The 71,867-nt window shown below is 46.7% G+C and overlaps 1 protein-coding gene across 1 annotated transcript; it reads right to left on the reverse strand.

The window, feature by feature from the left end:
- Positions 1 to 18,266: 18,266 nt before the first annotated feature.
- On the reverse strand, positions 18,267 to 56,846 carry Marco (macrophage receptor with collagenous structure). The gene is made up of 17 exons (XM_046456861.1): positions 56,689 to 56,846; positions 44,176 to 44,277; positions 43,139 to 43,360; positions 41,364 to 41,399; positions 36,746 to 36,835; positions 36,626 to 36,670; positions 34,180 to 34,224; positions 33,772 to 33,879; positions 30,373 to 30,471; positions 30,230 to 30,265; positions 29,716 to 29,814; positions 29,562 to 29,624; positions 22,063 to 22,107; positions 20,661 to 20,768; positions 20,075 to 20,119; positions 19,657 to 19,833; positions 18,267 to 18,536 (listed from the first exon to the last, which is right to left on the reverse strand). The coding sequence occupies exons 1-17, from the start codon at positions 56,795 to 56,797 to the stop codon at positions 18,406 to 18,408; spliced, it is 1,560 nt and encodes a 519-aa protein (XP_046312817.1). The 5' UTR covers positions 56,798 to 56,846; the 3' UTR covers positions 18,267 to 18,405.
- Between the last annotated feature and the right edge of the window lie 15,021 nt (positions 56,847 to 71,867).

Raw genomic sequence — 71,867 nt, forward strand, 5'->3', positions numbered from 1 at the left:
TCGCTCCAGGAATGCAGGGGATTGTGAATGGCAGTCTCCTGTGGTGCGACAATGTACCATTTGGAATTTTGTAGCACGAGTGTCACACACCCTGTCTTCCACCCACGTCTTCCCTTGAGCTCATCAGGCTGGGGTCACAGTCCCTGCCCCCGCACGTCGCCACCAGCATGGAGGATCTGAAACAGGTGAAGCACGGAGAGAGAAGGCTGGTGCGTCTGTGCCGGGAGTGCCCATGCTCCTTCTGGCATGTCTTAAGATGGGCCAGGGGGAGCATGATGTCACCACCCCATCAGCAAGAGACACATCAGTTGGACAAGCTTCGTCTCCAAAGTCCTCTGAGGAGATGAGCATGTCCACCCACAGAGGGTGCCCGACATGGAGCTGGGAAGGGGGAGGTCAGGGCACCATCCCATCCCAGTGGTGGGAAGCGAACAAGGTGCCTGCCACCACCCCTGCCACCCCTGGATGCCACAGACCTGAGGCAACACCATGGTGGACACACTCAGGCTGCTTGTGTTGCCCACCAAGGTGGCTCACGGTCAAGGGCGCAGGGTAGATCCACACGGAGGAAGGGTCTGCGGGCCGCTCAGCCCTGAGTTCCTCCTCTGTTGGGCAAGAGCGAGAGTCCCCCAGGTCAGCTCAGCAGCACTGTTCTGGGGGCCCAGGCTCATGCTATCTAGTGAAAGGAGTGGCGTCCTGGCTAGCAGTGGAGTCCCCTCAGCAAACCGTGCCTAGAATGAGGGCCTGGGCAGGGGACCTGGGTCAGTCCTTGGGCACAAGACCTGGAGCTCCTGCTGCGTCTTGGAGACTTCACATGCAGGGTCGAGGGTCTGAGAGTCCCTGGAAAGGGAGAGGAGTGGACAGAGGCCCGAGCCAGCCCAGGCAAGGGGTGCCCTGCACAGAGAGCTCTGCCCGCCACGGGGGTCTCAAGGCCAGAGGGAGTCCTAGAAAATGTCAAGAGGTGCTTCTGGAAATGGGACCCACTCAGGACCCAATCTGGTCCTAGGATGCTCTGTCTGGGCATATCTCCAGCCCCTGCGGGCCCCAGGTACCCAAGGGATTTTGAGGGAAGCACCGCCAAGTGGGGACTCCCAAGGCACAGGGCCAGCCGGGCCACCCTGTCCAAGAAAATACTGGAGGGGATTTTAAACCTGTGCTGAATGGAAGGCTGAATTATCTGCCTTGCCCAGCATTCAGCCTAATGGCTGTGGGCTGGGCTGGTCTGCAGCCGGGCAAAGGGCTTGGTGAGGGTGGTGATGGCAGTTCCCTAGGGAGGCCACAGCTGCAGAGGTCACTCTACAGCCTGACAATTTAGTGCTTGTCCCTAGACCTTGCTTTCCTGTGACAAGGCAGAGTACACTGGAGTGAACTGGAGGTGGCAAACTCATGCCAGACCAGTTAAATCAGATTCTCTGGAGACTTCTGCATTCAGAAAATGGGCGAAGAGAGAGAATAAGGATAGCAAGGGCTTAGGGATCAGCAGGCCTGAATCCAAATCCTAATTCCTCCACTGACAAACTGTATGACCTTGAGCAAGTTAATTAACCTCTCTGAGATTTAGCTTCTTCCTCTATAAAACAACAGGCTTATGCTTCACAAAACTATCATGAGAGAAGTGATGGGAATTATAGACTGGGACGTCAGGCAGCTGTGTTTTTGCTCTTAACTAGCTGTGTGACCTTGGGCAAATTACCAAACCTCTCTGAATCCTCATTTGTTTAGGTTTTAAATGAGCAGTTTCAAATACTGAACACAGCACCTAGAACATTACAAGGAATCAAATATTTTTTTTTAAATAAAGATTGTTCACTTGCTTAGAAGAAGTAGATGTTCCAATTTCCCCTTCCAGCTTTTAGCTATCTCCACGGCCGCTCTCCTGTCCCCCCCACCCCCCGCCCTGACAACACAGACCTCATCAATCCTCCTCTCCCCTAACTGCTCCAGTCATATTAATCTTCCTTGTTCTTTCTTATCTCTGAGACTTGGCTCCTGTCAGGTGCGACTGAATGATCCCCCTCTCGTCTCTGCCAAACGGGGACGACCAGCACCTCATTCACGCCTTTGTCAAATTAAAATTTTTCTCTATGGCAAAGAAATTCTACAAAGGACAAACCAAGGGAATGTGTCCACGACGTCCTCACAGTGGTGCAATACGAGGGGCTCTTACAAATGAGTGAGAAAGAACAATAACTCAATTTTTCTAAAAAGGGAAATGAACCCATCTAGGCAATTTACAAACGGGGAGGCACACGTGGCCAATAAACATATGAAAAGGAGTCAGCCCGGCTCATCATTAAGAAATGCCATCCAGACAATGAGCTGCCGCCTTGCACAATCATGTTGGCAAAATAATGATGACAAGGTGACAAGATACTACTGCGGCACGCGCGGGGCATAGGCATGAGGCTGGGGAGGAGGGTGTATTCAGGAGGTGGGCCAGGTCAGGCTTTTTGGAACCCTTGAGCAAGATTCAGTGCCTTGAATGCGCGACCCCTTTGAGAGGGCAACAGCCCCTGGGGAGCTATTTCACATCTGTAACCCATACGTGCCTCTATTCATTCAGCAAGTCTGCAGTAAACTCCCACAGTATGCCACACACACTCTCCTCGGCGCTGGGGACGTAATGTGGGGACACAGTGAAAAGGTTCCACCAGTATAGGTACTCTATTGCTGCTGTAACAAGTTGCCACAATCCTGGTGACTTTAAACAGTACGCATGTATTCTTTTCCAATTCCGGAGGTGAGCAGTCTTTCGATGAAGCTGTCCTCAGGGCTGAGTTCCTTCCCTTTCCCAGCTTCTAGAGACGGCCTGCATTCCTTGGCTTGTGGCCCCTTCATCTTTTCTCTGACATTTCTTCCTCTTTGTAGGACCCTGTGATTACATTGGGTCCCCTAGATAATCCAGGATCATCGTCCCACCTCAAGATCCTTAATCATCATATATAAAAAGGTTCCTTTTGCCATGTAAGGCAACCCATTCACCAGTATGGGGTCCAGGACATGGACACCTTTGGGGTCCATGGTCCTGCCTACCCCTCCTCATGAGTTCATATTGGAGTGATACTGATACACAAAGGTATTTATGGCAGCATTATTCATAACAAGAAAGGACTTAGAAATTCTAACTGTTCTTTGATAAAGGACTAGTTAAATTGGTTATGATACACTCATTTAGCAGAATATCAGGCCTCCAAGGACCAGAGCTGGGTAGAGTAATGAGTAAGTCATAGGCATCAATCTCCCCGATAGGTCATTAAGGGGAAAAGTGATGTGCACCGTGTTATGGTTTAGATGTGAGGTGTCTAAAAGCTCATGTGTGAGAGCAGGCAAGAAGGTTTAGAGGTGAAATGATTGGGTTGGGAGAGCCTTCACCTAATCAATGCATTAACCCCCTGATTGGAGTTAACTGGGTGGTAGCTGAAGGCAGGGAGGGTATGGCTGGCTGGAGGAGGTGCGTCATTAGGGGCCAGGCTTTGGGTATATGTTGTCCCTGGAGAGTGGAGCGTTCTCTCTCTCCCTCCCTCCCTCTCTCTCTCTCTCTCTCTCTCTCTCTCTCTCTCTCTCTCTCTCTCTCTCTCCTGATCATCACATCCCAAGCTGCTTTGCTTCACCACACTCTTCTGCTATGATGATCCTCTTCACCTCAGGCCCAGAACAATGGAGCCTGCTGTCTATGGACTGAGACCTCTGAAACTATGAGCCCCCAATAGACTTTTCCTCTTTTCCAATTGCTCTTGTCAGTTCTTTTGGTCACTTAGATGAAAAAAGCAGACTGCAACAAGCCACGATGATCCAGAAGCTGACAGTGTGTGGAAGGTAAGCACAAGTGCTTTGGTAGGTACAGAAGACATTTTGGATGAGACACAGGAAACTGTTCACTGAGACCAGGCATGTGAATCGGGGGGTTTGAGCGACACTTCTCCATATTTTCTGCCCTATTGCTTTCATTTTTCCCTGTGGTTGATAATATATATATATATATTTTTTTTTTTTTTTTTTTCAAAATGGAAGTGAGGCCTCTGGAGACTTTACTGCAACCCCATCATGTCCCAGAGACTCTATTCCAACTCTCTTCCTACCTGACGTCCCCTCCCAGGGGCCCTGAGGCCGGGGCAGGTTGCTGCCCAGGCTTGAAGCAGCAGATGCCCCCCCTGGGAGGGCTTCCTACAGAACCAAGGGTTCTCAGGTCTCTGGGCCAAGGTGGCCAGCAGAGCTCAGAGGCGGTGTCTGAAGGAAGGGAGGCCAGGCCAGGAAAAGTCATTCATGCCACCACTACAGACAGGAAGCCGCCGCGTGCAGGCCCTGACGTGAAGAGCCTGACACGGTCCTGAGGTCATGGGGGGCATTTGCTGGAGCCCCACCACTTAAGGTCCCCAGATCTCACTGAGGGTCCCGGAGCATTTGTGGGATGCCCGCTCTGCCTGGTCCTGGGCTGGGCCAAGAGAAGGAGGAGGGTAGATTTTAACTGAGAAAACCCTTCGGCCTGCAGGGAAACTGAGACCCAGCAAAGGGCAAGAAGTACGGCAGGGGACAAGCTGGAGGCTGGCTGGGGTGGGAGGGGACAGAGGACTGGATTAAGACCATAACCACTGGGAAGTCAGAGAGGGTCTGAGGGGCACTGGGGGAACCGGAGGAAGCCCCTTTGCTGGCTCTCTGAGAGACCACACGACTGGTGGCATCTGCCTCCACAGGAAAGGCAGAATGTGCTGGTGGGTGGGACGTGGGGGAATCCCTAGATTGGGACTGTTGGCTTGAAGACATTTGTGGGGCGTCCAGAGAAAGAAGAGGGTGCAGCAGAGAGCAAGGGGGCCGGGGCGGCAGGAGGGAGGGCAGCAACCGTGATGCTGGGAGGCCACGGTTGGCTGGAGGCTGTGTGGGGGACGTGGCTCAGTCCTCAGGTGACATCAACAGCAAGGCACTCTTCAGCAGATGCACTTGCTCAAGCCTAGCTGAAGCAGGAGAAGCCACATGCCTGGCTAATCTTTTTCCTCTCCTCCTCTTTCATCATCATCTGCTTTGAGGGGAAGCAGGGAGAAAGTTGGGGATGACCCCCTCCTTCCCCTCCCTGGGGCGTCATCCCTGCTAGGCTACAGGACGGTGAAGAAATAGGAGCGTGCCCGTCAATCTTTAGGGGCAAGAAAGGAGTCAGGACGGAAGGTTGAGGGGAGGCCGAGAGGCAGGGGATGAGAGGGCAAGAGCCACCCCAAACCATGGGGGTATATTTCAAATGCACGTGATCCATTGTGCATGGGAAATCGTTTGGTTTTTAAAGGGAGCAATGGTGAATGTCTATTTATCTATCTACCTATCTGTCCTATCTATCTATCTATCTAATCTACTTATATCTATCTATCTACTTATTTATCAATCTATCTAATCTATATCTATCATATCTATCTTATCTATCTAATCTATCTATATCCTATCTCATCTATATCTATCCTATCTTATCTATCTATCCATCTAGCTATCTAATCTATCTATAACTATCCTATCTATCTTATCTATATCTATCCTATCTTATCTGTCTATCTATCTATATCTATCACATCTATCTAATCTATCTATATTACCTATCTATCTATTTCTATCATATCTATCTATCTATCTATCATCTATTCATCTAATGTCTATCTTTCATCTATTTATCCATCCTACCTAAAAATTGCTATCTATAAATTTATTAAATTATAAATTCATCTATCTCATCTATCTATCTTGTACCTATTTAATTTCTATCTTTTATCTACTTATCTGTCCATCTGTCTTTCATCTACCTTACTATCAGTTATCTATCTATGAATCATTTAACTATTAATTCATCTACTTACCAATCTACCTACCTCCCTATGTGCTGGCATCTGCAGGCCTTGCTCGATGCAGCTTACACTTTATTCAGGTGAAAACTGAATGAGCTATAAAATATTTAAATAACAGCTTAACCCTGAAGCCACAAAGGAAAAGACTGATAAAATCAACTACACAAAAAATTAAAAGCCTTTGTAAAGAGGGGAGGGGATGCTTCAGGACAAACTGTAAAGGTATTTGCAATGCACATGAGAGATGAGAGCCCAATTTCCTTAATTTATGTTGAGAGAATCATTGAGGAAAAAAAAATATCTCAAATGAGCAGATGTGAACAGGAAGTTCTTAAAAATATGAAAGCGAGTATGAAAATACCTTCATCCTAACTCATAATGATAGAAAGGTAATTCAAAACACCAATGGGACTTCATTAGTCACATCTCAGATGGGCAAATATTAAAGTGCTCATTATTACCCAGGGCTGTCCAAGGTGTGGGGACATAGGCACTTCTTAGTGCAGCTGGGAGTCAACGGGTATAACCTTTTCAGAAGGTAATTTAGCAATAGGTCGGCATTTCAAATCCATATACCATTTAACCCAGTGGTTCCTCCAGCAGCAAGAAGCGGCCCAGGAAACTTTTTAAGGTGTCCTGGGGGGGACACTCATGGCAGTTCCGTAGGGAATGGCAAAGACTGCAGAGGACCTGATGCTCCCCATCCAGGGCTGGGGTCAGTGATTATGCTGCTCCTGTGCTGGGGAAGAGCACGCAGCATTGGGATGGATGAGGAGGGACTCATGCACCCGGCGCAGCAGAGGACGTGTTTAGCATGCTGCCGTTCATGTTAATAAGAAGCCCGTATACTGTATATGGGTTATGCTAAATGATTTTTGCAGGGAGGATACATGTGTAACTAGCTACCATTTCTAGCTTGAGATGCTTATGAATGGTTGAAGTGAGATAAGGAATGCAAGAGCAGGTCTTTGGGTAGAAATAATGCGTCTGGCTTTTGACTGTTGAGTTTAAAGAATGTCTGGGAGGTGGAGGGAGCAGGGCTCAGTGTGGCAGGAAGGCTGGGATTGTGTGTTTTATGGTCCCCAGTGCCCTTTGAACTTTTTACTCAGATGAATGTAGTAGTTTTTATAAGAAATATTAAATTATTTTAAATAAAATTTGTTGAATGGAGTTGCTGGCCCATGTATGAGAAAGATCTGGCTTAGCCACTAAAGGCCAGGGAGTCTCTCTGGCTACCCCTGTGGGCAGCATTATTTGTGTAGTTTGTGAAATCCTTTTGTCACTGCATCTATTCATGGAGGCCCTTAGGAAGTCCTCCGGTCAGGTACCACCACCAGCCCTCCCCCATCTTGCCCCCAGCCGCGGCCATGGCAGGAGTTAGTTCTGAGCAATTTCTGTTTCATTATTTTTTTTTTATAAATTATAGATAATTTGCAACTTTTTAATATTTATTTTTTAGGTGTAGATGGACACAACACAATGCCTCTATTTTTATGTGGTGCTGAGGATCGAACCCAGGTCCCACCAGTGCTAGGCGAGTGCTCTACCACTGAGCCACAATCCCAGCCCAATTTCTGTTTCATTATGATCACAAAATATCACTGTGTTGCCCAAAGATAGAAAAATCACTAATTTGGGCAAATTTCTGTGCGTGTGTGATGTGTGTCTCCTAGAAAGTGCAACACAGCCCAGTAGGGTGAAGGAACCCTGGGATAGGAAACCAGGTGACCTGAGTTTCAGTACAGCCCAGCAGTCGATCTGGTATTTTGGGCAAATCTCTGGACTTCAGTTGTCTCTACAGTGAGGGACCCCAACTCAAGTCATGACCTTCAATAATCTTCCCCAGTCCGATTTCTATTTTTCTATATTTCTTCCCAGCCCCCAATTCAAGACTTGGCTACATTTCCTTCCATTTCTTCAGTTTACTGGTGGTGCCTCCTGGAGGGCTGAGCCTGCAGAGAACTGGAGCAGGTGGCACTGTGGGTGGAGAGTTTGGGCCCTGGAGTCAGATATCCATTGGCCTGAACCCCATTTCCATTCTTTTCCAGCTGTGGTCTAGAACCAGCCAGTTATGCTTTCTGGGTCTTGGTTTCTCCCTCTTTGAAGTGCCTTCTAGGTGGTGCCACAAAGAAAAGATGCTTCATCTCAGGGACTCAGCATATAGTAGGTGGTCAAGAAAAAGGGAACTTCTTATGAATGCACCAAAAAGTATGTTAGGATAGTACCTCATGCTTACCCTCCCTTCCTTCTAGTCTTCTCCAATGTTCATCCTCTGGGCATTTGTGTCACTATCATTATCATATGTCAATGATAATGGCTGATTAAAACTGTCTGCTGATGCCTCTGTCTCTCCCACCAGATTACAATCTCCCTGGGTGCCTGGTCCTGCCTTCTACCCTTGGATCCAGCACCTGGCATAGTGCCTGGCACCAAGGAGCTGCTCCGTGGACTTGGCTGGTGTGTGGTGCCTCCACGTGGTGTCCTGCCTCGGTGAGCCCTGAGTGGCCTGCAAGTTTGGGAAGGGAGCTTTGCCTCTGGGCCTCTGTGTCTTCTGCCCCACACGTCTCAGCTTTGATTGAGCTAAGGCTTCCACAGGGCATGGATGGGAGTGGGAGGCTCTTGGGACAACCGGATGCAAGCAGTGACCCCTTGGTCCCCTTGCCCAGCGAGGATTGAGCCTGAGGCTGCTGGGCCATCTACCATGAGATTCTCGGAGAGCCAAGTCCATTCATCCAGGAGATAAACAGCCATCAGCCAAGACCAGGGAGTGTCAGTAAACGCAGCTGCCAGGGGAGGAGGCTCATTTTTAATTAATTGCAGCCTCTTTTATCAATGACAGCAGGGGCCACAATCAGCATCACTGAATTGCTTTAATTGCCTCTGAGAACGCTCCACTCCTTAGGTGCCCTGGGAAAGCCTCCTTGGCAGGCTGGGCAGCCCCACGGGGTCCGTCCTGTCCATGCAGTTGGACAGCTCTTCTCAGGTGCACAGGCCAAACCCAAGCTCATCTCATCCAGAATCCTCCTGGATTCTCTGTGCAGTAAATAGTGCCACACACGCCTGGGAACCCCAGCCAGGCACCTGGCAATCAACCTAGACATCCCCCTGCACTCTGCACGGAGGGTCCCTGCCCTCCTATGCCCCTGTCCCTGTCTCAGCACTCACCCTGCCCTAGCTGGACTACATTGCTGACCTCCTCCACACCCAGCGTGTATGATTGCTCTTCCTATAGGATCTGCCCTCTCCCCTCCTGGATATTACTCATCTACCCTGCTCAGGTGGGCTCCCATGGAAAACGTCCCATGTCCTCCACCAGTGTGTGGGTCCCCTGTCCTCCTTTGTGACCCTGGACTCCATATTGATCTGCTGTCTGTTGGTGGCTCCATCACCCTAACTGGGCCAAGAGAGTTCCTTGAGCGACTGACTGGCACAGGCCAGGTCCTCCATGTCCAGCCCCTACCCAGGGCCTGGAGCTGAGAATGAGTCTGGGTAAGGTTTCTGAAGGGGCATGAAACTGGAAACTCTCACAGGAGAAGGACCAAGACCATCCAAGACCTCAAACCAGTATTTAACCCAATAAGAACAAGAATTCCATTCCGTCCCCCTCACTTCTTTGAAGCTGCTCTACTGTAGAATCCCCCACCCCAGGATCCCCAAACTCATCAAACACCCCCCCCCCCCATCAAACCCACTGGAGAAGCCACCTCCTCCTGCCCAGAGGCCTCACCCCTGGGGAGGGAGCATGGGAAGGGGGTGGCAGGTAGGAGAACATGGACCATGCGCACCTGCTCGCCAGCTCATGCTGTGGCCCCAGGTGATTTAACTTAACTTGTCTGAGCTTCGGTTTTCTTCTTGGTAAATGGGAGGTATAGACTCTCATGGGATTGTTCTGAGGAATTACGTCGACGGTCCAAGGAGGGTTTGGCAGACGGCCTGTGCTTATCTGCGGACGAAGGAGGCTATTTCTTCCGAAGTGGACTGGGTCGGAGTCCTGCAGTCAGTCCCTTCAGGTCGGGATGCAGACCGACAAGCCTGGCCATGAGGGAGGCTGGCCCCTGGCAGGCTGAGCACGGCCTGCAGCGCCCCCTGGCGACCTCCCACCGCGGCCGGATCTGCAGGTAACTCCCAAGTCTTCTGTCTTGAAGGAAATCCAGGCTCCAGGGCGCAAGCAGCCCAGATTATGTTTATGGGGCCAGGGACCCGAAACCAATGCAGCCCAGGACTGTCCTTTAGTCTTCTGCCCTGACACTACCGGTCACGACCAGTCATCTTCCAGGGTCTACCAAGTTCTCACCAGGAGTCAATTCTCTAACCCATATCAAGCACCTACTGTGCACCGGGGTTCGCCTGCTATGTGTCTCCCAGCCCCCACCAAGAAGGGCAAAGAGGATGATTCAGCAGAGGACTGCAGTCAGGAAATCCAGAAAAGTGCTGTTTGCACATGCAAATTTCATGTTTTCTTTAGTAATATTTTGATGAAGTACCATAAAGCAGTTTTGTGATTGTGTTCGTTAAGGTTTGACAATATGGATTAGGCAGTGGGGTCAAGGGGAAGCATTCCCATCTGGACCTGGGCTGGTGGGCGGTCTGATCACAGGACACATTCTGGGCCAGCCGGAAGCCTGACCTGGTGGCACACAACTGCAATTCTAGCTACTCCAGCAGCTGAAGAAGAAAGATTGCAAGTTCCAGTACAGGCTGGGCAACTTAGATCCTGTCTTAAAATGTAAAAAAAAACTAGGGTTGGGGACAAAGCTCAGAGGTAGAGAGTGTATGCAAGGCCCTGTGTTCAGTCCCTGAGACTGCAAAAGTGAAAGAGAGAGGAGGGCAGGACCATCAGCCCAGAGCCATCCCACCCCATCCCTCTGTCTGTGATGGATCACATTTCCTGGTGCTTCCCAGGGGCCCCCGTCCTGGGGGGTTAGGAACTGAGTCTGTTTCAGCAGCATCCAGTGCAGCACCTCACACATACTAGGCACATGTAAGTCACAAGGGAAGATGCAAGTGTGAGACAGAGTGGGTGGCAAAACAGAAGTGTGCCCCTGATTAAGGGCAGTGAGGGGCCCTTGTGGTGGGACATTTAAAGGTCCCCAGCCATTGACTTCTTTAGGGCCCCCCAGATTTGCCATTCCTGGTAAACGAGACTTGGCAGGGAGGTTGGCAGTGGCATGAAGTGGTGCCCAGCTGGGTCAAAAGGGGAGGTAGAACATGAAGAGGCAAGCAAGGTGTCTTCTTCAGTCATGTGGAGGACCCTCCGTCCCCTGTCACTGCGTACACCTGGTCTGCCATTCTACCTCTGCCTCTCACCGGCTGTGTGACCTTGGACACACAGCTCCTCATCTATACAATGGCCCTGTGGTATGCACCCTGCAGGCTGTTCTGCAGATTAAATGAGATAGTAAGAGCCTGGCTCAGGGTGAGCACCCAGTGGGTGTCCACCGTACTGCTCTTGACATGCCCAATAAAGGCAGCCACAGACCCCTTCCTACCCCAGAGTCACATGTCTCCCCTGACAACCCCAGCACCTGTTCCTCTCCACTCTGCTCAGCAACTGCCCTTGGCGGCTGCCCTCTGAGAATAGAGAAACAATCAGATGAGAACTCCCTCGTCCCTCACCTTCCCACCCCCAGATCCACTGGTTACCGCATCTTTATTCATAGTTTTGTCTGCTTTCCTGCTATAATGGAAAAACTCTTCCTGCTCCCACCGATTGCTAAGAGTCCTTTGCCCTCTACTCCTCCTAAGGACCTGGCTCCTGAAATGAAGCCCTCTCTTCTGAATTATTAATCTCTCTCCAGGGCCATTGCTATCAACGTATAAACAGGACATTGTATATCTTGTTATAAAATATCAAGTCCTCCTCTGCACCCTACCTGTCTCCCTGCAGTTGAGACCCACTTCTTTTTACAGCCCACTCAGCAGGCTGCCTTGGGACCCTGTGCCTCCCATTCTCTAAAGGAGGGATACACCTCAGATCCAGGGGGACGAGGATGGAGAGGCTGAGCTCAGGAGAGGCAGAGCCTGACCTCTTTGATGATGCATACTATACTTTCATTGTTTAACAAATGGCGTTTTCTTTCCTGCTTCTAAATGTATGGTCATGGTGGGCAAGCCCCAATCCTGGAAAAATATTTTTAAATGAACAAAAAAATCAATCTGCCAAAGACAAACATTCTGGTATGTTTCCTTCTATCCCTTCCAGTAATTTTTTACCCTAGGCTTTCACATTTTCTTAAATAATTCTGAAAATAATTTGAAATAATTCATTTACCCATAGAAATAGAGAAATAGAAAGTTAGGTGGCCCATTTTCAGAATACTGTATCTAGCCTTAATTGGATCCAATTGTAGCCATTTCAATTATAGCTTCTCCCTTTGCCCGCCCCAATTTTAAAATTAGCTAATTGCCTAGATCATAACCCTGAGCTCCTCCCATCAGGGCCAGGGGGAGCGCTGTGGTAGGGATATAAGCAGGTAGACCACCTAGGCACATTTGCTGGCCAGGTTAGGTAGCATGCTCTTCTGGCAGAAGTAAGGTTTGCCTTGTCCACCCACTTCTGATCACGTGTTTGATTTCTTGGGGGTACCTGGGTACTTCTCTCTCTCCCTCTCTCTCATACACACACACACACACACACACACACATTGCACCATGTATTGTGTTAAAAAATGAGGGTGCAGCAAGACACATCCAGCTTCCACTCTCAGAGCAGAGAGAAGCAATGAGCAGCTCTTCCAGACCTCCACTGGGGCCATCAGGCTGCCACACCCAGGCCTGGGAGGAAGTGGGGCTGACGGGGAGGGAGGTGAAGGATGGCAACACCGAGTGAGGAACTGAATGAAATTCCCCTGGCTGCAGTCAGTCCTAGCTGGGTGGAAAGCAGCAAAGATGGAGAGATCAGCAGGATTGGGTGACAAGACCTCTTACACTGTGACTGGGAAACTGGGGACTTCCTTGTTATGGCAGTGGGTGGTCTTTGGAGGGTTTTAAATGGGGAAATGACAAGATCTAACCTCACTCTGGCTGTTTGGAGTGAATGGAGACGAGGAAGCAAGACTGAAGGGCGAGAGACCAGTTAAGAGGTGACTAACTGTAGCTGGGTGGGTAGTGTGCGAGGGTAATTCAGTGACTGGGAGGCTGAGGCAAAAGGCTCATATGTTTGAGGCCAGCCTCAGCAACTCAGCAAGACCCTGTCCCCATTTTTTTTTAAAGGACTGGGGATATAGCTTTGCGGTAAAGTGCCCCTGAGTTCAACCCTCGGTACCCCTCCCCCACCAAAAAAAATGGTGATTGCAATCATCTAGGCCACTGACAGTGTGACTTAGGCCATAGTGGAGCCTAAGTCAAGTGACTTTACTGTCCAGGTGACAGAGCTGTTGAATGCAGCAGCAGGACTCCAGCCCAGGCATCTGGTTCCAGAACTTTCTTAGCCATGCCTCTAGGGCCAGGGCCAGGGACACACCCTCTGAGTTTGCCCTGCTGGACAGAAGAACCATAGACGGCATCCCATAGAGGGTCCTTTGAGGGTTCTGCTGTCTCTGTCCTTTCCAGCCAGTGTGCTCACACTGTCATCTGTCCTGCAGGCCAGAGTCAAAGCAGTGTCATTCAGAGGTCACGCCCAACTTCTCACAGCCCGAGTCCTGCTCTGCAGTGGCTGAAGTTGGCATTTTGCTGATTTTTATCCGGTTCCTCTGCAGCCCCACAGACCCAGGGAGCTGATACCACGACTGCTACATTGGCCCCTAAACATCTGAAACTTCCTGGGGACTTGTCCAGGACCCACTGCACAGGTGCCTGGCGACAGCTTCTCTCCTTCCTCTCTTAACCAGACAGACCCAATTGGTCCAGTGCAGCTACAAGTTCAGTCCCAGCTGTGCTCCTTACCAGCTGTGTGTCACTGATGGAGTTAATTTTATCAGCTGGTTACTGCTGTATAACAAGTTGCCTCCAAACTTAGTGGCTTAAAGCTGCAACTACAAGCAATTCCCCGTGAGTTTAAGGGTTGGTGGGACAGCAAGTTCTGCAGTGAGCTGGCCGTGGCTAATCGAGGCTGCGTTCCCTGGTGTCCCTGTGGTTAGCTGTGGGCTGGCTGACAGAGGAGGGCCTTGGTGGCTGCAGCTGAGCCTCTCTCCACCTTGAGGTCCAGACTTGGAGATGGGGCACTTCTGCCACTTTCTATGCCAAAGCAAGCCTTGAGACCAGTCCAGATCCAAGGTGTAGGGAAAAGGACCTTGTTACAGATGGCTGCAAATTCACATAGCAGTGGCCATTACTGTGGTCATCCTCAGTATGGAGGGATGTGACCCCAGGCTCCCTTTGTGGATGCCCAAATCTGCTGATGCTCAATCCCTTACAACAAATGGCATGGTCTTTGCCTAAAACATGCGCGCACCCTCCTGTGTACTTTAAATCATCTCTGGATGACTTATAATGCCTAACACAGTGTCAATCCTATGTAATAGTATTGTACCATTTAAGGAATAATGACAAGGGGAGAAACCCCTGTTCATTTTCAGTACAGATGTGATATTTTCCCCCCAATACGGTTAATCTGCAGTTGGTTAAATCTGTGGATGTGGAACCCAGGGACACGGAGGGCAGCCCATATCAGGGTGGCCCTGTGGAGCCAACGGCGACCACATCATGCACCCTCCCTGAAATGTCACTTGCTCCTTTGTTAGGTGGGAATAACATGATTGGCCTCGTGTGAGGCCCTAGTATTTCTGTGATATTTTAGGCGATGATTGGTCCAATGCAGCTACAAGAGAGGATGACCAAGTTCATTAAACTCACAGATCCTGGAGAGAGAAGTGCTGCACACTGTGAGGGGCCACTCAGGAGGATGCTCAACCCAGCAGGTGGGGAGCAGGGAGGAGCCAGGTCCCAGGAAGGTGCCTTCACTGCGGTCCAGGTGGGGCATGCAAGCAAAGGGCAGGAAGGATTTCACTGGTGCCCTCAAATGTGTCTGGGTCAAGGTCAGAGGAGGCAAGGAGGGGAACTTAAGGCAGGAGCCGACTTCTTCCCACTGCCCCTGGTGCCTGTGTGGGCTTGATGTGGGAATGTGGAGTCAGCAAAGAAACACGTTTTAAAATTTACCCTCTACGTAGTCAAACTTGGGCGCCCTGATGCTGTTTTGAAAGCTCACCTATAAAACTTAAAAGGCAGAGGAGAAAGCCAATCCTTCAGGCTGGGAATCTGTGAATGGGGACCTTGAGTCAGAAAACATGTAAAGAGAGTGGCACGTGGGACAAGGTCCACCGCCCAGCCGAGGAATGGCTCTGCAGCAGCCCTGGCTCAGAAGGGCTAAGTGCTCTGGTCAACGCCCATTCATTCTTTCATTTGCTCACTTGATCCTTCATGTGTTTAGGAAATCCATCCCCAAATATTTCTCAAGAGGCTGTTGTGTGCGACATTGCTTAAGAGAAAGGGGTGAACAAGGTGCTGGATGTAACAGGAAATGAAAACATTTCTGCCCGCTACAGGACTGGTTTGGGCTAGATGGTCAGGAGCACTTCCTCATGAGCCATGGTGAGAAGTCTGGCTCATACCTAAGGAAATGGGGATCCATGGAAGGCTTTAGAGAGGGCACCTTAGTCATTTTAAAGATCTCTTGTGCTTCTGTGTGGAGGACGATCGTGGAGGAAGGTGGTGGAAGGTGGAGGAGGGAGACTAGTTAGGAGATGTTCAGAGCACCCAGGCCATGGTGCCGTGTCCTGGGCCATCATGACGGCAGAGAAAGAAAGAACTGGGTATACTGGAGAGATATTTGGGACACAGACTTAGTAGAGCGTGGTGCTCGGCGTGGGATGAGGGTTGGAGTCGGGGAGGCATGGTGTCTGACACTCAGTTTCCATCTTGGGCATGGGGTGGAGGGAGACAGTCTCCAGGGTGGGGACCCGGAGGGGCCGACAGCGAGGCTGGCTCGAGCTGCCGCTCCTGAGGGACCCAGGTGGAGGTGCAGGGGAGGAGTTGGGTCTCAGAAGGTAGGACTGAAGGTAGGTGAGAAAGTCAGAGAGCGCACCAGCACACCTCGAAGAAGAGTAGCTGACACAAATGTTCTGGAAGGATCCGCGCTCCAGACATTTTCTTCTTGACACACACTATCCTGCTCCCTTGTTATAAACACAGTAAGAGTTTTCCTGTCCTAGGATTAAAACTGAAAAAGAATCCATGGGTTTTGTGAAAGGCACTGCAAGCTGTGGTCCCAACCTCTCCAAATGACTCTGGTGTCCTGCTATGTTCACTTCCCAATCTGTCCTAAGCCACATCAGTCTTTCTTCAGCACATTATTACTCACCCCATTCCTCCTGCCACAGGACCCTTGCGCATGCCAATTCCTTTGCCTGGGACCATCCCTCCTCCTTCGTCTAGCTAACATCAGCCTATCTTCCCGGACCTCCTCTAACCAAGTCCCCTTTCCAGTCATTTGTTTCCAATGGGCCATTGGTGTCTCCTTCCTAGCATTCATCACATTGGTTTGCATTTACTTGTAATTATTTGATTAATTTGGTTTCCTCACTATTCTGAAAGGTCCCTGTGACAGAGAACATGGCTACGATTAACCCTGAGTTTCTCCCAGAGCTGACCACAGCACACAGAGTGTCAGGCCTGGGGCTGCAAATGCTGAGTGTGGGTTGCGGGTTCCCTCCCCTGACAGCAAGACGTCCTCAGGAATGAGCCCCCCAGGGTGCAGTAAGGGCAGAATCAGGAGGCTGGTGTCCTTGTCAGGGTCAAAGGTCAAGATAGCATCCCTAGGAATGGAGGAAGGGGTTTTCCCAAGCAGGAACCAATCCCCCACTCCTGTCCATCATTCCTGGAGGAGGCAGATCCTGGGATAGAAAATGAGGATCACGGAGCTGGGCCTGAGCCTGCAGGAAGGACCCTCCCTCTATTCTGCCTCCTCACTCTCCCTTCCCACCATCCACTGGTGGGAGTGAGGGGCTCCCCCAATTCCCGGGCCCTTCTTGCTTGCTCAGCTCAGACTGCCCTCACTTAAACAGCCAGGATCAAGTCGGCCAGGCACGGCTTTTGATGAGCTAAATGCAAAAACTTGGGAGAGTATTTCTACTTTCAACTCTTTCTCTGGCTCTCTCTTCCTCAAGAGACTGAGGAAGTCAGCTCTGAGGTTCAGATGGTATAGATGCTGTTAGATCAGAACGTGTCTGCCCTTTCCTTCTCTTGAACAAAAGCTTCTTGGAACAGTTTTAAAGGGGAGGTGGGGGCTGATAAGCTGAATTAGCTGTACATTTGCAAAATATGCAGCGAGTCCAGGGACCCACAAAACAGCTTAAAATGTCTGTCTTCCTCTCTGACTTACCACTCCCTTGTCCCGTGTGTCCCCCAGAAGTGCACCATTATAGAGGCTTCTGCCATTATAGAGCTCATCAAGGGCCAAACTGTTCCTGTCCCCTGCCACTTTAGCAATGGTGCTAAAATCTAAAAGTGCCATTGAGTTCTGGGGGCTGGATGATGTCTCACACGGAAGAGCCCCAACATGTCCCTGCGGGGGATACTTTTCACCCTGTTCCTGGGTTGCTAAGTGATTGAGAGATGGAGTCATCTCTCTTCCCTTCCTGGTTTCTAACTTGGCTCTGCCATTTGCAATTGTCTTTGGGTAACATCCCCAACGCTCCAAGGCTGAGCTTCCTCACCAGTCAAGAGGTGATGGTGGCCTGGGGTTGTGGCTCAGTGGTGGAGTGTTCACCTAGCACGTGTGGGGCACAGGGTTCGATTCTCCGGGCCACATAAAAAAATAAAATAAACATGTAAAATTAAGGTATTGTGTCCCTGTACAACTAAAAAAAGAAAAAAAAAAGAGGGAATGGTGACTGTGCAGTCACGTGGCACATGCAGTTGGCTCTCCTAGATTCCACCTTCAAATACACTATTGACTCCCAGCAAAAGAGACGGAGAGGCCATGGAATTCCATATGCATCCCTGGGAAGACTGCTGCAGGGGAGGGGAGCCAGGCTCTCAGGGTGAGCTCCTTACCTACTTAGTTTAATTTAGTCATTTATTCAATAAATATTTCCCGAGTCCCTACTGGGGTTGATTAAACAGACCAAAGTCACTGCCTAGATGGAGCTCCCATCCTAATGAGAGCTCATCTCCTGGCTGAAAACCACAGTTCGAGTTGATCGTGCCACCGGGTGCCACCTGCCGGCCAGCCTCTTCATTTGCTGCCTGGCTAAAGACGGGGCAAGGGGGAGGGAGCTCTCGGAGATGTCCATGGCTGAAGGATGGTCGGGACCCATTGCGACAACAGGTGATCTTTTGCAAGGCACCCTCCATGCCTACCCTCCCCCTAGTGTAAAAGTTGAGGCCATCCCCGTGTGCACTGGCCTGTGATAATTCCAGGAAACGGGGTGCATGTTGAGCGGGCACACAACCATCTATCAGTGAGGGATGGATGGTACTACCTCTGGTGTTCACCCACAGCCCACGGCATTGCCAGGTCACCCCTGGAGCTTTATTGATGATCCCTCCCCAGCCAATCCCAGGGAACCATCCAAGTGCTTTCCTCCTTTCCACGTATGTGTGAGCCCAAAGACACCTTGGGGACAGAGCCGTGAGCTCAGGGCTCCCATCAGCTGCAGTCCACGCCCGCGTCCTCGCTGTGGTTGCAGTTGTGGGAGCCCCAGTTGCTCTTATTGCAGTTCCACAGGGTCCATTCTGAGCCTGTGCAGGCGACATCGTCCAGCCAGATCTTCCCAGTTCCTTGAGACAGAGGAAGCAAGGTGGAGAGGAGAGAGGGATTATGGTCAAAGCAGAGCTTCGTCTGGGGTAGATGGCCACCTCCTCCACATCAGGTCAGGCCCAACGTGTTCAGAGCTAGTCTGGTCTTTTGTACTGACTTTGATTCCTTTCTGTTCTCTATCTTCGATAGAACCCTCGCTCAGAGCTGTAATCCTTCATCCATTTGAAATCTCCCCCGAGGGTCCCCCAGCCTGCTACGGTCTCCACCTTTCCCAGAGCCTTTTAAACCACGCCATGTCAGAGGTCTGAAGCTTCCACAGCTCTGTCAAACCCTCTCACTTCTGATAAGATTGAAAACAGTTACATTACTTGATTACAGTCATTTACACACCAACGGGACTTTATATAGGTTAATCTATATGAGGAAAATGTGTATTTTAAAGGCATTTTATAGCCAACTGGATCCAGATTAGAAAGCAAGTGTACACTTTGGGGTAGGGTAAAGGCAGAGGGCTTTTGCGGGAGGTGACCAGTCTAGTGTCTGTGCTTAGTCAGCTCCTAGGAGCAAAGAAAGGGGCTCAGCCAGGGGACTTAATTTCTTTGCTGATGATTTCACCTCTGACTATAAAAAAATAAAAAAGACATAAGCTGAGCTGATGTCTAGCACCTCAAGACATCTTCCGTAAATTCATTAGTAAGTAGTTAGGCAAGCACGGAGCTACTCCCAGCCTTCTCAGGTATTCCTTAAAGATGCTCACAGCCAAGATCGCTGGGAATCTGGGTTCTGGACAGACACAGAGAATGTTTTCACCTAGCCTCCATTTTCTCCTTTGTTTGGAGAGTCAGTTCCTGAAAATACCCATGTGGCATTCTGATTCCAGGACCAGATGGACACTGACCCAACCAGGCCAATCTTAATCTTGTAAAGCCTTCACTGTCAGGGCTAGGAAAGAGAGGGCATCTTTCCCCGGGGGGGGGGGGGTGCCAAGTTGAAGGAGATAAGTCCAGAGCACTGAGCTTCTGCAGCTTGAGACAATACTCCTCTCCTAACCCAAGCCACACCGAGTCACCTGAAATCAAAGGTTGTCCACACACCACTGAGCACCCCCAGGAAGAGGCCCCTGCTGGATGATTCACTTACCGCCCCCAAAACTGCCGAGGGCCGTTCCCCTGGAGAAACCCAGCATGCGGCAGAAGACGGTGGCGTCAGAGTTGTCCCAGCCGTCATCACAAATTGTCCCCCAGACATCGTTATAGTAAACTTCAGCCCGACCACGATTGCTGCTGCCGACGATTCTGGCATGTGTGAAGGATGTGCCTGGGTGAGAAAACACGGGGGGAGAGGTGAAGAACCTCCCAGGGCCTGTGTCAACGCAGGCTTTCCCTGTCCATTTCTGGAAGTCCTCCAGCTATAGAAGAGCAATCCCCGGCTGACTGCTGTCAGGAGTCTGGGAAACTCCCCCCCACACACATACACACACACACACACACACACACACACACAATTTTCCAATATGGAACTGACTCCAAAGCATAAAGAAAATGGAAATATCGATTACCTTTTTGACCTTTTTCTCCCTTTTCTCCTTGCGGCCCAGAAGATCCTGTTGCGAGGAGAAAACCCACACAATTTGAAGGAACCACAGAGCCAGGATGCCCTTGCTCTCCTTTGCCGGGAGTGGACTGGAGGATCCAGGGACAAGAGGATGCGGGGAAGTGGGGGCCAGTTCTCTCCTCCAGCTTCACCTGTGACCTGGCATCGTGGGGACTGGGATGTGCCCTCGTACCAATGGTTGAGCAGGGAGAAATGGGCCTGAGCTATGGTAGGAAGGATGGCAGTTGGGTTGTGGAGGGATGTTTGACGGGTATGAGGCACGGGAGTGGGACAGGGGTTACTCCTGCACAGAACCATCCAGTTGGTCATGGATGCTGGGGAGGCCAAGGGCATGGCTGGGCGTGGCTGGAGCGCTCTTGGCAGGTGGGCTGTGTTGTGTCCCTGCCCTGTGCTCAGTGCCCAGGGCAACCCCAGCACATAATCCTGCCAATGGACTGAAGAAGCTTCCCCTGCTTGGGTTCTGAAAACCCGTATGCCCTGAAAGCAAGGCCAGTCTCCCAGGAACCCATGAATCACAAGACAAGCCTCACCTTTTTGTCCTGGGCTCCCCGTCAGGCCAGATGGTCCAGGTGGTCCAGGCCGTCCAGGTGGTCCTGCAAGACCTATCGACCCGGTTCTTCCCATTTCTCCCTTTATGCCTGAAGGGCCGAGAGGAGAGAGATCACCCTGTGGATGTCCTTCTCTGCTTCTCCAAGGTGGACCCAAGGATCTTGGTGTTTCATCCACGAGTTACTCTTAACCACCAGGTTCCCCTTAACCACCAGGTTCCCCGTGAATGGGCTCCTTGAACATTTAGCCAGTAGCTTAGTCCGGCTGGGGGCTGTTTAGGCTCCCTAATCCTAAATCAATGCTATTGAGAATACGCAGGTGGGAATGGCTGGCCAAGTTCCAGACATTCTGCAGTCCATTCTCAGCAGATGACATAATTTTATAGACATTCTAGTCATTTGGGGAGAATTTGCTAGAACATTCCTAGGCCAGTGTCTCCTTCAGTAAATTAACATAGTCATACAATATATTACTCACGAAGAAGAAAAGTTGCTCTGGAAATTTGTCTGAGAAATTTTGCTTCAGCATTTGTTATGGATTGGATATGGTTTGAGTGCATTCCCCAAGGATTCATGTGTGGGAACTGGGTCCTCAGGGTTAAGAAGACATGGGACCTTTGGGAGCTGGGGCCTAGTGAGGGGTCCTTAGGCCAACTGGGGATACTGCCCCAGACTTTTTTTTCCTGTCTGGAGATATGATCTCTCCATCCCATGTGTACTCTCACCCTTATGATACCATTCGTCATGAGGCCTTCACCAGGGCCAGCAAAATGCCCTTGAACCTCCAGATCTGTGAACTCAACAAACCTCTTTTCTTTATAAAACTGGCCTGGCTCAGGTATTTCATTATAGTAATAAAATGGACTAAACAGCACTCACTAAGGCCAGGCTGTTGAGAAGACTAGAAATACTGCATGGTAAGTGCTGAGCTCAGTAACCAACTATAAGCAAGTGCTCAGTATGTAAGGTCGATACTGACAGCCTAGAAGATGCAGCAGGGGGAGGACAGTGAGGTTTCAGGAGCTGAGAAAAAAGACCAAAGCAGGGGATGTGGAAGCCCCCAACCGTGAGTAGGAGACGGAGGTTGCCCAGCTCCATGGGGGCTACACAGGCTGGAGCCAGCACCTGCAACAGCAGCTCACGAGCCACCCTTTGCCACCCTCAGCCCCTTCGCCCCCAGCCCCGACAGTGGATTCTGACTTGCTGCCCTTTCCAGGTTTTTCAAGAGAAGAATCAGGGCTTCGATGGCAGAACCTTAGAGTCTCAGCCTCAACTTTGAGGGAAGGTCACAGCTATGCTTTCAAAGTCAGTAAGACTCAACTTGCAAGCACGCAGGACTCACCAGTCATGATTCTGAGAAATTAAAACAAAGCCAGCCCTTTACCTGGGATTCCTGATTCTCCTTTTGTCCCTTTCTGTCCTTGAATTCCTAAGATCAAAACAAAGAAGATAATAAAACTTCGATATTAGACACTTTTAATCTTAGACACTCTCTACCTTTTGTCTGATTAATGCAGATGGAAAGATACATTGGTTCTCCACGATTGTTGAAAACCTCTTCAGCAGAACATAAAAGAAGACAGGCTGCCGATAAATGGAGTTGGGGGTGTTTGGCGTATAAATAGCAGGGTGCTGGATTAGCAGACCCCAGACTCACCGGCCGGCCTTCCCTGTCCACCAGCACCCTCACTTGGTGTCTCCTCCAATCCCCTTCCTACTACATTTTATGGAGAGATATTTATTGAAGAGAATTGAGAGAAGATTTGGAAATAAAGTTATCTTCATTTCCAGAAGGCTGTGGAGGGAACTTAGTGACCACCCAGAGATTGGGGGTGTCCTCACCCCTAGTAGATGCTCCCTAAGTACTTATTGGTTTATTCCTGGTGGCCTCCAGAATGGGTAAAGATTCATGTGGCTAAAGGTTTTTATGTTCAGAAAAAGGAAAAAATAATAAACACATGGTTGGTGATGGTTCTATTTGTGGTTAATGTGAGAGGTTCCTCCCTCCTTCCTTCCTTCCTCCCATCTTTCTTTACTTTTCTACCTCCTTCTTTCCCATTCATCCCTTTATTCAATTAACTTTGCAAAAGACCCACTGTCTCCTGCTGGGACCACTTTGTGGATCACAATTGACTCACTTAGCAATATCGTGGACTCTCCATTTTCAGGGCAAACATTGACTTATTTTGGAGCGCTAGGACTCCCCAGGACAGTTGCACCAACTTGAGGAAATGCAAGTTCATTACCAAGCAGCTGTCCCAGGAGAGTAACAAGGGGACACCAACAGCTATTCACAAGCATCTGTGCTCATGCCGTGCCCTGGACCGGCTTCCCACCCAAGACACGGCCCTCATCACAGAGTGCCCTTCTGATGAGCACCAGAGCCCCCAGGGAGCTCAGTCACCCTCTTTGCAGTTTCTGGGGGACCTTCTTACCTGCCCTGCTCCTGTTGCCAACTTACTACCTGAATTTCCTGAGCACTGTGGTGTGTGCTGGTCAGCCTGTAGGCCTCTTGAGAACTGCTTCTAGGGATGAGCCAGAGAAATCTTGGTTCCCAGCAGCATCTCAGAAGACGCCCAAGAGGCCTGGTGCTGCCTGAGGAGGGGCATTTAGAGCCAGGAGCAGCAGAAATCCCTGGCAGGTTCCCAGAGGGCAGCCACTCCACCCCTCAGGCTAGGGATGGGAACAGAACTGAGGCAGAGAGAGGTTCTGGGTGCCTTTGAGGTCAGTCGCTGGCAGACAGGCCCTAGCTGTCCTGACCCAGTGGTCATGCAGCCTGGTTGAGTCCGTCTCTGCCCTCTCCTGGCTCTGTGACCTTGAACCGGATGACCCTGCTTGGAGTCTGTTTCTTCTCTCATTCTCCCCATTGCCCCGTGAAGCCGTTGTGAAGCCCCAAGTGGAGTCATGTTTGCTAAGGGCGGAGGTGAATGTCAGGCCAGTGCTAAAGAAATGGTGTCACGAGGACCCCACAGACCCTGTACACGTCTGTCTTCCCTCCAGGAGCCAAGTGTCTCTGTGTCTGGCACTGCGGTGGAGGCTCTGAATAGGCACAGGGAAATCTTTGCTGTTGACCTCAAAGTACTGAGCTGAGGCCACCTGAAGAGGTGGCCAATATCTCTATTTTGCTTACTTACCTCTGAATAGCATAGTTCTTGACCAGGGGGTCATTAAATAGGAAAATGGTCCACATCTCAACTCTGGCATGTTCTGTCCCCATCCTGGAGGGCACCATATTGCAGCAGTCTCTACCTCAAAGAGCCTGTCACTAGAAGCAAGTCTCGGGGACCCTGGAGTACTGTAACCTCCCCTATTGTCTGCACTCAAAGACGTACACCTCTCCAGCTGTCCTTTAAAACACTGTACAACAAACGACCTCTTGAAGCCGGGAGCCACAGAGGCCCATCTGATGACCCCCTACTCTGTTCCCCACAATCTTCCTTCCCAGTCCTTGACCTCCAGGGGGCTCAGCATTAGCTGCTGACTGCATTGTACCAGGCACGGTGCCAGGGGCTTTACCCATGCCACCCCCTTCCATCTTTCACCTACCCCACATGGTAGTGTTATTTCCTTTCCTTACAGAGGAGGAAACTGACATTCAGAGATGCCAAGTGATTTATCCAACAGGACTTCATGGTGAAGTCCCGCTGCATGGCCTCCCATTGTACCCTGCCCTTGCCTTTGCTCCACCAGCACGCCACCTTCACCCCTTGCTGAAGTTTCACTCAGGCTGTCCTTTGGTCCCTGAGATACCTCCAGATTCCTTTGGGCCATCCCTTTCCCCTAAGAGAGGTGAAGTAGCCTAGAGTGTGCATCAGAATCACCTGGATGGGACTTGTTGAAAAACAACATAATACACCACCCTGAGTGGCTGAGTCAGTGGCACTGAGCTGAGGATCTGAGAATCTGCATTTCTTAAGCTCCCAGGGCATGCTGATGCTGCTGGTCCAGGGACCACACTTTGAGTAGCACTGCCCTAAGCAAATCTTACTCATTCTTTCTTTTTAAGTTTTTGATGGACACAATATATTTATTTTTATGTGGTACTGAGCTTCAAACCCAGTACCTCACATATGCTAGGCTAGTGCTCTACCACTGAGCTACAACCCCAGTCCCTCAATCTCATTCATTCTGTAGGGACCAGTTCATAGCCTACCTCTTCAGAGCAGCCTTCCTATCCCTGTAGGATATGCCATCCCCACCCGATCCTGGGCTCTCATGGGTACCACAGTTCACAAGACAAGAGTTTGGTCCTTGATTACATGCCTTCTGAGATGCGTTTAATGAGTGTCAATTTAGTCTTCAAAGCTCTTCCTTCAAGGGGAAGAAATCAGAATTTTGTTTTGTGTGATTTCTCTCTGGGCCTTGCTGGCTAAGTAGATGTTGGTAGACTGACTAAATGATCACGGGACAGTAATCACTTCACTATCCACCAACACAGTGTCCGTACTAGATTGGCTACGACACATAGGTGCAAGGAATGGTTGAGCTGAAAAGTAGATCTAGAACTGCATGCTCTGAAATCACAGATACCAGCTCTTCCTTTTCAACCACAGAATGGGTATAAACCCCAGCAAACTGGAAATCACACACTTATAAAGCTGAGAAGCCCAAAGGTTTATTTGCAAAGTATTTTTAGGGAAATGATCCCCCCATCTCTAGAGAATGGTTAGAGCATGCATATTCCCTTTGCTTAGTGTTCCACAGATGCTCTGATGGAAGTCAGCTTCTCTCTGCTCTGAGGGGAAATAGCTATTCCACACTCAGAGTGCTGTCCAGCTGGTGGGGACCGCTACACTCTATACTAATCCTATGCCACCAAAGAAGATACCGATGCCCAGTGAGATCAAGTCCTGGCCCACAGTTACCCAGCTAGTCAGGGGCAAGCCCAAGTGGAAGGTCAGGCCTCCTGATTCTGAGTTAAATGTAGAAGTGCCCAATACATTAAGAAATTTCCTTAAATACCATCTTGACTTACAGTCTGTGTGCAGCCTGACAACGTTAGGATTAATCTAATACGTGAAAAATTGAGCTGTGTGTTAAGAAGTGATATGTTGGACAGGTGACCTACAACTTGGATGTGTGTAGACTTCTCAGATGTCTCTAAGAAACATAGAGGAAAATTAGGAGGACTTTTTAAGTGACTATTTAGTAATCTGACTTGGTCAAATTTAATAAGTTCTTGAACTACCTGAGTATTCAGTTATGAGGAATGGAATAAACTGAGAAATATGTTCAGGATATAGGGCTTAATTGTTATGGATTATCTTTGTTGCTTATCTTTATGGTAAAACATCTTAACATGCCGATGAGAAAACAGATTTCAAGTTATTTGCACTTTGGCTTTGCCTCAATGTGAAAATGGAAGGTCCTAGAAGATTCTCATTGTTATGTGTTGGACATAAATCCATTGAGATGAAAAATTTCTGATTGGGTTGGTGTTTTGGAGCTTAAATGATTTGACTTCTTCTAAAGTCACTTCATAGAAGGGAGATGGCAGAAAGAGTCATGTCATGACTTCAAGTCAAAACTGAGTCCTGCTTTGTTTCCAAACTAGACTTTTCAAAGTCGCTCAGGGATGTAGAGCTAAAGTTCAGTTATTATTATTTTTTTTGCAATCTTTTGAAAGAGAAAAATCTGGAAAACTTAAGTTGGGGGTTTGGATGGGAGTCTGTTACTGTCAGGTGAAGGAAATTAACATTAGAGAAAATTCCGCTGGAAATAATGTCTTACTTAATAAAATATGGAGTTTATCTTCCCAGCAGAAAAAATGGAATTTCCTGTTTTTTTCTTTAATCAGACAGAGATGAGGTACAAATAAGTGGGAACATTCCACCTTCCCAAGCTGAGTGTGGAATGGAATAAACTGAGAAATATGTTCAGGATATAGGGCTTAAATGTTATTATGGATTATCTTTATTGCTTATCTTTATGGTAAAACATCTTAACATGCTGACGAGAAAATAGATCTCAAGTTATTTGCACTTTGGCTTTGCCTCAATATGAAAATGAAATGTCCTAGAAGATTCTAATTGTTATGTGTTGGACATAAATCCATTGAGATGCAGATGAGAAAATAGGTAGGAAAGAGGTCTGGCGACTGAGCCAGGATTTACCTATCATAGGATGAAATGTTCAGGAAGAGCTCAAGGCTCTTCTGTTCAACAAATTAGAATAACGGTGTGCCATTTGACACAACAAAATCTAGAAAAGCACAATTTTGTAATCAGATTTTAGGATTAACTCCGAGAGTCAATGCATGCTAATCATGAGCCCTTGAGCAAAGGCCTTACCCTCTTTGAGCCTTTGCTTCCTTGGCTGCAAAGTAGGAAGGCTAACACTCAAGTGTGCGGATTAGATGAACTAAGATCGTAGGAGTCAAGTTCTGCACACAGTGCCTGGCCCAGAGGCACTGTTCATAATAAATGGAGCTCTTATTAGTCATAATTAATGCACAATAATGAAATCTAGCTGTCACCTAGGTCAAACCAACACACTCTAATTTATCTGTTTTCATCCAAAATACCTAGATATTCTCTTGAGAGATTAATGATCTTATTTACAAAATGGGAAATACATCAGTTTGAAAACCTGGCTTGATGCATCAGAATGGGACAATCACCATGGTAACTTTCGTTTGGGGAATACCAGCATCCTGACATTGACAAGTGTACATTGTCTTTCATGTTGGGAAGATCTGACTCCCCCTCCCCTCCACTCCTCCTTCTCCTGCTTCAGAAATCAGCACATCTAATCTCTCCAGAAATTCAGTAGCCTTGGACTCAGACATGATATACAGACCAGATATTCCTCTCTTGGAATTCCCCTCTGAGAGGTCCACAGAGATGATCTGTCCCTTGATCAAGGCCACCTTTCTGATTTTATATATATGGTCATTATCATGTGTTCTAAATTGAAAACGAAATTCATCGTGTTTACCTGAGCAGTCAGAATTAGGGGGTGACCCTTAGAGTTTGGCTGGCTGATATTTATCACTAGGGATGATTAGTGACGAACCCATAGATACTCAACAGACACACAAGGACTTGATCCTCAGACTGTGGCATCTTACGTTAACGTTGGCATGGGTGAACCATGTAGGGCCCTAGAGCTTTAGGTCTCCTCTTAAGATTGGGAAAAGCTACTACTGCTTTTGTTCTGATCCTTTCTGAACTAGGATGAAGGGGGAAGGTGACATTGTCAGAGTCTCCTGATGGAAACTGTTGGAGAGGAAGACCGCAGGATGGAGTGGCGTGGATAAGACCACAAGCTTCCAATCAGCACAGCCTAGATTCCAACCATGGGTGCCCATCTTAACTGGCTGCTTGCCTTTGAGCAATTTACCATAAAACATCACTAAATAGAGTGCTTAGTTGGTAGGGTGTTCATGGAAATGCTCAATATCATGGGCCACTCTTACCGTACACACGGTCCCAGGATGCAGCATTCAGGGTGGGATTCCCTGCTTCAGACAGTGGGAGACCCAGACATGGGGTCTCGGGGTGAGCACAGTGCCTCAGTGAGTAAAGTCATGTTGTTGCTCAATATTCTGGCTTAGCCAAGAGCTCTGGGTCTGGCCATGGATCAGGAGCAGAGAGTGACCACTACTTTAATGGAGGGAGGAAAACCAGTCTTCCTCAGGAAGCCACACAGAAAACCTAGGGAAAGAGCGCTTCAGGCCCCAAGTCAGATGGACCCAAAGAGAGGGGACCAGAGAAGGTGGAACTGTAAGATCAGAAAGGACAGTCAAGAAGTGAGGGACATCTGACAGAGGGAGATTTTCTCAAGGTGAGAACTTGTTAGTGGCCTTCTGGTGGCATCTACATGGGATACCACCTGGCAGGGCCCTGTCCACACCAACACACAGTCCATGAAGGAGATAATGGCTCTGAGGCTGGATGGAGTAGAAGGACAGAGAACGTGTCCTTGTCATGGCTCCCAATAACCTTCAGGAAAAACTCCAAAGATCAAAGGCCCAGAGTCCAAGGCTTCCCATGTAGCAGTGATGAATGCGGGGGGGTGAATGAGTGAATCGCCTACTCCATCAACTAGGACTGTGAAGGGCCAGCCGGAAATGGGTCAGAAGCACAGCCTGGGCGAGTCACCAGCTTGCCTCACATAGCACACACCTTCTACGCCATCCGCCATCCACAGAACATCCAGCAGACACACGGCCCCTTCTGTCCACCCTGCACCCCCACAGCACCCTCTGCCTGCACCTTGCTTTCCAAATGGCATGCAACAGTTCTCCACGCCAGAGCGCACCTGAAGTCTGTTTTTTGCACCACCTTGTGTATCTGGGGACATCTTGAGTGGCCACCACCCAACACAGTGGCCTGGACTTTCTAGGCTAAGTGGACACAATGCAGGAACCTAAACCTAAAGATTGGACAACATGAGTACAGTGGTTTACAAAGTAGACCACACTGGTACAGGGCCTATGGCCAAGACTAAATTGGCATGAATACCCTTCCATGACAGTACATAACCTTGACCAAAGTTGGCATGAGGTTACGGAAGGCCAGCATGCTCCAGCATCCCCGGGAGAACATGCCAATAAGGGTGTCTTGATCCTCCTGCCCGAATTCAGTGAACCTTGCTGAAGTTCAGCAGGCAGGAGTGGACACTGTGTGGGATGCCCCCCAGGGCAAGGCGCCCTCCCTCTTTGGGAGGCTGGAGTCTGGTCATGACATTCAAGGCCCTCTGGGAACTCTGGGCAGAGGAAGAATAGCCCAGGGACCTTGAGCGCCAGGGGTTCTGACCCCCTAAATCAGGGATCCCCAGGGGTCAGGGCTCAGATGACCCTCTGTCTCTTTCCATGGAGGACTCTTCCAGCAGTGTCCCCACTGACACCCAGAAACCCCCCACCTCCCCACCCCATCTTACCTGTGTCTCCCTTGCTTCCTTTCATACCCTGGTCTCCTGGTCTCCCGGGACTCCCCTGTGGTCCTAGACAACACACCCCACAGAGAACATGAGGGCTGGGCTGGGTGTGTGCCTGGACACCCCCCCATGCCCACCGTGGGCTGCACGACCTCACCTGTTACTCCAGGTGAGCCAGTTCTGCCAGGTTCACCTTTGGGACCCGATGGTCCCGCTGCACCGGGATGGCCTGGAACACCTTGCGGTCCAAGTTCTCCTGGAAGTTAAGTGGTGACCACAAGTCTGGGGGTGGTTGGCAGAGGGTCTGGCTGCCCCCACCCCTCATGCCTGAGTTCTCGGCAGTGGGACATGCAACTCCTAACCCCTGAGAGCTCCCTCTGCAGCTCTAACCATCTGGGGCCAGCGAGTGCCTTTTTCCATTCACTGTCGTGGAGTCTGGGACTTGTGGATGTGCTAGGGACTCCGAGATCCAGCACATGCCCTGTGTGGCAGAGTGGGGTGAAGCTCTAGCCCTTCGCTGGCTCCTCTATTCCTCATAGGAAGAGCTTGGTGTTGAGAACCCCCAGGTCCCCGGGGGTTCACAGTCTGGCCCTCGACGGGACTCGGCCCAGGTGCCAACGCAGCCAGCTGACTGCCCCAGCTCCAGGCGGTCCACACGCCACAGTCCTCACCTTTATCACCCTTGTCTCCAAGAGGGCCAGGTGGACCTAAAACAAAGAAAGACTTTCAGGAATTGTCTCCCTTTGGCTCAGCCTGCTGAGGAAAAGGGGAATATACACCTACAGGTCAGTGGCCCTGACCACACGCCTCTTACCTTGTGGGCCTGAGCTCCCAGAGTCACCTTTACTCCCCGGGGGCCCAGGGGGTCCCATGAGCCCTGTATCTCCTTTCATGCCCATGTCTCCTTTGCTTCCTGGAAAGAAAAGGGTCAAGGTCAGGCATGATGAAGCCAGCCAGGAGGTCCAATTCAGATACTGCCACCCCACACAAATTCCAAACTCAAAACCCCTTGACCTCCTACTTGGTGATCAGAGATAGAAAACATGACTGCACACCACCTTTCCCCAGAGGCAAGACACACACTCATGAAGGGCTGGAAAGTTACCTGGCATGGCCAGTGGTGGGCAGAGGGCCCTGCAGCCAGCTCTCAGGACTTGAATCAGAGCCCTGGTTCCCCAGGGGAGGACACAGCCCAGGCTTAACCAGCAGTTTTGCATTTGGGGAATTATTTTTTAAACCCTCTCAAACTGCAACCTGAATGTTCTAGAAAGCAGATCCCAAATGCTGAGAATCACAACTCTGGGGCATTGTTGATGGAGAGAAAGAACATTGCCCCAGCTTCTATTCCCGCCAGCACACCAGACACAGGCTTTCCTGGTACTCAAGATTCCAAATTTTCCACTTGCTATCAGCATTCGGGGCTCATCCACCCTGTCCTCTCCTGAGTCCTCCATCGCTCCCTCCTCCTTTCCTGGAAGTGCCTGGTGCATATCAATCAAGGTTGGCTCCTCACAGGAGCAGGTCTCTGTGACTGCTTCCCAAAGTGCCTTTTGGTTGGGAAGAGAGCCACGCAGCCCTCCCTGGCCACACCACACAGGGCCACTGGGTGGCTAGTGTTTATTAAGTTGCTGACATTCCCTTGTCAGCAAGTGGGATGTCCAGCTTCACGCCCCTGGGACAGAGTGGGATGAAGGTCTAAGGAAGACAATATCACCCCAAAACAATCTTTTAGGATCTCAAATAGACACTTGGGAGGAGATTTTGTTTTAAAAAAAACTCTGTTTTATCATTTTGGTAAGATGGCTCTGGAGAGGTCTCAAGGAGGATTCCAACCTTCCCTCCAGTGAATTAAGATCAGGGACACCATTGCTACCAAGAGAAGAGAAAGAGCCGGCCTTGCTGGGCCTGGGTTTGGAGTGAAATTAGTGCAAGTCTTGGAATTTAAATTCTTTGAGATAGTTGGACACTTAGAAGAATGCTTGATGCTTGATGGGAGATAAGTCCATCATAAAGGACGTGGCACATGGACACAGAGACACAGCTAGTGAGGAGGAAAGCATCCAGGGCACTGTCACACAGCATGGGGATGAGTGGTGTAAATCAGAAAAGCTAGAAAAAAGGAATTTTAATGTTCTCATCCCCAAGAAAGGATAAACATTTGAGAAGATGGGTAACCTAAACACCCTGAATTGTACCCAGATATCATACTGTACCCCATAAACATGCACATATTTGTCAATTAAAAATGAATTAATTAATGTAAAAAGAAACTTGGTTTCAGTTGAGATCTTTCATAGCAGCCTAAGGTGCAAACAGCAGAGAAGGCAGTTCTTGACCATTCATGGTGAATGGAGAAGGGTCCAATGGCACCTATTAGAGGGGACTGGGATTATTTCCATGTGGGGAATTTGTTGGTGCCTATTGATCTGGACCACGTCCATCAGGTTAGAGTATTCTGCTGCCTGTATGTAATTCTCCAATATGGTGTGGACCAACAGCTGTGTTGCAATGACTTCAAAATTCACCCAGGCGACGGTTCTGATCTACTGGGGTGAAGAAGGGAGGTGAAACCTCAGTGTCACTAGGGGCTAGTCTCACTAGGTGGACTGCGCAGGCGCTGAGAAAGCAAAAGCTAGCGATCTGGAGAGAGGGATTCAGGGTAAGCAGGAGGGGGCAGAGGGCGGCTTCCTGAGGACTGAGGTCGCTGTTTCCTCTCCGAACCCACTGCCACGATTTCAGGCCTGGGTCTGGGTGGGGGTTCCCAGGGAAACCAGGTGGATCAGACAAGGGCGAGCGGGCAAAGGCCTGGCTGTCACCCCTCTGGCGATGTTCTGGAGCCACCCTAGATTCTCTGAGGTTCCCTTTCCCATCTGCAAAGAGAAGCGTGCAGCAACGCTCCGAGCCCACGTGGGTCCCATAGGAAGGAGTGAGCAGCCCTTCCTCCCTCCCCAGTGGGGGGCTGCCTGCTAGACCTGTGAGAGCCCAGTTCATCAGAGTCAGCCCCTTACCTCTGCATAATTAATTGGTTCTCCTGAAACTTTGGCTCATTGGTCCTCATTCTTCTGCTGGTCACCCCCGAGAGCCAAATCTATGTTCTCCCCTTCCACTGCTTTTCAAACATTTGAAGATGGCTAACAGGGTTTTCTTTTTGAAGTCAAGCTTTTTTTTTTTTTTTTTTAAATAAAGTCAATCATTGCTATCTGCCAGGTACAGTGTTACCTATCTTATATGTATTATATTCTTTTTTTAGTTAATCCTTACTTAAGGTCAGTATTATCCTCCTTTGTTAGGTAACTTGAGGCTCAAAGAGGTTAAGCCATTTGCCCAAGATCACACAGCTAGTGACCATATCAGAAACTAGATCTGTCTGATCTTGGAACGGAAGCCCCTCCCTTTCTGTTACTGGATAACTGCTTCTACTACTAATTTATTATTATTTATTTAGTGCCTACCATGTGGCAGACAGCTTGAAAACATGATCTCTAGCCCTTATAACTGCTCTGAAAGGTGTGTATAATTTAATTGTTATTTTAATTGAATGATCATCATTCTCTGAAATGAGGAAATTGGATGTCAGAAGGGTTAAGGAAGGTGCCTAGCAGAGCAGGGATGGAAACCAAGCCTGCCCGGCTCCCCCACAGCACCCAGAGACCCCTGACAGGGCTGTAGGAGGCCAGAGATGAGGAGCATGAAGGTTTTCTGTCAAGTCCAGAGCCCTGGAGCAGCACTTCTCCAACTGTGGTCCCAGACCTTCAAGGTCAGAATCACCTGGGGGCATTTAAATGAGGCTCTTGGGCCCAACTTGCACTTAGAGCAAGTACCTGAGTGCTTCCCACACGTGGCCGTGCCTGAGAATCCCTGCTCTGGAGACAGTACCTGCTGTCGATGGGGGTTGCTGGCCACTTGTGTCCCCTCTCCTGGAATCAAATCCTGTGCCCTCACCGCCAGTCTGCCCTTTTCTCAAGTCCCCTCCCAGGCCCACCTCTCGACGTCCTCCCTGAGCTCCCAGCCTGGCTCTGCCACCCACGCTGGGTGTACCTGGACTGGCCGAGTCCTCCCTCTCCCATGGTACCCTGTCTTTTCTCCCCAGTGTGCAGGGGCGCCTATAGGCAGAGGCCTCCCCAGGGGGCAGTGAGTAGATGGAGTGTCACTGAACTTGGGCCCTAGCTCCCTCTGGCCCCCCATGAGCATCAACACCCCAGCGTGCCCTTACCTGGGAGGCCCAGGTCTCCTTTGTCCCCCTTAGCGCCGGTGTCCCCCTTGGGGCCCATGACACCCTCGCTGCCTTGGCTGCCCTTCTGTCCTTGGGGTCCTGGGGACCCTGCAAAAGAAGGGTCGGTGAGGTGGGCTCAGAGTGTCCTCCTAGGGATGGGCTCCTGGTGAAAGAAGCAGGGAGCATTTGGAGGAAAGGGGAAAGGGGTCCCCAGAGACAGCTGTGGGGTACATTAGCTCAGGTCCTGGGTGGTCTTGATGCGGTGTATCAAGACTGAAAGGATAGGACTGTGGGGAAGGCATTAACCCTCTGGGGTCCTGGTGGCCCTCCGGAGAGAGGACTTTGGGGGCAACTGCCTCAGGACTCAGGCACTGATCCCTGATCCCATGCAGGGGAAGCTCGAGTTACCAGTGGCTCCTTGCTCCCCAGGCTCGCCCTTGGGTCCTTGGAGGCCTGTGGAGAGGGAGGGAGAGCTCAAGGTCAGTCAGTGCCCTCAGGGATCTTCAGTCAGCTGACATTCTGCTGCCCCTGAGGTGGGCAGGGCGCCCAGCAAGAGACCCCCCAACCACACACACACACACACACACACACACACACACAAATGCATGAATGTATATGGCCGAGTCCTGGGAGGGTCTGGAAAATATCTGCTCTCTTCCCAAAGGCTGGACAGTGCCTGGGCGTGTGTCTCAAATGGCGGCGGAAGAAAAGCTATAGAGGAAGGCAAGTTTATTGGAGTTGTAGCTCCAACACCCAGCAAGCTGGATGACTGTGGAAAAACCATTTAAGTAGTCTGCACCTCAATTTATTCATCTGTAAAATGGGGCTGCTAATGACTGGGTTCTTAGTAGGTGTGTAGTTAGTGCTCCAGTGCTCGGGATGACAGTGGAATTGAGAAATGATGGTCCCTTCCTGCGTGGTCCAGAGATCCTAGGTCAGCATGTGGGGTGTTAGGTGTTCCTGGAGGAGGGAGGGTGGGAGCTCTGTGCCGGGAGGGGCAGGGGCAGGACCGTGAGGATGGGTTGGAAATCGAGGGATCCAGGAGGGAGATTGAGAAAGGAAGAGAGTGAGGGCAGAGACTAGGTGGGGAGGGAGAGGCCCTGAGCAAGTAGCTGATTCTCCTCCTCTCCCTGGGGGGAGCAGCAGCACCTGTGGGAAGACACAGGCGACCTTGGGCTCCCACTCTCCCTGGCACCACTAAAGTTACTTCTTTAAGCTGTTTTACGCAGGGGGTTCCCTGGAGGAATGGGGCCAGAGAAGGGTTGCCTGGTTTTATTAAGATCACAGAAGCTGGGTGCAGTGGCGCACGCCTGTGATCCCATCGACTCAGGAGGCCCAGGCAGGAGGATTGCAAGTTCGAGGCAAGTCTCAGCAACTTAGCAAGACCCTGTCTCAAAATAAAAAGTAAGACGGTTGGTGGGGATGGGGGGGTGTGAGGTAGAGCACACCCTGTTGTTGACCTCCGTAGGGGGAGCTCTGTAACCCAACCCATGTCCTTCTCCCATTTGTCCTCTCTGGGAGGGGAGAGGAGGCCAGAAACTTTCCTCCCTATTGTTTAAACCCCATTAGGGACTTAGAATAATAGTTCTGTGGCTCCCAGGTATTCAATTCCTTCCACAAGTCAGTCCCTCTGAGCTTCCTTAGGGCCTGCTGGGTTTTCTTTCTGCCTCAGTGGCCTGGAGGCTTGCAGACCTTTGATTTATTGACTTCCCTCTTCCGCCTCTGCTCTCTGCTGGGAAAGGTCTTACTGACTTTGCGTCTTCACATCTCAGAGGCCTCAGCCCTTTGGGAATTTGGAACTGGAGGGTCTAAGTGGAGAGGGCTGAAACCCTCACCAGGCTCAGGGTTGGATCTCTTCCCTGGGGAGGGACATCTCTGTCCCTGCAATCTCTGACCCAGCCTTGCTGAAATGCCCTCCTGCTCCAAAGCTTATGTGTTGAAGGCTTTGTCCCCAAGGCAGCGGTGCACAGAGGTAGGCCCTTCAGGAAGTGACTGGATCGTGAGGGCTCTGAGCTCATCAGTGGATTAAGCCATGGATGGATTCATAACCCAGTGGGCTATTTGGAGGTGGTGGAACCTTTAGAAAGAGGGTCCTGCATGGATGATGTAGGTCCCTGGGGGCATGATCTTGAAGGGTATATTTTGTCCCTGTCCCTAAGCAGCTTTGCTCCTGCTTGCTCCTCCCCACCATGATGTTCTGCCTCCCCATGGGCCTAGTGGAAACAATGCAGCAAGCGACCAGGGGCTGAAATTCCAAGTCAGACTTTCTCTGGTTAAGTTGTTGACCTCAGGCTATTTGTTACAGTGATGGAACACTGACGGACACACCTGCCGTGCTGTGTGCAGAGGGTCAAGCAGGCCAAGGCTGCAGCCTAAGACCTGGGGCCCAGTACTTTCCCAGCAGCCTTCATGGGTGTATACCATTTTCCCAAATCCCTTGGCAACCCCTGGAGCCCTCTCAACCCATTTTTACAAACAAAAAGCTGAGACTCAGATAGTTAAGGTGACATTGCCAAGGCCAAACTCTTAATTTCCTGCTGAACCAGGGAGCTTGACTTTCCCCAGTGACACTCACAGGCTCAGACTCATAGCACGGAGGACAAAGAGAAGCATCCACACCCCTCCAGCTCCGCCCAGGCTGAGGCCCCACTGTCTGTACCCCGCCCCGAGGGCTGCTGCCCAGCCCTGCCCTCCCTCCATGCCTCCTGGCCTCAGCCCAGCCAAGACCTCCTGCCAGCCACGTCTCCTGTACAGACCCCTCCAGGGCATCAGACTCTGGCATGAGTCCCTGTCTGTAGCCCAGTGTCACTGAGAAAGACGGCCATGTGCCCCTCTGTGCCCTGGCCCTACTCACCTGCCTCTCCCTTGATGCCTGGTGGGCCCTGGGGTCCCCGGAGACCTGGAGGGAAAGGGAATTCAGAGCGTGGCCCAGAGAAGGCAGGGAAAAAAGGTGACCAGGCCAGGAAATTCATACCTGGGGTTCCGTCTCGTCCTGGGGCCCCCGTGGCTCCCTTCTCAGCTGGTGGCCCCGGCGGGCCAGGCAAACCTGGGGATCCCTTTTGACCTGGAAGACCAGAAGAAGAGACACAGGTGTCAGTGAGGTGAGCACGTGGGACGGCAATGCCACGCTCTCCATTCACCCAAGAACTTTCCCGAAGCCCCAGGGACAAGCTAAACTTTATGGAGGGCAAAATAGGAAAGAGGAGAAACCGTCATCTGAGAAGCTTGTGGCCACAAAGGCCAAAAAAAAAGGAAAAAAAATGTTGAGATGGAGCCTAAGATCCAGAGGGCTGTGTCCTCATGTATATACAAGGCAGGGGGCCAGAAGGAAGGAGCAGAACCGGGGACTAGACCCCTCACTTTGGGTCAGGGTCCCTGTTGATGTGTCTCAGGAAAAAGAATCCATCCAGGGTTTGACAGGAAGTTCCCACTCACCAGCTGGGGGACCTGAATAAGTGTCTCCACTTGGCCCAGTCTCCGTTTCCTCACCTGTGACATGGGAATAGCAATCCCGACCTGACAGTGTCCTCAGGAGGACTAAAAGGGGCTGTGGAACCCTGTGGATCCTACTGAAAGTGGGTGCTCACTCTGTTCTAATTAGCACCAGGCAGAGTCAAGACGTTCAAAGGCCTCACAGGGCATCAGGGATATCAGGCCCCTGCAGAGGGGTCACTCCTACGGGCAGATCAAGGCTGGAGGTTTCTGCCCCTGGCCTTTCTGGGGAAAGTGACCCCTTCTGACAAGCTGGGCCCAGGCCTCAAGGAGGGGCTTTCCAGGGTGACCCCCCCTAGGAGCCCACGTGCATCAGTGTGACTCTCCCCACCCACTCTCAGGCAGTGCCATCTGTCCCTGCTTCCCTGTGGCTCAGGAGTCTAACTCAGTTCCTCCAAATTGGTCTGTATCATCTTTAGCAAGTCAGTGTATTTATGAACCTCATCTGTGAAATGGGGATAACAACCAATAACGGCTCAGAGGTAGTATGAGGGGTCTGCAGAGCATAGAGGGAAAGTGCCTTGAACTTTTCCAGAGGGCCCCTTCCACTTCACTCCTCCCTGGACCTGCCTAGTCCCTGTCCCTGCCCAACCCCTTACCCCATCTCTGCTCTTTTGCACCAGGGCTCCAAATACACAGACATTCCTTCTTTGCATTCTGTAACTCACCAAGCTCCCTTCTCACCCCAGGGCCTTTGCACAGGAGGCCCTCTCTGCCTAGGATCGCTTTTCCTGGCAACCTTCTATTCACCCAGCTGAAAGGCATTTCCTCCGGAGCCTTCCCTGGTCTGGGAGAGCCATTCCCTCTCTGCTTCCTTACAGAGAGATCTGCTGCAACCTGTGGAGCAGTCACTAGGGCTGTGACCATATAGAGCTGGGCCTATAACAGTGTCTCTTTTTCCTAAATTAATACTTGTTGGGAGCAAGCATCCAGGTCTGGAGTGGAGAGGGGAGGGGGAGAGAGACAGGTGGCTAAGGAGCCACTTCCCCTCAGTGACCAGGAAGGCTAAGGAGCCACTTCCCCTCAGTGACCAGGAAGCCTAGGGCAAAGCTGCCACTGTCTGAGCTCCACACCCAGCTCCCCCCTCTTGGCTTGATGTTGAGAGCCACAGCCGAAGGGGCCCCAGCAAACTTCCAGCTGATTGGCTCACAGCGGCCCCAGCAAACTTCCAGCTGCCAGCTGATTGGCTCCTCTGGGGTGATAGAAAGGTGTTGGTAGCAGTCTCCTGTTGTAACTTTTCCCCTGATGGCTTTTTCTGCTCTAAACTTTCTTCCTCTGTCTGACTAGCTCGAGAGACCTTCTCTTTTACTTGAATTTTTTCCTCTGTCTGACTAACTTGAGAGACCTTCTCTTTTACTTGAATCAATATGTCTTCTCCTTCCTCTACCTTTGTCTGAACTGAAGGCTTTGGACTAAGCAAACAAGATACGAACGTCCACAATGGCAATGTGCCAACTGGCAGAGTCCCTGGGCTTTTCTTTTCTATTCTTTTTAAATCTTCACCATGATGGTTCCATTGTGATATATTTAACAACTCCTCCTTAAAAAGCCATGGGCTACATTTTTGTATTGTATCAACATATGCTCTGACTGTTCTTGATTTTACTGGGATGCCTCCTTCCTCTAACAATTTACTTAACACTCTGGCTGGGCACAATTCATGAGCCACTTATCAAGCAGAAATGAACTTTACTTTTAGAACACACACACACACACAGCACCACACGAGCTCTTCAGGAATTCCCTCAGAGCCCAACTGCCACCACCGGCTTCCCACAAGCCTCTCAACCCCCGAACTCCTCCTGCTCTTGAGGCCGATTGGCTGGGTCACGTGGGCGGAGCCAAAAGAGTCCCCCAATGAGCAGCTCCGTGGTCTGAAAGGGCAGGGAAACAGCCCAATGAGCATCACCACAGAGGAGCCAATCATCTGGCAGCTGGAAGTTTGCTGGGGCCACTGTGAGCCAATCAGCTGGAAGTTTGCTGGGGCCCCTTGGCTGTGGCTCTCAACATCTTCCTGTGTGTCTCCAGGAAGTTTTGCCTCAAAACAGACTTTTGGGGAGCCCTGACCAGGCAAGGTGAGCCATGGGGAGGGGAGAGGGACCACAGCCTGCCCTGGGTGGGCCAGAGTGGAGGTGGGGAGACATGAACAAGCAGGTGCCTCCTGAGAAGGAGGCAGATGTTTGTACCCCAGCCCTGGAATGGCAGTGTCCCCACTTTGGTTTTGGGGTTTCAAAAGAGAACAGGGAGAGAAAAGAGGAAAAGAAGAAGGAGGCGGAGGAGGGAGAAGGAGGAGAAGAGGGGGAGGGGAAGGGGGGAGGGGAAGAGGGGAGGAGACAGAAAGCAATTGAGAGAGACGGGAGATAGAGTTGGAAATTCTATGCAACCAGCCCTATTTATCGTTGAGTTCTACATCCTCAGATTCAACTAATATTAGATAGAAAAGGTTGGAGGAAAAATTGAAAATGTACTGAACATGTAGACTTTTTTCTTGTCATTATATCCTAAAAAATCTGTCCACATATTATTATTATTATGCTGAACTACATAAATAGAACTATTACGTTTAATACCTAATATAATGTAGAAGCTACATAAATAGAACTACAGTTTCTATAGTAATCTAGAGAAGATTTAAAGAATACAGAAGGATTGTGTAGGTTACTTGCAAATACTGTGGCACTTTTTTTATAGAAGGGATGAGAGCATCTGAGACCTTTTACACCTATGGGGGTCTTGGAACGAATTCCCCAGGGATATAAAAGGACAACTGTATATTCATGCAGAGAGAGAGGAGAGAGCCTGATTTGTACCCTGAGGGTGGGAAGGCTCCCACTCTGTACCTGGGGTGCTGAGCCGGCCGGGGGGGTGATGGGGCAGATTTTTAAGGTCAGACTAAGCTAAAGAGATGGAAGTTGCAGGAACATCCCCTCCTTAGATGAGAGGAGCTGCCCACAGAATAACAGCAATGACACTGGCAAAGAAAATAATGACACTATTGAGCACCAGTTCTGAGCTAGGCATGGGACTAAGCCTTTTGTATTTATTGTTTTGTGTCCACACTCAACCTATCTTTATCCTCATCTTACAGGGGAGGACAAAGCCCAGAAATGTTAAGCAATGTTCTCAAGGTCACCCAGCTTGTGGGGGACAGAGCCTGGGTTGTCTCCAGGTCTGCCAGTCCACGGCCATGCTCCTGCCACCGAGAGGCTGCCCCACAGCTCTCCCTGGCCAGAGATGTGATGTGGGCTGTGTCACTGAAGTCACGGGACCAAAGGGTTTGCTCAAGGACATTATGAATAGTTATAGAAATTTCAACCACTCCGTTGGTGGAGTAGTTGGGCTGAAAGGGAGCTGCGTGTGTGTGTGCGCGCGTGTGTGTGTGTAGCACAACACACTGGTGGGCTGAGGGAGGAAGAGAAGGCAAATTAGCCCCAGGCCTTGTCCTAAAGAACACTTGCTATTGTTGCATGTTTTATGCACATTATCTCACTGGCCTCTTATCCTGCAAGGCGAACCATGCGATCTCTGTTATCCTCTACACAGATGAGAGGCTGAGATTCCGGAAAAGTTATAGACCCAAAGTTACACCACTAGTAAGCCACAGACCTGGCATTAGAACTTGCAGGTGCAGGCATGCGTAGGCATGCACACACACACACACACACACATTGTTATAGCTCTCTGGGGTCCATGGTGCTGAGCACCATGGACGTTGGCAGAGCATCTCCCAGGATAAGTGGCAGGTAAACCGTACCTTGAAAGGGCACTTGTGGGAGATAACAGGCTCTTGAAAGCTGGGCACCTGGCTGGGGGTTGGGGGTGGGGAGCTAGGCGAACCAACTGGTCTGGAAGATGCTGAGGTTTGGGTGGGTGGAGTGGAGAGGGGAGTCATTTCAGGCAAGAAGCAGGACAGAGGCCCAGGAGCTGGGAGTCCAAGCATGGTCAAGGGGCAGGGAGGCAATTCAGTTGATGAGAACTTGGGACAGTTGGAAGGTAAACTAGGGTCAGATCAGACTTGGCCCCAGAATGGCCCAGGCCAAGGAGCCCTTGAGGGAATGTTTGTGGGTGGAGCAGGATGGGTGGAGAGGGAATGGACTTACCTGGGGCGCCTTGTTCACCTTTAATCCCGAATAGTTCTGCAAAAGAAGGAGAGAAGGCTGCAGACCCAACTCAGGGCCCCCTTTGCTTTATCCCCACATCCCCCAGAGATCTCCTGTGTTCTATAATAGAAAGTGGGACCACCCATGTGGGGAGCAGAAACTTCAACCAGACTAGGGGCGTTTGAGTGAGAAGATCCAAACCCTGGATGTGTTCAGGAGAAAGTTCTTGGAAGGAGATGTCGAGTGGACACTCTGCTAGTAGTGTGTATCTTACTTGTAGTCTCCCAGGAAGCAGAACCCTGGGGGGCACAGGAGTGTGGAAAGGGGTACTCTGCTCCAAACCAGCTCACAGAGGTTCTTAGGGTCTAGGAAGGGTCGCCTCAGTCAAAACCAGCTCCTTCATGTTTTAAGAAAGAAACTCCCATGGTGTCTGAATGTCCAAACCTGGGCTCCATCCATCTGCCCACTAGCCCCTCCTTACATCCTGACTCAGCCTTCATTTTAATTTCCTGGGGAGGCCACAGCATTTATTATGGTGTAGATGTGAGGTGTCCCCCAAAAGCTCATGTGTGAGATAATGCAAGAAGGTTTAGAGGAGAAATGATTGGAAATCCCCTCTCCACTCATAAGAGAGTCTGAACACAATCAGTGAAATAATCCCCTGATGGGAATTACTGGGTGATAACTGTCAGTGGGTAGGGTGTGGCTGGAGGAGGTGGGAATTGGGGCGTGGCTTTGGCTTTGGGGTATATATTTGTATCTGGCCAGTGGAGTCTCTCCCTGCTTTCCGATCATTGAGTAAACTGCTTCCCTTGGCCACCTTCTTCCACCATGATGTTCAGCCTTGCCTTGAGCCTGAAAGAATGGAGGCTGCCGTCAATGGACTGAGACCTCCGAAACCCTGAGCCCTCAAGTAAACTCTTCCTTCTCTACAGTTTTTTCCGATCAGGTCTTTTGGTCACAGCGGTGAAAAAGCTGACTAAAATTGCATCTTACCCTCCTGGACCTTGTGTCCAGGGCACAGTCATGGGGTCACCCTCCTAAGCTCCTGCTTGCTCTTGACACGGGTCCAGAGCTTTGTGTCACAGTGTAACTCTGTGACAGGTCACACCTAGGCACTTGTTTTGCCCAAACCAGCCAAGGGCAAAGTTCTTCCTGTGGTGGGTCAACCTGAGAGAATAGAGGAGGCCACTCCCCAGATCCGAGAGGACTGAGGGAAGGAGAATCCCTGTCATGTTCACCTTTGGATCCACTTTCTTCTATCGTCTAACCCCCCCTATTTTCCCCAGTAGGTCCCCCTGCCCTCTCCCTTCCCAGGTCCCCACTCTGTCTGGACCAACTTGGAGTCTTCATCCATCTCTCTCCAACTGCAGGTCAAGGTAGGTGGCTGCATGGGAGTGTGCCTGGGAATCGTCCCAGACTGCATCTCACCTATTCTCCTAAATGTTCTGGATCAGTCTGGTAACTCAGAATTGGCCTTGGGATGGTGGCTGCAGTCTGTGGCTCTTGGAGTCTGCCCTTCACCTGGGTTATGCCCTTAGTCCCCTGGTTCCTGACCCCTCTGTCTCCAGAGGCCTATATACAGCCTCCCAGAAGCCTGTATTTTCATGCTGATCTCACATGGCTCTCACCCCCTGCCTCCTCGTCCCCAGAGTCCCAGGTCCTGGAAGTCCGTCTTGCCAGGAAAAGGGATTCAAGCCTCACTGCATGAAGAAACAGCTCCTCCTTCCCCATCCTTCTCTGAGGAGTCCCAACCAGAGGAGGGAAGGCCAAACCTGGGTTCTGGGTGAAGCTGTCTATCCGCTGAAGAAGCCGCTCCTGGCTGCCGCGAACCTGGACCATCTGGGTCTGCAGGTCTTGCAGCTCGGATACATTCGGAGCCAGGAATATTTGGCGGTGCGCTGAAGGTAGCCAGGAGGTTTGTCTGTCCTCGGCCGCCAGCGTTGTATTGGGAAAGTACGACTCCAGGGCCCACAGGCGCTCCTGCAGATTCAGAACTGGACCCCCACCCCATCATCCCTTTAGAGACCTCATTAAACCCAATCATTGGAACACAGCCCTGACATTCTTGTGTCATGTGTGTTCTGAAGAAATTCCATGTGCTGTCGAGACCTGGTGTGAGCACAGAGCTTTCTTTCTTTTTTTTTTTTTGTGTGTGTGTGTACAAGGACACATCTAGAAGTGTCCTCGTACAGTCAGGCATGGCCTTACATACCCAGAACATTCCTGCATGGACTAAGAGTGTGCCCACAGTGTCTATTGTCAATCCCCAACTTTCATTCAGACCCCCTTGAACACTCTGGGTGTCAGTGCATGACAACTAAGTTGGTTGGACCTGAAGACGTACAAGTAGCATTCAAGTGTAACCTTCATGTGTTTGTGACGAGTGTTTATGACAACTGTGCACGTGATATTCTTGAGTGGCTTCAGTGTCTGTGGATGGAATTGCTTTGTGACTTTAACATTTGAAATTGACACTCTGAATGTAAAATCATGTTTAATGGGCACTTAGATCAGCTGGATTTCCAGAGGCTGGGAATCCTCCATGTCAGATGCATGTGGTAAACCCCCAGTGAAGTCAGAACATCTTTCACTGCTCGCATACACACAAGTCCCCAACTGCATTCTCACTACCCACCCCCACTACTTTTTCCTCTCCAACAATGTAGTGGCTCAGGGGCTGGGCTCTCTACCCAATGGGCCAGCCAATAGGCAGCAGTTGTCCTAGGACTCTTCTCTCAGCCTGAGCCCAGAATCGGAGTAGCCAGTTCACCATCCCAGGAGGGACCCCACAGGACCAAGATGACTTTACCTTGGACCACCAGCAACGCAGCACCTGCCGTGAGCACAATCAAGTAAACGGCCACTATGGCCATGAAGCAGTTCATCCCATTTCTCTTCTTGGGCTTTGAATCTGAAACATAAGCCAGGCAGTTACAGCTGCTGCAGAGAGCAGAGAGCAGAAGACCCAGCCTGTACCAGCCACATTCATGTGAGCAGAGGTCTCCCTAGAAAGTCATGTGGCAAAGATGTGACATCTTCCCCAGGATCCTTATTTTTGCCACAAGGCAAGGGCCACTGTTGGTCACTCACTGGTGTGGCTGAGCATTCAAACTTCCTCGCCATGTGTCACCAGCTGGAAGGGATGTTACGCCATCTTGTTCACTGTTAAAGCCCCAGAACCATGTCTAACTCAAATTATGTTCTCAGTGGTGTTTGTGGAATAAATTAATGAATACATGTGTTTAAATGAAGTGGAAGCAATCTTCCTCCTCCCAGACTTTGGGAATCAAAATACTTCCTCTAAATACAGGACTTTTCCTCCTTCCTGCCACATGACCAGCTTCTGTTCATTCTCTGGGAGCAGAGTGGAGACTTTTCTGCTTCTAGAGTCTTTCTCTGGTCTCCTGGGCTGGGTGGAACCCTTTCTGCTTCCCCACATCCCTCTTTCTTCCTCTGATATGACACCAATCACCCTGAATTGGGTCATTGTATATATCCTGAATTGTATATATGTTGGTCTTCCCAAATGGCTGGGAAGCTTCTTTTTCTGTATTCCAGAATCCACATGGTGTCTGGCACACAGGAAGTGCTGGAAGATGAGGACAGAGTGAATAAATGAATGAGTGAGTAAATGAATAGCTGGAGAGCATTGTGTGCTGAACATGTGCCGAGTTGGACACAGCCAGAGTGGAACGTTGGAAAAACATCTGGAATGCAACTCAGAGACTTGGGGAGCCACGTGTCATCATGGTGAGGCAGGTGATGTGAAAGTGACATCTCACATTTGACACAAGATCCTGTCTCATAGATAGTATCTTGAGAGCCCTAAACCCAATGAAATGAAGCATGTGGTAAGAATGGACACAGGTATTACAGAGGCTGGGGTGTGGGTGAGAGCAATCATGGAAATCTATTCTAAAACAAGATGGTGGGAGCATAGGGGAAGGCATTTGAATGAATATAAAGTGAGAGAAAAGAGGAAAGGTAGTATTGTTGGAGTAGTGCATGGCTTTCCACACAGGGTTAGAATGGTTTTACAATTCAGAGCTACCACCTGGCCTCCGAGGAGGCATTTTAGGAACTGGGGACTTGGGATCTGTGGTCATATCCAACTCACTGTGTACAAAGTGGAGGATCTGGTGAAGTCTCCAGCCTCTACACTGATCACTTCATCTCTTTGAGGGTGGAAGAAACCACAAAGGAAGTATCTATGCTGGTTTGGCCAATGAGGAATGGCTGAATGAGATGAGAGAATGAGAATAGCCTGTGGTAAATCAGAATGGGCTTCCCTGGAGTAATCCAGGGGGTCTGGCAGGGATTTTAGGGAAGCAATTTTCAGAAATCTAACAGCTCTATTGTCCGACTCACAATGAAGATATGACTCCAGAGGAAAACAAAAGTATTTCAATCCCATAAAAGATACCGATGCATTAAAAAATGGCTGCCCACTAACTCTAGTCTTCCCAGGCCTGCCATCTCCTCACAGCAGAAGGACCTTGGTAGGTTCTCCTGCCCTAACACACACACACACTAGTGGATGTCAAGCTGTCCACCAGTCCACTTGACACTGGGCTGCCTGCTGAGCAGACCCAGAGAAGTGGTGCCTGTCCTAAAGGCGATCTATTCTCCAGCTAATACTACCAGGCATTGTGCAGAACTGCCTTCTGCCTTCAGAAGCAACACCAGCAACGGGTGGGGAAAAAATGTCAGGGCACCCAGCAAACAGCAGACGTGAATAGCAAGACAGGGCACTGAAACCTAAACTGTCATTGGACCCTCTGCCCATGATAGCAGACCAGAACCTACATAATAAACCTAAACTAAAGATTTAAGTAGGAGCCAAAGTCTCCAACATACTATACAAAATGCATAGCATACAGTGAAATTTACCCATCATACCAGTAACAGAAGAAATTACAACTCAAATAAGAAAAGGGAATCAACAGCTTTCAGGAATTATTCAACAAGAATTTTAAAGTAGGGCTAGGGATGTGGCTCTAGCGGTAACACACTCGCCTGGCATGTGCAGGGCGCTGGGTTCGATCCTCAGCACCACATAAAAATAAAATAAAGATGTTGTGTCCACCAAAAACTAAAAAGTAAATATTAAAAAATTCTCTCTTTCTCCCTCTAAAAAAAAAGAATTTTAAAGTAGCCATCACTTAATGCTTTAATGAGCAATCATGAATATTCTCAAAACAAAGAAGTACAAGATATATAGAAAAGAAACAAATTGAAAAAAATAAAATTAAATTTTTTTAACTCACTAAATGAGTTGAATAGCATCATAAATGTGATAGAAGGAACATTAAATGAACTCAATGAAAGAAGAATAGAAATTACCCAATGTGAAGAAAAAAACAGAGGAAATCAACTGAAAATTCATAAACAGAGCCTCAGAGGCCTTGGGTCAATAACAAAATGCCCAGCACGCACATCACTAAAGTCCAGAAAGAGTGTAGGGATGAAAAGTATTCAAAGAAATAATGGCTTAAAAATTTCCCAAATTCCCATCTAAATCTACAGATTAAAGAAACTGAGCTGAAGTGGGAAAAAATACAATATGAAAAAATACAGAGCAATTTGAAAATCTTGAAAGCAGTCAGAGAGAAATGACACGTTTCCTATAAATCAATACTGATATGAATGACAGCAGATTTTTCATCTGAAACTATGGAGACTAGACATAAGTGGCACAAAATATTTTGTGTTCTAAGAAAGCAATTGCCAACCATGAATTCCATTGTCAACGAAAATACCCTTCAGGAATGAATGGGAAATAAAGACATTATCGTACAGTGAAAAATAAAGAAACTTTATTGCTTACAGATATTACTTTAAAGAAGAATGAAAAAAGTTTTCTAAACAGGAAATGATAACTGAAGAATGCCTAGTATTTCAAAAAAAGAAATAAAATAATAGAATAGTAAAAAGGGATCTATGTTAAGCCATCTTTCTCTTCATGAATTTCTAAAATCACATTGAATGGTGGAAAAAATTACAATATTATCTGATATGGTGTTCAATGTATGCAGAGGAAATAAGATGATCATATTTTAAAAGTGGAAAAAGTTAAAGCACACAAATGAAAATAAGATTTCTATATTTGAAGTGGTAAAATGTTGATAACAATAGACTGTGACACATACTGCATGTCTATTGCAATACCCAGAGAAACTCTTCAGAAAACTATTCAAAGTAATATACTCAAAAATACTACAAATAGGGACTGGGGATATGGCTCAGTTGGTAGAGTGCTTGCCTCGCATGCACAAGGCCTCTGGGTTCAATATCCAGCACCACACACACACACACACACACACACACACACACAAAAACTATGAATAAATCAACGTGAAATTAAAAATTGTTCAGATGATCCATTGGAAGCTTAAATAAAGAAAAAAATAAATGAATGAGAAATGGAGGGAAAAAACAGAAATTACAAAATAAGATGACAGATTTAAAACCTATCATATCAGGAATTATATGTAAATGGCCTAAATATTCCAATCAGAAGACAGAGACCAGCAGACTAGATTATAAAACAAGACACACGTATATGTTTTCTCTAAGAAACTTAACAGCAGGACTTCAAAATCCACAACTGCAATTGAAGACTTTTAATATCCTGCTGTCATTATTTGATAGAAAGTCGGCAAAGACACAGAAGAACTGCAGACATTAACCCACAGGCCCTAATGAATGCTAAGAGAACACTTCAGGGAGTAACTGCAGAACACATATTCTTTTCAAGCACACCCATAACATTCACCAAGATAGATGTGAATATAAAACAAACATTGACAAGATGAGGGGGGAGACCAAGGCCCTACAGAGTATATACTCTTTTACAATAAAATAATAAAAGGCTACTCTATAACGGATATACAAGAGGAAAATCTCCACATATTTGGAAATTTTCAAAAAGTACTTTTAAATAAAATGTGAGTCCTAGAGAAAGTCTCAAAGAAAATTTTAATGAAAACTACAATAGATCAAAGTTTATGTGGCTAAAGTTGCACTAAAAAGGAAATGAGTAGCATGAATCGCTTTCATTAAAAGTGAAAAAGGTCTCACATCAACAGATTAAGTTTTTACCTTAAAAAACTAGGAAAGAAGAACAAAGTAAACCCTTATAATCCAAGGGAAAATCTTAAAGATAAAACAGATATCAGTTCATTTTAAATAGAAAGACAAAAAGAAAAGCAATGAAACAAAAACGAGTTTCTTTGAACAAAATCACTAAAATTGACAAACCTTGTGCGAGATTCACAAAGATAGCAAAGAAAAAAGACACAAATCTTTAATACAAAAAATGAGATGGAATTTTACTACAGACCATGTTGCCATTAATAAAAAGTAGGAGCATACTAATACTAACTTTGTGCTTAAGTTAAAGGAAATTGTCCAATTCTTCAAAAGTCAAAAACTACCAAACTATAACCAAGATAAAAATAGATAATTCAAATATCTATAACCACTAAATAAATTTAATTTTTAATTCATAAGCTCCTCAAAAAGAAATATTTAGATCCAGATGATTTTTCTTGAGTGTCCTAATAACCATTTTAAAAAAAGAGTTAGGATCTATTCTATACATATAGTATAGAAAATGAAAGAGGAAGGAATACTTCCCAAATCATTTTGTGAAGTCAGAATTATTCTGATATGAAAATCAAACAAGGCAGTACACAAAAAAAAGTCCTCAGAAAGCTAAATACCAATATGACTCATGGACTTTGACATAAAAAAATATTAGCAAAATATTAATAAATCATAGTAAGCAATGTTTAAAAGGAATTATATGTCATTACCAAGTGGGATCTCTTCAGATATGCAAGGATAGTTCAATATTTGAGAATCAGTCAAAACAATATGCCAGATCAACAAGTTAAGATGAAAAACCATAAAGAAAAAGCAGAAAAGGCACTTGACAAAATATAAGTCATAGCAAAACTCACATGATTCATACACATAATACATAAAAATAGCCTCATATTGAAAACTCTCAGGGGCTGGGGTTGTGGCTTAGTGATAGAGTGCTTGCCTCACACATGTGGGCACTGGGTTTGATCCTCAGCACCACATAAAAGTGAATTAGCAAAGATATTGTGGGTCCATGAATAACTAAAAAAAAAAAACCTCCTAGAGAACTTGACTACAAACTTTCAACAGACTCTCAACTTAAAAAGAAAAATAGCATGTACAAAATATCTAAAGCTAACATTAGACTTAATTATGAAAGGCAGAATATAATCTTTTCCCTTCATATTGGGAGCAAGCTAAGCATGTCCATTCTTTCCATCTTACTATAATATAGTACTGGAAAATTCTAGCCAGTGCAAAAAGTAAAAAAAAAAAAGACATTGGAAAGAACAAATAAATAAGTATATTCTTATCTGCAAGAGATGTGACTATATAGATAATCCAAAAGAACTACAAAAACCTCCTAAAAAGAAATAAATTCACCAAAGTTGTAAGATTAGGATCAGCATATAAAAGTCAATCCTCTTTCTATATACTAACAAAATATAAGTGAAAACCAAAATCAAAACACAGTAGCATTGATAATTACTCCAAAGAAAATAAAATATTGAGATGTAAATCTAAGAAAACATATATAGGATCTGAATACGGAAAATTACAAAATTCTGGTTAAAAAAAATCAAAATCAAAGACTTAAATAAATGAAGAGACATATGGACTAGGTCTTAATGGATTCAAGCCTGAATATTGTAAAGATGTCAATTCTCCCTACATTTACATATAGATGTAGTAGTGCAATTCCTACTAAAATTCCAGAAAGGTTTTTTGTTGGTACAGATAAGTTGATATTAAAAATTATATAGAAAGGCCAGGCCCTGGAATAACTAAAACAATCTTGAAAATAAAAAGAATAAAACATGAGGAATAAATCCACCTGACATCAAGTCTTATAAGCACACTAATCAAAACAGTTGATAATGGGACTGAGATAGTCACATAGGTCAATGGAACAAAATAAAGAAACCAGAAATAAACTCACATAAATTTGCCCAATTGATTTTTTAAAATTACAAAATTCTGACTTAAAAAAGAAGCAAATACTTAAATAAATGAAGAGACATTCTATGTTCATGGATAAAAGCATGAACATAGTAAAGATGCCAATTAGCCCTAAGTCAACCTACAGGTGTAACACAATTTCTATCAAAATCCCAGAGAGATGAAAATGCAATTCAATGTGGGGAAGAACAGCCTTTTCAACCTATGATGCTGAAACAACTGGGCATCCACTGGCAAGAAAACAAACACAAAAATTAAAAACAACAACAAAAAACCCCTCATATCTCGTGAAAAACAACTCGAGATGGATTATAGATTTAATTTTAAGAAGTAAAACTATAAAAATTTTAGAATGCAACATAGAAGAAAATCAGAACTAGGGCTAGGTGAAAAGTTCTCAGATTGGACCAAAAGCACAAACTACAAATGGAAGATTGTTAAATTGGATGGGCCTCATCAGAATTAAAGATGCTTGCTGTGCAAAAGACCCTGTTAAGAAGATAAAATCACAAGTTATAGACTGGAGAAACTATCTACAGACCAAATATCTGGCAAAGGATTCGTATCTAAACTGCATCAAGAACTCTTAGAGCTGTGGATTCATCTCTGTGGCAGAGCCATTGCCTAGCATGTGTGAGACCCTGGGTTGTGATCCCCAACACTGGAAAAAGCACACAAACCTAAACTGAACAACAAAAACCCAAATGATCCAATTAAAACACAGGCAAAAGACACGAAAAGACATTTCAATGAAGAGAGTGTACGAATGGCAAATACGCACCTGAAACAAGATTCAACATTAAAACTAGAATGAGAAATCACTGCGTATCTATGGGAATGGATAAAATTTTAAAAATAGAATGCCAAATGCTGGGCTTGTGAAGACCCTGGATCAGCTTTACATTGCAGGTAGGAAGGTAAAATGGTCCAGTTGTACTGGAAAACACATTGACTGGTTTTTGTAAAACCAGACATACACTTAGAACCCAGGAACATACTTTTGGACATTTATCCTAGAGAAATGAAAATTCATGTTCACACAAAAACTTTTCCATAAATGGTTGTTGCTATCTTATCTATAATAGCCCCAAACTGGAAACATCCTAAATGTCCTTTGATGAATGAGCAGTCATACTGTGGAACATTCCTGTCATGGCATGTATCCTCATTAATTTTTTTTAAAAAACCTATATTGATACCCAACAAATTGAATGGATCTCAAGGGAATTATGCTATGTGTAAAAAAAAATTATCAATCTTTGAAAAGTTATATACTGTGCAATTTGTTTATATACCATTTCTAACATAGCAAAATTATAGAGATGAGAAATTGATTAGTAGTTGCTGGGGTTAATAATTGCTATGTAGGACTGAGAGTATGTGTGGTCATAAAGCACAGAGATGCATGGAACTTCAGACATACACACAAACAGCGAGGAGAAACTGAATCACAGCAATTTCCTGGCTGTGACATACTAAAGCTATATAAGATGTTACTGCTGAAGGAAATTGGGTGAAGGTCATTAAGACCTTCCTTTAAGTATTTTGCAACATTCTGTGAATTGGTGTAATTATTTCACAATGAAAAGTTTAAAAAAAGAGTATGTTGTAAAATCAGATATTTAAAAGATGATGAGAAATAGTAACATGGCAAACGAGGTCAGAATTATTACATGAAGTGGCAGCAGTCACATTAGCAGAACAGAACCCGTCTGGACTTGAGGACTAGGATGTCTTAGGGGAATGTTTAAAAGTGTCCTTGGATCATCTTTAGAGCAGAAAGAAGGGCCAGCTATATGCCCAGCTGGGACCCAATAAATAATACCAATGATAGCAAACAATGAAGCCTTGATTTTTCTACTGATATTTTGTTGGAGTCTTCTTTGCTGACAAAACAAAAAGTTCTTCTTTAGACTGAAATGGGTGGGGGAATAATACTGTGAAAAAGGACGGGAAGCTTAAAGTTGGTGAGAAATCCTGTGTTCCGTGTGCTAGACTCACAAGAGCCCACAGATGTGGAAAAGTCTCTTGTGGTTTAGATATGAGGTGTCCTCCAAAGGCTCACGTGCAAGAATGCAAGAATGTTCAGAGGTGAAATGATGGGGTCATGAGAGCCTTCACCTAATCAGAGCATTCAACTGCTGATAGGGATTAATTAGGTGGTGACTGCAGGAGGCTGGAGTTAGGGGGTGATGGAGGCGTCCATCAAGATTTTAAAGGAAGGCCTGAGAGGCTAGGCAAAGTGTAGCAGGGTCAGAGTCTGCAGGAACCTTCTGAAGGGGTGATGTAGAGATGTGAGGAAGAAGCTGAAGCTACTATAGAGACCCCCAAGATGAAGACATACCAGTACTGCAGAATGTCTGCCTAGAAAAGCTGCAGGAATTGAGCCAAGAGAATTGAGAGGCCATGTGGGTTGCTACCCGCAAAGCCATAGGGGTGGAGCTACCCCAGCTCTTTGGAGAGGATGTCAGGATGCCCTGCGCCCCGGATGCTGAACGTGGAGCTACGGGACTTGCTTGTCCAGCTGGATTTTGATCTTGCTTTGGTCTCCTCCTTTCTTTCTGTGCCCCTATTTCTCCCATGTGGAAGGGAAATGTTTACTCTGTACCTTTGTATATTGGATACATGTAACTTGCTTCTGATTTTTACAGGAGCTCATGCTGAGTGTCTGCCTTGATTTTCAAAAGAGACTTTGAACTTGGATTTGGGGGCACTCCTGGAACAGCTGACTATGGGGACTCTTGAAAATGGACTAAATATTTTTTGCATTGTGAGACACACATGAGCTTTGAGGGACAAGGGTGGAATATTATGGTTGAGATGTGAGGTGTCCCCCCAAAGCTCATGTGTGAGACAATGCATGAGGGTTCAGAGAGGAAAAGACTGTTATGAGAACCTTAACCCAATTGGAGAATTAATCCCCTGGTAGGGGGAGGTAGGTTGTGGTTGGAGGAGGTGGGTGACTGGGGACACGTTTGGGGTGTATATTTTGTCCTGGTGAGGAGAGGTCTCTCTCTCTCTCTCTCTCTCTCTCTCTGCTTCCTGGTGCCATGTCCCCAGCCACTTTCCTCCACCACACTCTTCCGCCAAAGGAATGGAATTGGCTGCCTATGGACTGAGATCTCTGAAACCATGAGCCTCCAAATAAACTTTTATTCCTCTAATTGTTATTTTCAGGTCTTTTGGTCACGGTGGTGAAAAATCTGATTGAAACACAGTCCTCCTCGAGGTACAGACACAGTAGGAGGATCAGGAAGACCCAAGCTAGACAAATGTTCTTAATTTTCAAAAATGTAGAAACAGGTACATCCCAGAAAGATATATAGTCCACAGACATAAATAGAAATCTCTCATTCCAACTCAAATGCTCCGTGGTTGAGGTGGGAGATGGGGCAGAACACTAGACCCAGAAAGGACCTGGGTTTCTGTTAAACCCTAAGTGCGACGAGAGCCACAGGAATGTCTGGTCCCCTCAGGTACCAAAGCAATCATTGTGTGATCATTTCACAATGTATATCAAATCATCGCAGTTATACTGTAAACCTATACAATTTTTGTTTTTCAATTCTATCACATAAAGTTGGTAAGGCTGGGCATGGTGGCACACACCTGTAATCCCAGCGGCTTATGAGGCTGAGGCAGGAGGATCGCAAGTTCAAAGCCAGCCTCAGCAAAGGTGAGGTGCTAAGCAACTCAGTGAGACCCTGTCTCTAAATAAAATATAAAATAGGGCTGGGTATGTGGCTCAGTGGTTGAGTGCCCCTGAGTTCAATCAGAAGTACCAAAAAAAAAAAAGTTGGTAAGAATAACAAAAAAAAGAGCACCCTGCTTGCAGAGGTGATAAAGGAACAGAGTGGGGCTTGCTACTACTGGGCAGCTTGGAGGGAGAAGGTGTGATGTCACACAATGGCCAGAGGGAGGGAGACAGACTATTTTGCTTGAAAAATAACCTGCAAAATTCATACTCATTGCCATTTTTAGATTAATTTTAGATAAAATGATTACATTTCAAAAGTTTTTGAAGCTTCTTTCTAAAAGTTGCTTCAGAGTATGTATAAAACACCCCTCATGGTATTGTTGAGTTGTTAAAAAAAAAGTTTTATGTGTTTTCAAGCAGGGGAAGGTAATCGTTTATATTTCAACACCAGCAAGAATGGACAAAAATAAATGAGAACATGATATGGCCAATGTTTTCCAGTGATGTTTTGGGTGAACTCTGGGTGAAGAAACAAACACACAATCAAACAACTATATTGGTAGAAAAGAGAAAGAAAAAAGGAAAGAAGGGAGCGGGGATGGGGGGAGAAAGAGAAACAGAAAGGAGAAAAAGAAGAAAGAAAAAAGCAGGAAAGATCTTTAGCAGGCTAAACAGAAATAAAGTTGTTGGGAGCATCAGTAATGAAACAAGTCGTCTTAATCAATGTGATGAACCCTGAGGGGTCACTGTGTTTCAGAGCCCCACAGTCATTACAGCTCATAATGATACTCATCTGGAAAGTTCCATATGTTCCATGAACTTTGAATTAGAAGGCAGGAAGTTATTCACATGATAGGAAAATGTTCCATGCATAACGGAGGGGTGTTGGTATTTTGGTCCGATTTTTAGTTCATGGCACCCGCAACCCAGGTCAGCTATCTGGGATGTGCCCCTGACTTGCATTTCCCCCACCTCCCTGTAGAGCGCCCCCACCACCACCCCATGCATGATCTGACTTCTAATATTTCTCCAGGACATTCTCCCTTTTCCTTCCATAAAGCCCCTGTCCCTCATCATCTCTTGCTGCCATGATCCTCTCTGTCCTCACCTCTTTCCAGCCTGTCCCCCAGTCTCCCATCTACCACAGCGAGCAACTCAGATGCAAACCAGGGCTTCTTAGCCCCATGTCAACCTCCTCCATCATCTCAGGGTAAAGTCTACATTCCTTGGTCCCTGCCTCAATTCCACTGAGCTTCTCCACCCAAATTTGGCCCCATAGTATAGAGCCATTTGTATTATTATATATAGACATGTGGCTCCCACCCCTGCCCCAGACACTCCCCTCTCTGTAACTAACCTCCTTTTCCCTTTTAACTTTAGAAGTGACTCTACTTCTAGGCCCCATACCAGGTAGCTCCTTCCACCATGTCCTGTAAAAATCTTTGTCACAGCTGGTGACAAACTGTATGGAAAAGGTCAGCTTATGGAGAGCCCTCACGCCACCACCACCAAGCATGGACTCCTCAAAGCCAATGGTCCTGTTCATTCATGTCTCTTGCCTGGGTGCTGCACGTGGTGCCCAGGGGGTAGCATGCTTGATTAGCTGATTTTTCTAAAACACTTTCTATACCCTATAAAGCCACATATCCAGGACTCTATATTCTGAAAAGTTCTGAACAGCCAACAGTGATTACAGTGATGCACACACATGCCTTTCTCTGCATTTTACCATAAATTCCTTAAGAAAGCACCCCAACGCTTCATCTTCCTGCATCCACCAATTCCAGACCAGGCCAAGGGACAGACCAGGGCTGTTATTTCCACACACCCAAAGTCCAGAAAAACCTGGAAGTGGGAATGCCTAATCACCTTGGAAGATGATTCCAGGAGAATGTTCTAGAATGGGAAAAATCAGAGACTGACTGTGGGAAGCAAACCCACCCCTGACTTAAAAATGCTACAGATTCTAGGAGATTTAAAAAAACACATCACCTGGGTAACACTGAGGGAGAAAATAGAGACAACAGGGTGGAATGAATTTTTAAAACCTGTGTTCAATATAGGACAAAGTAATTCTGAAGCTATGAACATATCCTGACCAACATGAAATGAAGACTGTGTTTCTGGATCAACACCTCAGTTACAACAGAATCTGTCAAAGAATTTTAAAGGAATTGCACCAAAAAACATGTGGTGCTTGGCTTCAGCACAGTAGAAGTTTTTGACCTCCTCAGTGCTGCATATTAATTTAACATACAACCTGTGTATCAGAATAAGATACTCATTAAAAAGTGGGCATTTAATAAGCACTAGCATTTATTCAAGGCAAAAATATTTAATTAAGATTTAAGAATGGCAAAGCTTAAGAAAAAAACCTTAAATGCTAAAGATATAACATCTATTATATAGCATTCCAGAGATTCCAGTCTGATACATTCCAGACTTGCATAGTGAGAGTCAGATGCAAAATCCAATAAGGGTGCAAATCTAGATTTTCTATCGACTGGTCTCCTTATAGCTCAACAACAGAAAGACTGAATTACCAGATAATTCTGTTATTAGGAGTGGGTACTTTACCATAGATTTCAAAGGTCTCTATCCCAGGAAACATGATTTGGTCAGAAGCTGCTTCTTCTTCAGTGTTCCCCAAGAATGCTTCCTCCTTGAAGGATGCCTTATTTTCCATTACTAAGCTTTATAGGTGGACAAAGTCCTGGAGCCAGCAGAAATGTTCCCCTAAGAGGAACCACTCGTTCCCATGTAACGGCTGTAGCTACTGGTAGACCACATAGGACTTCCCTTTGGCTCTGATTTATGAATTTGCAAAATGTTTTCTGACATGATCGGGACAGGGTATTTCTCAAATACAGGTCATTCACATGTGGAGCTTCTGCTTACTGCAGTTTACTGTTAAGGGCGATCCAGGAACTTTGGGACACTCCCTTGTTCCCAGACCTCTGGATGACCCTTGCAAGGATGGAAGGATGGTTCTCTTCCTCCCCTCTGCCTAATTAAGCCCTAGGTTTGTCCTGAAGCAGGCTAGCTGTCCCAGGACCTCTCCAGACCACACTGAAATCTCCCTTTTCTGACCTATTTCAATGCTTAGAGAGCTCATCCTTTGCTACTCAAAGTGTGGTCCCTGGACCATCGACATCAACATCACTTGGGAATTGTGAGACATGCATCGTCTTGGCTCCTCCCTTATAGAGACTGAATCCAAATACATTTAAATAAGATTCCCAAGTGACTCATATGCACATTAAAGTTTGAAAAGCATTGTTCTGTAGCACACATTTTAGCACCTGGTTAGAGTTCTTCTTGTAGTTTTCCCATGTTCTGTGTGCGTGGGTGTGCATGTGTGTTCTTGCTCCGGCAGCCCTGGTGAGATCTGAGCTCCTTGAGGGGAGGATGCTTTCCCTCTCGGTCTCCTGTCGCCATCCCTACCAAGAATCTTGTATACAGCATGGTGGTTAAGACGCAAATGCTAAGAACTAGAATACCTGCTTCAAATTCTCTTTCTTTTCCATAGGAGCTGTGTGACCAGGTGATTCACTCAAGCTTTCGGCCTCACTTTCCTCATTTGTAAAATAAAGAAAATGCTGATAAATGTTGTATTGAGTGAATTAAATCATGTAAGGTGGCTATGCATGCACCTGGTATGTAATAAACACTATGGCCATATTGCTGTCTTCCCTGGAGAAGCTGCAAAGCTGCAGGTACCAGAGAGATGAAGGTGTGCCTTTGTCTTAACAACGCTCACAGTCCAGTATGAAAGATGGACACGGACACGGATGAAATTGCAGAAAGTTGCTGTGCAGTGAGCAATGACAGGTGTTGCTGAGAGGACAGTCCTGGGTGCAGGGGAGGCAAGGGTGGTGGGCCTATCAGAAAAAGCTTCACTACCTAAATCAAGGAGGTGGTGTTAGAGGGATGACGGGGATTGATCTGGAGATCAAGAAAAGGCAAGGGCTTCCCAAGTAGGAAACAGAAGAAGTCTAAACTCACTGAGGCAGGGCAGCTGGTGAGATTTGGAGTCTCTTTGGGACAGAAAAGGTAAAGAGAGTGGACAGCAGATGAGGCCAGAGCCAAGGTGGGTCACTCTCTTTGGCTTGTGGCATGGCAGAAAGTGAAAGGGGAATGGAATTCAGAAAAGTGTATTACTGGAAGTCCCCTGCAAGGCAGGCATCCCTGGTGGCGCCCACAATTTCAACACAAGGAGGTCACTGGTTTTGGCAGAGGGCCAGGAACAGAAGCTGGGAATGAGAAGACTGAAGGAGAGAATTGGGATGAGGAAGTTGAGGCAGCTGGCCAGAAGTCTGGGGCAGAGAGTGCCCCATAATAGAGGACTTCCCCCTCGGGAGGGAAACCCCCAGGCAAATAAACCTGCTCACTCTTGATCCCAGTACCTCCCCTCTGCCTCTGCCTCTGACACTTCCTCCTCGGCTTAGTGCTGATGCTCATGGGGGTGGGGTGGGGCTCATTAGAAAATGCTATGGGCATGATATTCTCCAGTTTCATCCATTTACCGCAAATGCCATGATTTCATTCTTCTTTATGACTCAGTAATATTCCAATGTGTATTTATACCACATTCTCTTTATCCATTCATCCATTGAAGAACACCTAGGTTGTTTCCATAGCTTGGTAGGTGAAATAAGCTCATCCCCCCAAAAAAAACAAAGGCCAAATGTTCCCTCTGATTTATGGATGCTAACCCCAAACAAAGAAGGTGGGGAGGTGAAATAATAGAAATATTGGATTAGATAAAGGGAAATGGAGGGAAAGAAGGAAGGATGGGAATAGGAAAGAGAGTAGAACAAATTGGACGTAACTTTCCTGTCCTTATATATGAATACACGACCAATGAAACCACTTCATGTAGATCTGCAAGAGTGGGATCCTAAATAGAATAAGTTGTGCTCTGCCAAAATACATTCTACTGCCATGTATAACTAAAAAAAGACATTTTTTAAAAAAAAAATGCTATGGGATAATTATCAAGTACCTCTTTATTTTTGGAGGGATTATTTAGTGGATGTCAAATACTTTTAAGTTCTGGCTCTGGGGCTAGATGCACCTGAGTCTTGAACTCAGCTCTTCCATGAATTTGCGGTGTGGAATTGGTTAAATGACTTCACTTCTCTGAACCTCAGCACAAACTCATAGCTGCTGGAGCATGGAGTGTTACCTAGGATCTGTCGTTACTTATCCGCAAGGCATAAAATAGCCAACACTCGCAACTTAGCTTTCTTGGATGATGCAGTTAGAAAGGATTGGCATTAAAATTCGAATCCAGGACATCTTGCCTCTGTAACCTGGTTTAATTCTGATTTAATCCAGGAGCTCCAATCCAGAGGTTTGCACCAGAGGAACTTCTCGAAAACACACATGCCAGCTTCCCACTTTCTGCCTAAGAGAGGTGTTAATAAGTGACTCTAATGCGCAATAAGGGTGAGGACATCTGAAATGTCCACTTACAGCACAGAGATGGGGGAGCCCTTAACCTCATCTTGGGGGAATCCATTTAGGCTGAACTATATGAAATTACTGATGTTCATCCCTTTTTCACATGCAATAAATCGAGATTTATGTGATTCAAACTAATCTTTCCATGCCACAGGGCCTGAGACTAAGAGCCTGGCCCAGAATAGCCTTGTGAAGATGCAGTTCTCAATATAAATAGTTTAACAAAGTAAATGTTTTTTTTTTTTAAATCAAAATTAATACAAAAATTCTTTGATCAGATAAATAGCAACATTTAAAATAAAGCCAGCATCCCAATGCACTTATAACAATGCTGCTCACACACTCAGCCTGGCCCTGGCCCTCTCATTAGCCCTAGGTCTCAGTGTTCCCATTGCAGGGAAGAGCACGACTGTGCCCACAGGGTGACTGGGAGGACCAAGGGAAGTGACAAGTTGAGTAAGCACATTTGTAAACAAAAGGGCTCTGTGCTGAGTGGCACTCAATACCAGGTCAGCATCAATGTGACACCCTGAAAAACCCCTTAAACCTTCCATCAAGCATAAATCACACAACTGTACCACATTTCCTAATTTCCTCCTATATTCTTATCTCCTAGAACACAGATCTGGCTGCTTCTTCCCCAGACAAAGTAGTTGATTTGCATTTGGGAAACAGGTTGCTCAAGAAATGCAGTGTTTGGCTTTATTTTTCTAGCAGAGTGAACATAATTGGATTGGAGTATTTAAATGTATATTCGAAGAGGCCGCAATACACTTACATCAACTTCTCATGTTCTCTGAAGTGACAGCCAAGTGGCTCTCGGTGCTTTATTAGACAAGAGAAATGGGGGTGGGGCCCCCATGTGAGTCTGACCCACTCTCAGAAGCCTCTGCAGAACTCGATTTTGCAGTCACTAGTGGGTCCCAAATTAGTTCAGTGAGTGATTTGCCTGGAAAATCAGCAAGAAGGACCCTTGAGTAACCACATTCCAGCTCAAAACTGGGGAAACCATGTTATTGCATGGTATAAAAATCACCCACACCAACCTAAGAGTCCAAAGCAAAACTCACTGCAAACAGGCAAACCAAGTCTCCACACCTCTTCCGGCCTCCCTGCCATCCCTGACTCACAGTGGGGTCATGGATGCTCTTGTCCACCTGAACACCCCAGCACAGTCGATGAGATATGTTTTATGTAGGGGACAAATGTTTGAAAATGTTCTGTCAACTAACTATTTTTCCTTCCAGTGTGAGTGACAGTGGTGGTCACACAGCATCCTCAGGACCAGCTCAGTGTCTGGTGCATAAGAAGTCCGAGGACTAATGATTAATTCTAAAAATTAAGAATCAACAGCGCAAATTACCTAGACAGGTGAATAAATTGTGATATAGCCATACAATGGGACAATAATCATCAGCCATAACAAGAAATCAGCCACAACATGCATGACTCTAAAAATTCCTTTATGTTGAGCAAAAGAGGTCAGACCTCAAAGAGGATATCACATGTGATTCTGTTCATATATGTTTCAGAACTAGCAAAACTCACCTGTAGGGTCATTAAATAGCCATGATAGTCTGTGATTGAGGGGGACTGACTACAGTAAAGCACAGAGGAAATTTCTGGGGGATGGAAATTTCTGTATCTTGATTCTGTGTTACTTATAAAACTCATTCAACTCCACGTTTGCAATATGTACATTTGACAGTATGTAACTTACACTTCAATAAAGTTAATTAAAAGATACATTAAGGAAAAGCCATGTAAGAATCATTACTGTTGGACTTAGCTCAATACACATCTTTCATCTTTGGAGAACCACTAAAATGGGAGGGGTGACAGGCGTGGGACTGGTCACACAGAGCCTCTCCTGCCTTTGATTAGGACTCACACATTGGAATGGCTGTGTCAGGATTGCAATCTGTGCTCTGAGAACAGAAGAATAGAGAAGTAAATTGATCCACACAGGACAAAATCTAGGAGGCAGTTACCTCCCTGCTCCAACTTTAAGGGCACAAGTTCTCTAGGACCCAGATACCACACCCTGCCTTCCCGGCACCTGAGATGTTTTCACAAGGAACCAAACTTTTGATTCAACTAACTAGCAATCAGATGTAAAAATGCATTCCTTTCTAGGAGAGGAAATGGGGTCTTACACTGATGTGTCAATGAGTAATACTCTCCCTTTCTCTGAGCAGGTTCAGGGGGTTGAGCAGGTTGGAGGAGATGTGGAACTCAAAATACTGATCCTGGAGGCTCTGCACAAGAAGGTGTCAAAAGAAGCCAAGAGCTACTGTTAGAAACTGCAGTTTTTACAGTTGTATAAGGATCATCTGGGCTCATTCTCATTGATCTAAAACAATTTTGCCCGAGCAATCCGGGTTTGAGAGCAAACAGGATAGAACAAAAAATTAATCAGAACTGTTAGGAAGGTGGTGGTTAGTCACTCTCCAGGCATTCACCAAAGGTTAACGGAATGCCCACTGTGTCCCAAGCTCTGTGGATGCAAGAAAAGGAAACGCCCTTCCCCTCCCCAGTGAGCTTGCCACTCATGCTCCCTTACTGCTGTGGTTTGGAGATGGGTAGTCTCCCAAAAGTTCCCGTGTGTGTAAGACAATGCAGGTGTGTTCAGAGGTGAAATGATTAGATCCTGAGAGCTGCAACCTAATCTGTGGATTAATCCATTTGACAGATTAATAATTTGGATTAATGGGTGGTAGTAGGCAGGTAGGTCATGGCTGGAGAAAGTAGGTCTCTGGGGGTGTGCCCCTGGGATTCTATTATCCCTGGCTCCTTTCACTCTCTTGCTTTGCTTCTTAGTAGTCATGATTTGGCTGTTTTCCTCTGCCTTGACTTCCTGCCACGGTGTTCTGCCTCACTCAGGCCCGCAGCAATGGAATCAGCCGACCATGGACCACAAGCCAAAATAAACCTTTCCTCCTCTACGTTGTTCTGGTAAGATATTTTGATCATGGACATGAAAACCTGACTAAAACACTGAGCCACATCCTCCTGGGGTCAGGCTTTTACCCTGTTATTTTTAGTAACTCAGTCCTTCCCAATTGTTCATCCATTCCACCCTCTAGCTGTGCCTCCTGCCTTTATAGTGCATACTAACTCCAGAAATCCCCTGTTGCTAGGACCTCTGATCTATTTTTCTGCCACTCCCCAAGGGCCCATCATCTACTTCATGTCCTGTCTCCTACTGAATTAGCCTAAATTCCTGGCCAGCCATTATAATCACCTCTTGCACACATCTTCAACTCCTTCATGTTCCTTTCACTTGGTAAAAAAAACACAACTGGGGATATAGCTCAATGGTAAAGTTCTTACCTAGTGTGCACGAGGCCCTGGGTTCAATTCCCAGCACCGCAAAAGCAAAAAAGAAAAGAAAAGAAAACATCCCCAAACCCCCATAACTGTAGCAGATCTGATTCTGCTCTATGCAGTTGAATGTGACTGGGGGAAAAAAATGATGTGATCATGCTGATGGTCTCATTTTAATTACATGACACAAACTGTCAATGAAAATTAATCCTGTCTGGTAATTGTATGATAGTTCTTTGTTCAACTCACTCTCCCAAGCAACTCTTGTGTATCTGTCTTCATTTCATTTCCTGTCTTCATTCTCAGCTGCCAACCTTGCCTTCCTCTTTACTGAGAAAACTCCAAGACTCCCAGCACCTCCAGCATCTGCACCAAGGATTCTGCCATCTCCACATGATGCAGATGAAATTTCCAAGCACTGATCAAAAGCCAACCCCTCTATGTGGGTGCTAACCCACAACAAGGGAGGGTGTGTGGTGTGGGTGGGGGGAGAATTGAAGTTCATTGGAGTAAACAAAGGGAAATGAAGGGAAGGGAGGGAGGATGGGAAAAGGAAAGAGAGTAGAATGAATTGGACATAACTTTGTAACTCCACATCATGTACATCTGCAAGAATGGGATCCTGATTAGAATAAGTTATATTCCATGTAATGTTTAATATGTCAAAATACACTCTGCTGCCATGTGTATCTAAAAACAACAACAAGAACAAAAAGAGCCAGTCCCTCAAGGTAGGCACCAAGTTCCACCCCCTTTCACCTACTCAAGGCCATTTCCCCCAGCAGACGCTTTCTTCCTTCAAATGTACAGCATTGATTTCACAGTCTCCACTAGGGCATGCTCGACTGCTGAGCATACGTATTGCTATTTCTCCCATCCTAACACAGTCGCTCTTGACTCCCTTATAACCTACCACCTAGTACTTTACTCTCCTTTCTACTGAACTTCCTCAGGCTCCCTGCCCTCAGTTCCTCTCCTCTCAAGCTCATTTATATCAACTCCAGTGGGGTTTTCGTCACCTTCACTCAACCCAAACTGCCCCTGTGAGTATCTCTGATGAACTCTGCGTGGGACACTCTGTGATCACGATTTTAGTCATGTTCCTTATAATAAGCCCTTCATAGAGTTGGCCACGCCCTCCTTGGAACGATCTCTTTAGTTGTCTTCTAAAACAGCACTTTCTTGATAGTTTCCCCATCTCAGAGAATAGAGCCATTCTCTACTTATTTTACCGATTTCTTCCTTTTCCCATCTCTTAATGTTACAGGATTCTACGGGTTCCATTCTGTTACCTTTTTTCTCTTTTAACTACACTCACTTCCTTGGTGATGTTACTTATCTTGAGGTTTAAAATACCACCTGTGTCTTGATTCCTAAATGTATTTCTAGATCAGACTACTCACTTGACTGGTAAATTGCAGCTAATTTCTGTCTATTGCAACCATCAGCACAGTCATGGCTGCCCATTGCCAACCCCTCTGCCCTGTGGGAACAGCAACCAATTTTTCCTGCCTGGCTTGCTGAAGCTACAGTAGGCAATCAGGACCTTGCCCTAGAAATTCTTAGATTTCTGTGTTCTGAGTATGAATTGCTGTTTCTGATCACTGAGGGGTGGGTGAACATGAAGGCTGTAGGCTATTATTTTAATCCCCATCAACTGAGTGGCTTCCAGAAGGCTTCAAGACCAGTGTTTGTGGTTTTGGACTTTCAAAAAGGGCCCCACGTAAAGGGACGATTAGAAAGCAACTGTGTATGCCCAGAGAAAGAGGCAAGTTAGAGAAAGACCTGAGAAGACCAGAAGTTTTCATCTTAGACTGATTCCCATCATGTCGATATAGTATGATGACCAAAGAGCAAATTTGAGGGAAAGGAGAGAATATTATTTTTGAGTTAAAACATAATAAGATTTAATGACCATTTCTCAATGACAACTGAGAGGTATACAACAAAGCAATAAAGGATGGCTCGTTCAAAGGAACAAAACACATGGGCAGAAAACATGCTTGAAGAAGCCCAAACACCAGACTTACTAGACAAAGTCTTTAAAACAACTGTCTTAGAGAGGACCAAAGAGCTAAAGGCAGATATGGACAAAGAGAGGCAAATAATATATGGACAAAATGAAGATCTCAATAAAGATGTATAAAATATTAAAGGGAGCAAAAAGAAGTTCCTGAGTAGAAATGATAAAATATAAAATAATAAAATATGAGAAAATACACGATAGAGATTGAAAATCAGGTTCGATCAAGCTGAAGAAAGAATCCCCACAATTGAAGTTACACCATTGAGATTACTGAGTCTGAAGAACGGAAAGAAAGAAGAATAAAGAAAAGTGAACAGAGCCTAAGGGACCTGTAGGGTACCAAGAAGACCAATACACACATTGTGGCAATAGGACCTCAGGGACCTAAGGGACCTCTAGGGTACCAAGAAGACCAACATGCACATTGTGGTAATTCCAGAAGGATAAGAGTGATAAAATATCAGAAGAAATATTTGAAAAAAATACAACTAGGAAATAGCCCAAACTTGATGAAAGATACAAATCTACAAATTCAAGAAGTTCACTTAATAAACAACTGGGATAAACTCTAGGAGACTCATGACAATGGACATGAATAACATTTTCTATAAAGAAAAAAATATGCAAAGCAGCAAGAGAAAAACCACCCAGCACATACAAGCTTTCTCAATGATTTCTCATTAGAAATCCTAGAGACCACTCAGTGTGTTGATATATTCAAATGGTTAAAAGAAAAAAAAAGCTGTTAGTTGAAAATTTAATATTGGGCAAAACTGACCTTCAGAAGTAAGGGAGAAAGGATGATAGGGTGGGAGAAAATCTGATGGAGTTTGTTACCACGAAACTAGCCCCACAAAAAATGTTAAAGGCAGTCCTTCAGGATAAAATGAAAGGAAATATTATAGTAACTGGAAGCCATATGAAGAAATAAAGATCTCTAAAACAAGATTAATTTCAGGGTTATTTTAAAAATAGGCCTGATTGTAATTTTGAACTACAACTTTATTTTTAATTTTATAAGCTATTGAAAGATAAATGCATAAAAATTCAATTTCTAGTCTACTCTGTTGTGCACGATTTACAGAAACATCAATGACTGAAAGGGGAGATAGGGCACTTCAACAACTGTTGTTGTATTCTATTAGGGTGGTTTAAATTTAAATTAGATTGCTAAAACCTTAAGATGTAAATAGAATTCCCATGGTAACCACAGAGAAAATATTTATGGAATTTACACATAAGGAAATCAAAATGTTTCACTACAAGAAATCAACTAAGCAGAAAGAAGGCAGTACCAGAGGAAATGAAACACAAAAGTTTACAAATAAAATAGCAAAATAAAACAAACAGCAAAAACCACAAATTCTTTCCTTATTGGTGATTAAATATTAATGGATTCCTGTCAAATGACAGAGCTTGGTAAAATAGATTAAAATATGATACAAACTACATGCTGTCTGCAAGATGCTTACTTTAGATTTAAAGACACAAATAGATCGAAAGTGAAAGGATGAAATATGATAATCCACATAAAAGTGATAAAAAATAGAGGTGATATGGTGATATTATCCAACAAAACAGACTTTAAATTTAAATTGGTTACCAGTAAAAGATTCAATACAGCAAGAAGATATAACAATTATAAATGTTTACAAATGTTATTTTTTTTAATATGACCATTCAAATTCCAGATGTTAAAACATAATGGCTGGCTGGGCCTAGTGGCTCATGCCTATAATCCCAGTGGTTGGTGAGGCTGAGACAGGAGGATTGTGAGTTCAAAGCCAGCCTCAGCAATTCAGTGAGGCCCTAAGCAACTTAGCAAGACCCTGTCTCAAAATTAAAAATTAAAATAAAAAGCTGGGGATATAGCTCAGTGGTTAAGGGTCCCTGGGTTCAATCCCCAGTACAAAAAAACAAAGAAATTTAATAGCCAGTGGTATTAAGTGCCAAGAGGTAATGAGGCCAGACGTGGTGGTGCATGTCTGTAATATCAGCTGCTGGGGAGGCTGAGGCAAAAGGATCATGGGTTCAAAGCCAGCTTCAGCAACATCGAGGTGCTAAGCCACTCAGTGAGACCCTGTCTCTAAATAAGATACAAAATAGGGCTGTGGATGTGGTTCAGTGGCCAAGTGCCCCTGAGTTCAATTCCCAGTACGCTCCCCAAAAAAGATGATTAGGTCATCCCCTCATTAATTGGATTAAGACTCATAAAAGAGGCTCCAGCAGCCTTTTGCTTGCTGACCCTTCTACCTTCTGCATTTTTCTCTCCTTTGAAGGTCATGGCAATAAGGCAACATCCTGGAAGCAGAGATCAGCCATCTCCAGACAACTGTATCTGCTGGCACCTTGATCTTGAACTCTCTAGCCTCTAGGAGTATAAAAAAAAATAAATTTCTAATTTTTACAAATTACCCAGTCTTGGATGTTTTGTTATAGCAGCACGAATAAACCCAACAGAGAACCTTCAAAATACATGAAGCAGAAACTGACAGAATTCCAGGGAGAAACAGGCACTTTATTTATTTATTTATTTTTATTTTTTTTATTGGTTGTTCAAAACATTACAAAGCTCATGACATATCATCTTTCATACATTTGATTCAAATGGGTTATGAGCTCCCATTTTTACCCCAATACAAATTGCAGAATCACATCAGTCACACATTCACATTTTTACATAATGCCATATTAGTGACTGTTGTATTCTGCTACCTTTCCTATCCCCTACTATCCCCCCTCCCCTCCCCTCCCATCTTCCCTCTCTACCTCATCTGCTGTTGTTCAATTCTCTCCCTTGTTTCCCCCCCTTTCCCTCACAACCTCTTATATGTAATTTTGTGTAACATTGAGGGTCTCCTTCCATTTCCATACAATTTCCCTTCTCTCTCCCTTTCCCTCCCCCCACTCGTCTCTGTTTAATGTTAATCTTTTCCTCACTGCTCTGTTCTTAGTTGCTCTCCTTATATCAAAGAAGACATTTGGCATTTGTTTTTTAAGGATTGGCTAGCTTCACTTAGCATAATCTGCTCTAATGCCATCCATTTCCCTGCAAATTCCATGATTTTGTCATTTTTTAGTGCTGTGTAATACTCCATTGTGTATAAATGCCACATTTTTTTTATCCATTCATCTATTGAAGGGCATCTAGGTTGGTTCCACAGTCTAGCTATTTTGAATTGTGCAGCTATGATCATTGATGTGGCAGTATCCCTATAGTACACTCTTTTAAGGTCCTCAGGGAATAGTCCGAGAAGGGCGATAGCTGGGTCAAATGGTGGTTCCATTCCCAGCTTTCCCAGGAATCTCCATACTGCTTTCCAAATTGGCTGCACCAATCTGCAGTCCCACCAGCAATGTACAAGTGTACCCTTTTCCCCACATCCTCACCAGCACTTATTGTTGTTTGACTTCATAATGGCTGCCAATCTTACTGGAGTGAGATGGTATCTTAGGGTGGTTTTGATTTGCATTTCTCTGACTGCTAGAGATGGTGAGCATTTTTTCATGTACTTGTTGATTGATTGTATGTCCTCCTCTGAGAAGTGTCTGTTCAGGTCCTTGGCCTATTTGTTGATTGGGTTATTTGTTATCTTATAGAAACAGGCACTTTAATAGTCTACTTTCAGTAGCAGATAGATCAGGTGGACAGAGGATAAATGAGGAAATCGAGGACTTGAACAACACAACAAACCCACTAGACTTGACAGGCACATCCAGAAACTCCACCCAATGATAGAATGTGCATTCTGTGTTCTGAAGTACATGAGGCACGTTCACCAGGACACAGCACATGTCAGGCCGCAAACTCAGTCTGGATAGATTTTTCAAAGGTAAATGTCATGCAAAGTATCTTCTCTGAGAAGTAAGAGGCAGTCAGACATCAACAACAGAAAGAAAAATGGAAAATTCACAAATACAGGGAAATTAAATAACACAGTCTTAAACAACCAGAGTGTCAAAGAAAACACACACACACACACACACACAAGGTAAGTTAGAAAATGCTTAGGGGTGAATTGAAATTGAAAACATGACATGCTATGTGCACTTAGAAATTGTTAAAATTGTAAATGTTATATATATTTTACTAGGATAAAAAAATGTGATATTGACCAAAATGGGCTATTCCCATCCCTTGATGAGTAACAAGACTTTGAACCCAGCAAATGTGGAAATGGACATCTATCTTCCCCTTTTCTCCACCCTTGAGCCTGTCCCTGCCCATTGTCCCCAAGAAGCTTGGGTTCAGAGGGACACTCCCTTGGGGAAAAGCAGAGTTCAGTTTACTAGCTGCTCAGTGTCATATGACTCCCTGGGAGACCCAGGATGAATGGAGTGATCTGACCTAAAAAGGGAACTGAGTGCTTGTGAAAGAGGACCCGGGGCTGGGACACTTGCTTAGGTTTCTCTTCTTCTAAATTTCGTTTCTGGTCTCTGCCAGCTGGGAGCCTCTGGCATTGAGAGGAGAATGGTCATTCGTACTGGAAATGCAGGCTGAAGAAAGGTTCTCATGCAATCTTGTGGAGTTCCAGGGGGTACCTAAGAGGCCAAGAGAGAGAGGGGGGTGGTGAGTGGCAGTTTGATATGATGAACAGATAAGGAGATAGATCAGTTGCTCCGGGTCTCCCAGTCTCCATGCTGGGCACAGCAGGGGCACAGGTGGCTCCTGGGAAAAAGCGGGTATCCTCAGGCTACAATCAGGAGGGTGAGATCAGTGCTCACTTGACTTGTTAGACCTGAGCTAACCTCAGACGGGATTGGAGAGGAGCCCTAGCCATTTAGAATGTTATCAAAGCTTTGCTACACAGTTGCTCAGGGTGACTAGCGCCAACATGAACAGACTGGGAGCTGTCCAGCATCCATTTCCCCTTCCGAGAACCTGCTAATTTCCTTCTGTTAAGTTGTTTAGATTTGATTTCTATTGTTTATAGATAAAGAATCCAAAGTCCCCTAGCTCTGCACCAGGGGCTTCCAGAGCCTTCTTCCTGCCCTCTTTCTGCTTATCTCTCGAGTCTGTGTGCCCATTGATTCTGGACTTGCCGTGGCTTTGGGTAAGGCACCCCCCTTCACCAGCCATCAGTCAAGGGACTTTACCAGACCCCTCTCAAGCCAGGGAAAGGAGAGGCTCACCGTTTCCAGAATGAATGTCAATTCACCTCTCAGTTTCAATCCAATAATGACTGATCCCTTTATGGCAGTTCCCAATTTCACCCATGTTTGAAAGGAAGAAATTCTGTCATAGTGTAATAGTAACCAACACACTTTTAAAACAGCCACAAGCTGGCAATGAGTAGGTCACCTCCCTTTCAAAGAGCCCCAAGAAAGGGCTCAGAAGCAGCCCCCTTTTCTTTTGGAGCTCAAGGTTTGGTGTCAAGTCAAGAACATTCTAGAGGCCATGGCTAAGGCATTTTCCTGCTTGTTTAGTAATGCCTCACCTACATTCAAACCCCCTTTCCTTGTTTGGGGGCTGTCTTATTTTTTGAGGGTGAATGGAGGGAGAAATCATATCTGCTAAAGGGAATGAAGAGTTCCCAGCCTCACTTGCACCTGAGGCTTGTGTTTCCTGGTTGTGTTAGGATAGTGGTGTGTGTTGCTGAGAGGCCAAAGAAAATACCCAAAGAGGGTGCAGATGGAAGGTTGGCTGAAAACTTCCGGGTATGGTTCAGTGGTGACAGACTGGACAAGGAGCACCTCTTTTCTTTATGTTGCTACTCCACAAAGTCCAGTTGTGGCTGGAGGGACAGACACTTCTTTTCCTCTCCACAATGCTTGTTCCACACCAGTTACAGCAGGGAGAGGGGTTTGATGAGTTAAGTCTACAGAAGCAGTGACATCATTAGCTTAGTTGTTCCATTATTTGATCAGCATTCCAAGGGACTTAATGGGCATGCAACAAAGTGGTTCCCTGCAGATAACACTAACTTGCCCTACATTTCAGACGGGCCTGGAAGACAGTCAGCATCCTCCAAGACAGTACTTATGGGGACATTCTGGCCAGGCCCACCCTCCTTATTCCCTTGGCTAGGTTCTTGGAGATGGAAAAGTACATTTCCAGGACATGGTGTTTCACTGCCCTCCTTTTCCTGAAGGATAGCACACATGGCGTGTGGCCACCAAAAACACCCACCACGTTCCTTTAAAGGAGAAGCAGATGACACTGCACACCCAGGAAGAGAAAGCAGCTGGACAAGGCCAAGGGTCCTTCCCCCACCACCCCTGGGCATAGGCAGCAGCAGCAGCTGGGTTCTCACAGAACAGCTTTGTGACATGCTTTTGACTGTGCCCTGCATCCTGTCCCTGTCCTTTTCCCAGGCCTATTTTAGCAGACTTTCTAGAAATTCTGTGCATTCCCAATGGTTCTCTAGTAATTTCATTCTCAGCTTAAATCAGCCAGATTATCCATTCCTGTGGCTTGCAGACTGCTACAGAGAGAAGACTTGCCATCAGTAGGCTTGGGGTCTAGCTCAGTGGTAGAGCACTTGCCCAGCATGCAGGAGATCATGAGTTTCATTTGCAAAACAACAAAAACAAATACCCTAGGAGGCCCAGGTATTTTGATTTTTGGAGAATAAAAGGGTCTGAGTTCCTTACATGAGCAAATTAGGGCCTCTGTGCAAGCTCCCCAGCCTTACATATTTGCTGCCTTTTCCTCCATCCAACTGACATTTCTCTGACTTTCCTGAATTAACACAGTTTGCCATGTGGCTGTCCCTTCAGCCTGAACACACTTTCCCATTCCTGCATCTCATCAGGTGGATGCCCATCTCTCAGCCTAACGGTATCTTCCATGAAGCCTACCGCCAAGTAGAATTGGTCCCCAGGTTTGTCCCCTTTCTCTTCAATGTGTATTCTGCACAGAGACCCTCCCACATCTCAAAGCACCCTGCAGCACTTGTATCTCCAAGGCTCTTCCCTAAACTGTGAGCTCTCCAAG

Source organism: Marmota monax, unplaced genomic scaffold (genome assembly GCF_021218885.2).
Source record: "Marmota monax isolate L192 unplaced genomic scaffold, Marmota_monax_Labrador192_F-V1.1 WCK01_AAM20220418_F8-fsc00121, whole genome shotgun sequence".
NCBI classification, from domain to species: domain Eukaryota; kingdom Metazoa; phylum Chordata; class Mammalia; order Rodentia; family Sciuridae; genus Marmota; species Marmota monax.

Excerpts from the sequence above, each read along its gene's own strand:
- Marco (XM_046456861.1), bottom strand. The coding sequence starts at position 56,797 with ATGGAAAATAAGGCATCCTTCAAGGAGGAAGCATTCTTGGGGAACACT. Across the intron at positions 41,400-43,138 it reads CAGCTTCACCCAGAACCCAG|AACTATTCGGGATTAAAGGT; the intron begins GTTTGGCCTTCC and ends CTTCTTTTGCAG. Across the intron at positions 19,834-20,074 it reads GGGAGAAAAAGGTCAAAAAG|GCACATCCTTCACACATGCC; the intron begins GTAATCGATATT and ends TTTCTCACCCAG.